The following is a 72,089-nucleotide window of genomic DNA, read 5'->3' on the forward strand; positions in this document are numbered from 1 at the left end:
TTCACAAATAGGTCTTCATGCTACACTATTTTAGCCTTAACCATGACAACGTGTCCAAAACCTGTAACAAAAATAGAGTGATTGATTTAGCCCTCTACAGGCCTGTGGTCCATGCAGGGCCACAAGAAAAAGAATTTTTATCCTCCTTGGATTCTTAGCCTTTTCAAAATAAGACATACCCATAAAATTAAACATAAGCAGGCAAAAGACATGTACTAATCTTTCCAAAGGCTGCTTTTCTCTCAGGTGATCATGATCACCTTCTGTGAGTTGTACTCAGAAATGAGCATTAATGTCTTGTTTGTTTCCCATCTTTCTGGGGCTAAGTCGGAATATGAATCATGAGCATGAGTTTAAAGTCATGACCTGCATCTGCTCTGGTGCAGTGGGATGGTACCCTCATTCTAGAGCCCAGCTCTTTGTGTCATTGCATGCTCCGTCTCTGCTTCTCCAGCCTTTTATCTTTCCAGCCAGCCATTGCCTTATGTTTGGTCAACCTTATAATTTTCATATTGATAACTTCCACATCTTGTGGGTTTGTACATCTGCAAGTATTTCCACGGTACAACTCCGTTTTTTTCTCCTGTTTGAGGATACTGCTACTATTGAGTTATAGTCTAATCAGATTAAAGCCAGACTGGTTAGACTTTACGTGTTTTCCACATCTGGAAGTATTTCCCTTTTCTGGTCTAGTATCATAGAATCATAGAAACATAGAAGTGTTAAGGTTGGAAAAGACCCTTAAGAACATTGAGTCCAACCGCTAACCTCAAGCACCATATCTATCCTTCTTTTAAATACCTCCAGGGATGGAGACTCAATCACTTCCCTGGGCAGCCTGGTCTAATGCCTGACAACCCTTTCAGTGAAGAAGTTTTTCCTAATATCCAACCTAAACTGCCACTGGCGCAGCTTGAGGCCGTTACTCTCGTCCTATCGCTTGTTACTAGGGAGAAGAGACCGACCCCCGCCTCGCTACAACCTCCTTTCAGGTAGTTGTAGAGTGATAAGGTCTCCCCTCAGCCTCCTCTTCTCCAGACTAAACAACCCCAATTCCCTCAGCTGCTCCTCATAAGACTTGTTCTTCAGACCCTTCACCAACTTTGTTGCCCTTCTCTGGACACGCTCCAGCACCTCAATGTCCTTCTTGTAGTGAGGGGCCCAAAACTGAACACAGTACTCGAGGTGCGGCCTCACCAGTGCCAAGTACAGGGGCACAATCACCTCCCTGCTCCTGCTGGCCACACTATTCCTGATACAAGCCAGGATGCCATTGGCCTTCTTGGCCGCCTGAGCACACTGCTGGCTCATGTTCAGCCAGCTGTCAACCAACACCCCCAGGTCCTTCTCCTCCAGGCAGCTCTCCAGCCACTCCTCCCCAAGCCTGTAGTGTTGCATGGGGTTGTTGTGACCCAAGTGCAGGACTCGGCACTTGGCCTTGTTGAATCTCATACCATTGGCTCTGGCCCAATGATCCAGCCTGTCCAGGTCCCTCTCTAGGTCCTTCCTGCTCTCCAGCAGAAAGACACTTCCACCCAGCTTGGTGCAGTGGACTATTAGTGACAGCCCTTTTTTCCCCTTACATTTAGCAGATCCAGTTCCTGAAGATCACCATACCAGAAATTACTCTCTTGGGCAAATCTGTCATTGTTTACCTCTGATATAGTGTCTACTCCTACCTTGTTGAAGAACTGCAGTTCATTTGAAAGTGGTAACATTTTTGTTGGCTTTCTCTTAAGGGGCTTGTAAATGAATATATAATCTGTGCCATCACTGAACAGGTCTCAGAATATACCTAACACTGCATGTCTTTGTTGGAGGAGCTTAAAACTCAGCAGAATTCCTGTGTACTTACTATCTACTGACTGGTTCCAACAGCAGTCTGAAGCAATGGGAGCCCCTACTTCCATCTGTAGCACTACCATACATAAGAACACACATAGCACACCTCTATGGCTCCCCTGCACTGTTGTTTAGATTTTTTGGTTGTTTTTTTTTTTTACTTCATTTATGGATGGTCAGTGTGATTCTTGTGACTATTCTGTGTGCTAGGATTAGTGGGCAAAAGCCTTGGTATAATCCTGGTTTATGAAAACAAACAAAAAATCCTTATTTATATAGCTCATAGAACTGAAGTACATGGTACCAGCTGTTGAGCACTGTCTGTTAGTGACCTTGTTTCATACCTATAGAAGCTAGTAGAAAAGTGACATGGATTCCTGTGAGCTTCAGGCCTGGCCCTGGCAGTAAAACTGCCTTTTTTTCACAGGAGATTATTGCTTAACTTTAACTATACCATTTTAGCAGTTGATTTTCTATCAACAACAATTGCAATAGATATTTTCATTATAGGAGACAAAATTCGGATTAGGCTGGAAACATTTGCAGCCAACATTATTGATGCTAATAAAAAAAGCAGCTGCTCAGTACCTGAAAATCCTGGATTATGTTATTTAGTACCTACCTTTTATTGCCTGACTCTAGAAACAGAATGTTATGGGATCACAATCCATGAAACTTTATCAAGTTGTAGAAAGAATCAGGGTCAGTCCTAGAGTTCTCAAAGTCATTTGTCTGGTTTATGAACTCCTGCTTTACTCATGACTGAGTTGCCAACTTGTGGCTGGAAGGCTGAATGTTACAGGGAAGCTGAGGACTCTAGCTGGAAGCAGTTACTGTGGGTGCCATATATAACATCCTAGAAGATGCAGCATGTGTCCGTCCTGTCCCATCTTGTCCCCGTGGCCCAAAACTGAACCCAGGAGCGTTTCCAAAAATTACTACAGTTTTCGTGATAATTTTTACACTTTTTAGTGTGACTGAAATTGTGTGTCTGATCTTGAAAAGTGACAGGCTTATCCATTCCCTAAGACAGATGAAAAAATGACATTGAAAACATTTTTCTAGTAAAAAACGCAGCTTTCTTTTCAGGCAAAATAGGAATGTTTTATCTGTGATATTTTGTTGCATGTTGAGCAAACAGCATTTGATTATATTGTCTAACCAGACAGCAACAAAACATTTCTAGATATTTGCTAGCCTCAAGAAGAAAAATAATCTGTCTTTAAAATCTTCCTTTAGGCTAACGCTGCTTCTCTCACACTCAGGATTCCTAATCTTCAACATTGTGATTAGAGGGAAAATTGTTTTAGGGAGAATGAGACAGGCACAGAAGACTCAGTGTCTGCACATACAGTACCAGCTACACGATCCACTCAGTGTTGCACCACCACTTGGTGGAACAATGAGACTAAACAAAAGTGGATCCTCAGTAACATTTTAGAAGTACTGTATGATTTTTCACATATGCACCCCAAGCTTAGTTCTACTAAGGCCATTTGTGGTTCCTCAGACAACATCGATCTCCTGTTTCAAAAGTGAATCAAGAGGTGAACAACCACAAGGAATGCTTTTATGTCTCCTGCTTAATGGAAAGGAAATCACTGAATAAAAATTGGACTTCTGTTACAGTCGCGCCACAGGACTGTTCTGTGTACTGCAGCTGATGTGGCAATCTGCAGTTGTGTTTACTGTTTTTTGGCGCTCCCACACTTGGCCTTAGCCTGATATTCCCCCATGCTAATTAGCTAGAGGGATTTTTTTCAAAAGGTCAGCTAATGTCATCTTCCACGCTTCCTATCCTGAACGTTACCTTCACATGGATGTAACTGTTTTATGGTTTCTAACGCTTAGGTAATTTCATCACATACCAGAACCAATCTTCCCTTAGGAAAAGGAAGATTTCTTCCCTTAGGAAAGACAACAGCAATAATCATAACTTATCTTTGTGATAATCTATGAAACAGTTGTTTTTCCAGTGTTCTGGTTTTGTTCACAAACTATACTTTTTAATGATGTAAAGAAGACTAGGGGATAATTTAAAACTTTTGGAGCTGTGATAGTGCTGACCCCCAGTCAGTGCATAGCTGAGATTCCCTAAGCACCATTTGTTTCAAATTCAGTAAATGCTGATGTCTTTGAAATCCACAATCAAAGCCGGTCTTGCCTAGCTCTTTCTGTCTTTTTAGACTGAAATGACATAAGAATACTTAGGGTAACAAATCATTTAGAAACACCATTTTCCGTGTTTCACATTGGATAGGCATCTCTAGTTATCTATATAAAAACAGCTGGTAGACAGCAACTTTAGAACAGACTCACACTAAGGTCTTTTTTATTCACTTTTCTCTAATAATATATGAACTGAATTAAGCATCAACCACATGACATTCCTTCTTGATCATTACAAAGTTTTATCTGTGTCATAATTAGTTCTAAAATCTGTGCTCCTAGTTCTAAAAGGATATTTTAAGTGCCAAAACTACTTCATTTGAAACTATCAGGATCACTTCTTCACATCTGTGACCTTGTCCTCTTGAGATTTTTTCTTAATCGTTTTCCTCTTTCATCAGGCAGTCAAATGCATAAGTATCTGTTTTTGTCTATTTCATCAATACATCATTCTCCCAAGTGATTGCTGGCTTTCAGAATAGATGGAAGAATACTAAAATCTGAATACTTGGAGAGAGACAGACAGTGTTTGTTCTTTGCAACATCCTTTCCTCAAACACTTTAGTCGTTCTGGTGAGAATGCTTTTCCTTTGCTCTTTGTGTGAACTGAATCTTGGGAATTTTACCACATTTAATATTAATTGATGTTAAAGCATTTTGTTAGCAGTACTGTAGTTACAGATGAGTTTTAATTTCTGAGTTTGGTGCCAGCTATTTTCTGGAAAATTTACCTTATAAATGGAATTTCTTCCTGTTCGTTTTCAGAGCAGAAGTAGAATATATTTTGTGTGTGTGTTTCTTTTTATTTCTTGGGGTGTCCTTGAGAAGAAAAGCTGTGTGTACAACAGACCTGACCTTGTCTTTTTACTCTGATAATTAGGAAGCCTTATTTCAAATGTGGTCATGGACTTTGTTCTCTGGAGATTAGAATCTTTCAGATGCATGAAGTTCATTTTGGAGTAATTAAATTCATAAGGAATTTTATGAACATATGGTGGAATTACACCTCTTTTATTTGAGTTGTAATCTTGATTGTGAACCCTTCCTGGCTTCAGATTTACAGCAGGGAGAGGAATGGTGTCACTACTGCTTGTGGTATAGCACCTGACTCCATTGCAATTGAGACAAGCAGACAGGTAGGTAAGGGGTCCCTGCATAAGACAGGGCGTGATTTAACATGCAAGGAGAGGGAGAAGAAACCAAACAGTAAAGATACTTGCTTGGCAATTATACTGCAGATTGATAATAAAAAAGGGAATTCATCTTATCCCTCATGACTCTAACTCACGCTTTACCTACAAAATGCCATTAGCTGTCAAGTTCAGAGCACAAGCTCTCTCCTGGGGTTTGGACTACATTTGATATGGCACAGCTCTGCAGCCTTGAAGATCCTCAGCAGGGACCTGCCCCTTCTTTGCCAGGGGCTGCTTTTAAGCTCTGGTTCTTTCTTTTGGCCTCTTCCTGAGTTATGCTGCAGGTATGCCTGTGCCCAGTCTGGCACCTCTCTGATTCTGATGCTGACTCTGACCCAGACCTGCCCCACCACTACAGATGTGCCTGACAGTCTGGACAGTTGGCAGAACTGGGTAACCATCGCTGGACCTGGCCTGTATGCCTTGCTTGGGTCCTGCGGGACTGTACCTTTGTTGCTGAGGGCACAGCCCTTCCTGCCTTGCTGTGGCTTTGGCCTCCTGCCTCATTTTCCCTTACAAAACAGCCTGCCCTTGCTGCTCCCCGAAATTGTCTTCCTTTTTGTAGATAAGGTGCAAAAACAGCAAAACAAAAATATTCTGCTGGAGACAACTTCAAATGTATGTACTGCAAAGATTGTTTTTCTTTCTCTGATTAGATATTATCTTATGTTGTGATGCAGAGAAATTTTAAATTTCAGGCATCTTTGTTCATCGCGTTCTTGCATTATTTTATTTTCCTGCTTTTTACTTAAGGTGGATGTTGACTCCGTGCCTGTGTTTTCACTGGCAGCTTCATCACTACTTCATGCTGGACAGCATTTGATCAGAATGAAAAAACAAAATGGGATTTTAAAGGGAAATTAAAGCTTTGTCCCTTAATGGGTCACTTTTTGATAATGCTAATTTAACAGCATTGTGCAATGTAATGGATGTTCAAGAGATTCTTAAACCAGGTCAGATTTTGGTTAGATTGTTTTTGTTTGCCTATGGTTTATGTTCCCTATGTTACAGAGTGGAAGCTGTCATAGAGTTGGGAGTGAAAAGGGAAGGCATAATTTTGTAGTATCGAGTGAGTGTAGTATCCTTACATTTAGTTGTTGAACTAAATCCTTTTAAAATCTTGTTTGAATTTAGGATTTTGTGGTAGTGAGAAAAGCCGTATCTAATTTGGACAACAAAAGGTGGTTGAAAAGAGTTTCCTCTGCAAAGAAACTGGGGCACTCTAATCTGCATGCACTAGTTTTTCTACATGAGAAGTGTATAAAGGATTTTTCACTTTCTGAACTGTCAGATCCATGCTGAAACGTTTTGGCAGTTGCTTCCTGTATGGTTCGTCATATGTCTCCTTGATGATTTCTCACTCTGTGGAGGAAGGGGTGAGTGAGGAGGAACTAGCAAATGTTAATTTAAAAAAAAAATCCTCAGTGCATGTCATTTAGAAATGTCACACACACCTTGCAAAGAGTATGTTATCTTTTAAGTAAGGATCCTGCAAGGCAGCGTGGGTGGCAGTGGAGAGTGGAGGTTCTGCCACTGCTATATAAGTGTGCTTGTAAGGCAGAATCTGTATTGGTTGTAATCATTCTCATTAAAAAATAATAAATAAAAAAAAGCTTTTCAGACTGAGTGTGATTATCAGAAATGCTGGTTTGTTGATACTTTTGAGCAGATTGCTCTGGAGCATAAAATACACAGTGTAAAGCTGCCAGGAAAGGACATCACTAAAGTGGTTAAGTTGGCAAAGCTGTTCTTATGCCACCTACTCCCCTATGAAACCCTGTCAGGGAAACCAGAGGGTATTTGCAGAGAGGTTTCTGTTAGCATAGGCTTTTACTTTATGCTCTAAATAGTGTTAGTTAATGATGTAGTTTCTGAAAGACCAGCTAAGATTGATGGATTTGTAGAGGAAACTAAGGTTTCTTATAGGATCTTGGCTTTATTTCCATTTAGTTAAAGAATCATTTCCATTTTTTACAGATTAATGCAGTTACCAAGTGATGCTTGCAGAATGGGTCAGAACCACCTAAAATTTCTGGTTTCTGCTTTGTGTGCTGCTGTCAGGCATTAGAAGAGCCCTGAATCCCTGTGCAAGGTGCTAAATTGTTATTTAGGTTGTATATAAAATAATTCTCAAGTATGGTAGATCCAATCTATGGTAGTACAACCAGCTGAAAAAATAATTTAAAAAAAACTGTCTTAAAATACAAAAGGTTAACCACTTAATTAGCTTACCAGATATGCAGGAATAGACTTGAGTTGACTTCCATGGGCTTCATACAGAAGGCTCAGTTTCCATTTGTTTACAACTAGTGATAGATTTGGGTACCTGAATACAGGTTTCTAAACTTCGTGACTTCTTTTTTATAAAAACATTTTAAAGCAGTGAGGTCTTGAATATTGCTTCTGTCTTGTAAAGTAAGCAAACACTTAGTGAAGGAAATTAGAGTTTCTTTGACAAGCTTGTAAAAGACCTTATAGTATAGTGAGCTATAATTGTCTGACCCTTTTTCTGATAACATTTTGTCAGAAATACTTATTTCACAGTTAGTAGAGGAGGACTGTGAGGTCACTTTTAACTGTGTTCTTTTTTTAACATTCCTGTGACCTACACAGATTTCTCCACCTAATCTCTATTTCCTAACTTTTTTTTGCCAAATATTGTGCAGTCTTTAAAAACTTGAGATTTCCTCAAGTATATTGGCCCTTTTAATTCAAGTTAAATGAGCTTCTCTGAAGAACCACTAGGATTAAAGCATTGAATCCCTATAGAACAGCGTAATATTACAAATACAAGGGTGGGGTGGTTGGTGGTGTGTGGTGGTTTTTTTTGGGGGGGGGGTGGGGGGGTGGGGAGGGGGTGGTTGTTAGGTTTTTTTTGTGTTTTGTTTAATTGTGGGCGTTTTGTTTGTTTGGGGTTTTTGGGGTGTGGGGTTTTTTTTTTTTCCCCAGTGGTTGTATGCTTTGCAGTTTGATGTTACCCTCTGCTTCTCACTTTTTCACTGCATTGTATCTTTATATGATATTTTCATACATTAATGAGCGAAAGAGTGAGGAATGCATCCCAAAATAAGAAATAGCCTCTATATAGGTTTTCCAGAAGATACCAATAGTATCACAAAAGCATATCTCAGCAGGTTCTTTCACTGCAGTTATGATTTTCATCAGCTGAAGAGTTTTTCTGAAGTGTTCAGGATAATCTAGATTCATCCTAAAGAGATAAAAAGGAATCGAATAGCCACAAAACTAATACATTAACTCAGATTATTTTAGTTTATATCTCTGCAGAGAATTTTCAACTGATATGAAGCTGACACAGCAAATAGCTAGTTCGAGATGCAACAAAGTGTTTCATAGGTGCGTATGCTAGAAAAAAAAACAAATAAATGCAGCAGCACAATTGAAAGGCTTCTCTGTCTTCAAAATGCCTTCAAATATAATCTGAAGACCTCTTCTTTTCAAAATTATTAATATCTAGATTTTATAGCAATGCTTTCAATTTGCTCATCTCAAACTGCTTTCCAGAGATAAGTAAAACTTCTTTTTTACCCTAAAGTGTATAGGAACTTCAGAGGTCAAATTAACTTCTCATAGTCTGTGGAGAGCCAGAAATAGAAGTAGAAACAGAAACTTCTGAGTTCCAATCTTATGCTTTCTCAAAACATGCATCCTATTATACACAAGCAGACCATTGTGTTTTCTGCACTGGCTGAGCTTGTGCCATTTTACAGTCAAAAGTCTGTGTAAATTCAGTTAAGGGACTTTCCAGCTTCTCTGGGTCTGTGTTGCAGTACCTTTCCAGCATATCTGTTCTTATATTGTACCAATATCCAGTCCCACTGAACTCCAAGGAAGGCTGTATTACAGGGGAAACCCCAACATTTTTAATGGAGTTGAATTAGTTTTATAAAATGGTGTTGACTTACCAATCTACTAAGAAACTTTTTTTGAAGTAACTTCAGTTTTACTGAAACAATATCTCTTTTTCCTAGCAATGCTTATATTTTGTTTCCTTTTTTGACAGTGGCCTTGGGAGACATTTATTGGAAGCATTGTTATTACTCTAATCAACAAGATTATATTGTACTTAGACAGAAATACTGGAAAGCCAGAGTCCAATCATAAGTAGCAAAAACCAGTATGAAAGTCTTATATAACGAAGTGAGGAAAGAGTAGCTTCAGTCCTGCTTCTGTCTAACTGGTGGTTAGACAAAAGCATAAATCTGAGCAGCAGCCTTACAATATGTCACTGGTTTAACAAATACATCCCTTTGTCACGCGTCCCGTCAAGATAATAAAGATTTAAGTTCCAAGAATGTTCTCTCTGTGTACAAGAAACAAATTTAACAGGACTGCAATTTCCATTCTTTCAAGACATTCTGCCTAGCAGTTCAGTATGGATCTTTAGGGATTATATTATTTCAAGTGTAGTTTTACTCAGCACCTCTGAGACCAACTGCTGTGAAATCAAGTACCTGTATGAAGAAATCTGTCTCCTAATCACATTTTTCTTGCCTCTGTTAACTTTACAGTTCTTGCATCAGAAAAAAATCTTCATCCACTGTGAAGCCATATTGTGCAGCTCACAGAGACTTGCCCTGCCTGTTGAGTTGTGTTATTTTAGCAATGCCGTAGTATCTCTGAAGGCCCATTAAAATATATTACCTGTTAGGTTGCATTCTTCAGGAAGGCTACGGATATGAAGGGGAGGGGGTTTTGAATTCTATACAAGATTGTGAGAAGGATTTAGGAGGGATCAGAAACTGCACTGCCTTCAGATGAATGTATGTGCAGCAGAAAGTGAAGGATGACAGAAAGTTTACATTAAACTTCTACTGTGTGCTTTAGTGAATATATACCTAAAATGTAAATACAAGTTAATTTGGATATTTGCTCTCCACCAGTGGACTGTGTAAAAACAGTGACACTAACTTGAAATAACTTCTCAAGTGATCAGTTCTCAACTACTATATGGAGATGATGTCCTAATCATGAAGTAATACACTTGATACTTCATTAGAATAGTTTCTTAAGAACTAACCTACCCATAAGGTATATACGGGACACAGTAGACATCTGCTGTTAATTCCAACTTGTATATTGTATAATACTCAGTTTTCTTTTCAAGAATAGAATTTCAGTAGTTCCAGGGTGTCAGGGTGTATAGTCAGTCTTTTTTTTTTTTTTTCTTTTTCTAAGTATGGGAACGAAAGGAAAATGAAGGCAACATCAGCACATGAGCTTGCTGTGCAGTCCTTCTGAAGCTTGTTTCATACTCCTGTCCTGAGAAGACTTTCATTGTTATCAAGGGAAGGTTCAATATGGAAAAAGATGTTCTCCCAGAAATATCTACTGTGATCTGAATATGAGAATTTTAGATTGGTATTTAATATTTTTCATTGGTCTTACTGGACTTCTGATTGCAGTATTAGCAAAGTTGTTTGAAATGTTCTGACAGTATCATTTCAGATGTTTTTTGTTAGAACAGCAGATGCCAATGGTCACAAGAATTGAAGGGGGAATTAATCTTCCAGTAGACACTTTGATTTGCTCTAAAAGTACTTGCCGTTTTTCTAAGATAAAGTTTTCTTCTACCATCAAAGAAAAGCAATTTTATTCACGTTTTGCAAATTGCACCAGTTTCATTGACATTTCTGGTGAGAACATAGGGACCACTTTAACTGGATTTTAAGGGATTCCAAACTTTCCAATTCTCAGCAGAATGCCTCAAAACTAATTCATGGACATTGTGAGCTTGTGCATTTTGAGGCAAATTTTGATTTAAACTTTTTGGTAATGAAAATTTCATTCTGCTTTGATTTCCTTCTGAATTTTCAGAATTTCTCTTATGTTTTTTCACCAGAAAAAGTGTTTCTGATTTGTAAGCTGCCATCTTAATCACACTTTTTTTTTTATTTTCTAATTTTAAGTGTCGTCTTAGCATTACTTTTCAAGTGACTATATCTTTCAATTACAGAGAGAACAAATAAAGGTAGGGCTTTAGGAGAAAAATGAATATCCTAATGTTTCTGTCCTCTCAGGCCGAACTGAATTTTTTTGTAGCTTCTGCTTTTAGGGTTTACTCCCCCAGTCTTTCTTTTTTTTAAAGCACTCTAAAATTGAACTTAAACTTTAGGAGCACACCAAAATTGGTCTTGTCCTTTATCTGCTGGTATTGGGTACAGTGGAACTAGGTCCATGACACCATCTCATACGGTATTTTTAGGCATTTAGAAATAAGGATGACACCTTTTAAAATATATTAGAAAATCTTCAACTCTCCCTAGAATAAATAAAAGCCTTGTTTAGGTGTTTATGAAACTTTTACTACAGTGTTCATCTGCAGGCATATTTTAAAATCTGTACCTGGCTCCTAAGTTTTATCATAGTAGTACTGCAGTTATTTAAGCACTGTATAGACTTTTCTAATAGTCAGGATTCTGAATAAAATTTTGTGTTTAAGAATGTACACTGCATGTTAATGCAATAATAAGCCCTGAAAATTCAAGGAGCTTGTTATGCCACTGTGAAGCTTGACTAGCCCTATTCTTCATGGGGGACTGACAGTGGAATTTGAATATCGCTGTCACTATGCTGGTAGGGAACTGCAGTGAGCAGGGACTTTTTAGAGTTGCTTTGTTGTATTTGTGGAGCTACTGGTTCCTATGCTTGTGTGAAATTAGGTGTTGCTGGCTGAGCTCTCCAGACGGTGGGAAGCAAGGTCAGGGAGCAGCCGCTTGCACATACACTGTCTGCAGGGCTGCGAGTAGCTTCTGTTGCTTCCCTGGAGAGGATATAGCAATGGCAGAGCAGCATAGCGGTGGGACTGCCCCTGCTGAAGGTGTTCGTACAGTGTTTATTGCTATTCCTAGGAACAGACTGGAATTCTAACATCAATAAAGCACATAACATCTTGCAAAAGCCTATTCGGTTTGTAATAGGCGTAGTCACATGTTTCAGCCTCACATGTGTTCAGATAGTTTTCACTTAACAGATGAAATAATTAACCTGTTGTTTTTATGCTTACTTGCACCAAACCCAAGCACTAAAGACTAACTCATTGTGAATTCATAGCTGACTGCTCTCCTTAGCTTTTGTCTGAAAAAACATGGAATTATGCTTGTCGCACTGCATTGGAAGTTCTAATTCTGGTAAACTCAAATGACAGCTTTTCATGTGATCATTTCAATATAAGACATTTTCCAAGACCTGAAAAAAAAATGGCACAGAAAACAGTATTCTGCCAAAGCTTTCAATATAGTTCCTATTGTCAGGAACACCTAAACAAGAAATTCCATATGAAAACTGAAAACTGCAGGAGAAAGTGATTTTAACTGACAAAATTAATGTTCAGGGTTTCCTTCGCGTTTTTAATAGAAATAGCACCATTTCAAACTAGAAGTGGTATCTTGGTAAGTGTATCTTGGGTAATTGTGTGAACATCCATAAACATCAGATTAATAGGGACTTCTGTAATAATATAAACTTTCACAAACGTAGCTACTTTAAACCTAGGAAGTAGCTGTGGGAGAAAATCTCATCATCAATGTTAAGGCCCTGGCCTTGCTCTTTTTTAAGCCAGTTGGTTGCTGCTTCTTTTTTTTTTTTTTTTTTTTTAAACAGAAATGTAACTTCTCCACTAGGTAATTGTTATTCCTGCTTAGCCTTTAGCCTTTTAAAGACCACTTTTCATTTCTTAAAAGGTATAATTCTAATAAAAGTCTGAATGTTGCCTAGTGTTTGGGGGTTTTTTTATTAATTTTTGTGCTTCAGTGTTGCGGCAATGTTAATTAGAAATGAATCAACCGTGACAGGCAGGCAGTCGATACCTGATTTAATTATATTATCTTTAAAGAACAGAAGTAGGTAAATGGCATGAAGGATTCTGTGAAAGCCCTGTGAGGGACAAACACCCGGAATACTCAGCATTATTTTGAAGGGATCTTCATAAGTTATTGTTTAGTAGAACCCTTTGTGGGGTGAGGGAGGGGTGCCTGGTGGGTGGTTTGGGTTTTTTTTCCCTTCAGTGTTAATTGCAGGGGGACTTTTAATGCAGCTAATTTTCATATGTATTTTTTTAATAGTAAAGTTGGTCCAATGCCTAGGGTGTAACCCACATGAAAGTCAGACTTTAATTTCCTGTCCTGCCATGTGTTTCTCATAGGGGGGTTACATTGCTTCAGATTCTTAAAGATGAGATGACCTTAGATTCAGCAGGGATGATCCTTTTTATTTCTTCCAAGACTGGGAAGTATAACTGTAGGCATCTTCTGAGTGAAGACTCACACATTAGCATTAATATGATGACACTGAAGAATTAACATTCTGGGGTGTTTACTCTAATTTTTGGTATCCAACAAAGATGAGTTTGAGGGCCTGCAGTTTAGGACTGTAATGTTTCTTTGTTTTCAGTGTCTTCATAAGGCAATTCAGGCCGGAGAACCTTAGGAGTTGGCAGGCAACTAGTATGAATGCCAGCTCTCACATTCCTGGCTTTTACTATCCCAACCAAAAAATGTTTCAATAACTTTCATGTTAGTACTTACTAAAGGAGTCATTCAGCATTTGTATTGAAGGGAACTTTGTTTAAGAAAATGTCTTTTCCTTCATATGTTTAATTCTTACAAAACCAGAATATTTTTATATACAATAATGAGGCTTTTTAGGGTTGTGAAGGATTTTTTTTTCAGTTGGTAGCTGATACGTCAAGGTGACCTGAATTACTGATGAACCAGTAGCAAAATGTATTGTGTGAACTTGAACACACATGGCAATTAATTGGCACCAGTTGAGGCTCATGTGCCTTATGGCTGCCCAGCTGCTCTGTACAGGGTCAGGTTAGAAAACAGAACTTTGTCTTCCAGGGTCTGAACAAGCACATCTGCCCAAGCAAGCTGCTGAGTTAAACAAAACCGGGATGTGTTTTAATAGAAACATTTAAAGACAGATTAAGCCCTGCTGTTGCAACCCAAGCTATCAGGTCCCTTTGTGATGCTGTTTTACCTTCATATTTATTTCTGTGATTCAGGTTTACACATGCTTCCTTATCTGTCAGTCTGGTGGGTAAAACAATGGACTTTTTTCCGTAGCTTGCACTTTCATGTCTCTGTGGTAACAGCTATGTGTTTTCTTTAAAAAATAAAAAAAAAGAAAAAGGAAAAAACACCCACAAACACAAAACCCCAGAAAAAATACCTCACAAAAAAGCAGGATAATACTTGGATTTCATAAAGGAACAATGTCATATCGCAGATATGGTCAGTGTTTGACACCTGGACTACTGCTTTTACAGTCAGAATGCAGTTTGTATTTCCAGAATGGACTATTTGAATGGTTTTGATTTGGGATAGGGGAGTTGTTTTCAGTAATTAAATTATGCCATTATTTTGGCAGCAGAAAGGTAGGCAGGCAGACCTCCTTGCAATACCCAAACTGCATTTAAATTTTGCAGATATATTAAAGGGAAAAAAAAAGAGATTCTTTTTATTGAACAAGCCCTTAATTTCTGTTGTTAACTGTCAGCATATTAGCCATCAGTTGAATAAGCACCTTCTGATATTCTCAAGAAAGGTTGATTTTTTTAGAGTTAATGATAAACATAGTTATACACGTCCTTTTTTTCTAACAATTTTATAGCTAAATATGCTTGACAGCATTTAAAACTGTAATCTGAGCGCAAGTGTGCATAGTCTTGAAACAGAGCAGTAGTGCATTACCAAGGAAATGTTTGTTCTTTTCATTACATAACCTCTCACTGTACTACTTCATAATATTAATCCAGTTTAGTTGTGTATTTTATTTGTCAGGATTTTAATTATCTCTCCTGCTTTTTAGATAAAGCTGGTATATCTGTGAAAAACACCAGTAGTACCAAAAATGCATGTATTTAAATTCACCTCACAAGTTTTACTCCAGAAGAATAAAGTAGGAGGCTTTTAGGAGACTTAAATGAATTTACCCAAATATTTTCCCTGCCTCCAAAGGGATTGTCAGAAAGATTTAAATCAGCAAGAAATCTTAGAATACTTAAAATTTGTGCTTTATTCCCTGATTGTTGTTCAGCAAGACATTTGGCTCTTTCTGTGTGCTATTCTTCAAATAATTGCAAGTAGCATCCCAGAAAAAAGAAACATTAAATACATGAACTGGAAATATGATCATATTAAAGACCTCATTTTAATTGCCAATTTTAAACAGACTTGATCAGAATTAATTTGGGATCCCTCCTTATGTTCTGTATTGAATCCTTCCATTTCTTGTACCATATATTTCTGTGTGGTGACTTTTCAGTGCTTGGTTTTTAATGTTCTTGACTGTAGTAAGAAAATGCTGCTGTTACATAGGTTATCAGAGCTCTTTTGGATGCAGAAAGTCTTAGTTTTAGACTTCAGCCTGGGTGTGGCTGCATCCTTAAGTGCTGAGCTATTGGCTTTCCAGAAAGAATTCTATAAGCACTGTGTGTGTGCTTATATTATGCATATGCATGTTTTGTGAGACGTGTGTGCATGTGTTTGGTTTTATAACAGTGTAGAAGGAAAAGAAGTTTCAGAATTTCAGCTGATTTTTGCTTTACTTGATGAAACCTATACTTCACTTTAGATAGTAGCTTTTTTTTCAGATTCAGCTTCTTTCTGTGGTATTTTTTTGTTTGTTCAGGTTATTGGTTATTTTAATTATTAATTCTGATGCACATTTTGTCTTTCAGAAAAAAATTCTGTTGGTTTTGGCTTCCAATGTGTATTAAAGTGCTTTAGTATTTTACAGATTCTTACTTCCACTCCTATTTTAATGTTCTGCAAATGACAAAATAGATGCAGAATAAATATCTAAATTAACAAACTCAATACTCATTCTTTTCTGCACTCTGAAGTCTAAAATAGCAACATACCTATAACAATAATTTGTAAATAACCTGAGAGTGTTTACCAAAGTTCTTGTTTTCTTTGGAAATACTCCCCTTTACCCTGAAGTGTTTTGTTACTAATAAAACCCTAACCAGAACCTCATCTTTGAACTGATTTGGAAAACCTCCATAAGCATAAGCCGAACAACTACTTAGTGATTTTGGGAAGACTCTTCTGAGATCACCAAGACTGAACAATTAGATATATGAGGGCCTGTATAAAGTAGTAATCTAAACAGGTACATTGAAACTAGCTTCTGAGAGCAGGCCACCAACCAAGACAAAAGCTGTTAACTTGGTAATGGAAGATTATTATTAATTTGCTCAGGCTTTTAAGTTCAACAATTTCATTTACAAATAAAGGAACAGAAGCTGTTTTTTAGCATATATAAGCTTGTGTTGGTTAGTTTGAGTGTTTTCTCACTGAAGAGGAGGAAAAGACGTTTAGTTTTAAGCTACATGACTCCTTTGTAGCTTCTGATATACTAATTAGTGTGTTTAATAATTCCTATTTATGAACTCTTTATCATTTTCTATTAGTCATCATTAGAACGTTACATTTGGTTTTTACTTATTTTGTGTAGTTTGATTTATCCAAGCTGCCGTATCATAAAAGAAATACAATATATTAGAATATTTTTAATTTATTTCTCTTTCAGGTGCTGCTACTCAGCATATTTGTAACTTCCAAAGAGAGAAAGGTAGATGATAAAAGTTTTCTCTTTGATTTTTAAACTTGTTGCAGTGCTTGTCACCTGGCAAAAACTGATTTGCCTTCTTTTCAAGTTTGGGCAAATCTCATTTAAGTAGAAATCGAAATATAAAGGATTCCCTTAAAGAAAATAGTACGAAAGTTTCAGATCAAGCAAGGCTTGACGTACAAGGTGTGATTTCCCGAAAGCCTTACCTTTAAGTTTTATTAATCAAATCCAACACCATCCACTTTCAGACACAATCCAAGCACAGTGGTTGTCTTCAAAGATTCATGTTTTTCACAGCTTCCAAGCACTGATTCCCATCCCACGGCAAATCTAGGGAAGCATTTGTTCCTCTCTTTCCTTCACCTGTTATGTTTTTCTTTGTAACCTGTATGCTTAGCCTGCCTGCATTTCTCCCACATAGAAAGTGCATGAAAATTCTCTTTGCTTCTGCTACATAAGGCTTTGTATAGAAAGCCTGGGTAATGGAGTTTGTATTGTATCAAAAATGGCTGTAAAGCTCCACTTCTCCACTCCTGATAATATATACATGCACATCTACATATATATAGAAAACAGTCTTATCTGGAAGTATTTTTAGAAAATTCAAATTTTTAATGTATTTAGGAGATTTCTTCTCAAACTTTTCTGAAGTTTAATTAATATTACCAGGCTACTTTATACAATTTAATAAATACATTGCCCATGGTGATTACATTTATGGAATTGTTTTCTACATTAATAAGAATAATATGATTTGAAATATTTCATGTATACAATTTGAATTGATTTTGCATGAAGGAAAAAAATTGCAATTCAGTTGTCTTGATGATGAATAAAGCAAGGAATGAGTAATGGTACTTACAATTTTGAAGTTTATATCCATCAAATAGAAAATCTGAAGTTTCAAGTGTAGGTAGTAAAAATTCCTTGGTTTTGTTTCTTGTATGCAAGACTTACTATCTCACATGATTTTGCATTTTAACAAACCCTTACATTATCTGAAGATAGGAAGGTTAAATGTTTTATCTAAGTAAAACGAGTTGCAGTCACATAAAGCAGAATCATAAACACTATCAGAATCAAGGTCAACTTCCAATGTGTTCTTGATCAGAGCTTGATGCAAGTTTCAAGTAAACATAGAGAAACTTTGACACTATGGAGAAAATAGTCTAAATGAAAACATATTCCAATTTCATAACAATCAGAATAAATTATTAATTTAAAAATAAAAGAATATATCATAATAGTACAAAAAACCCCTAATGTCATCAGTATTAGTGATTTTCATAGAGAAGCTGAAAGCTGTTCTTATTTGTAGACCTAGTACCAAAAGAGGACTGGCTGAAAAACAGGTGGAGCAGAAACCTTAGACACATAATAAAATATTGTTTATGCCCTTTATTGTTGCAGAAATTCTGAAGCTGCATATTTTTTCTTATTCTTTTCAATAGACATTTAGAAACAGTAATTATATTGATTATAGTTTTTGAAACTGGATATTAAAAATCTTACATTTTGGACTTAAATAATTATAGTCTGCATTTGAAGAACATTAGCTTGATTCTCTTTATGCTATGGATCTTTCATTTACTTTTGCTGTGAGGTGCCTTAAATTATCAGCACCCAAATACTTGAGCTATTGCTTCCGATTGCATTAGAACACAGTTTTTGTTAATATACTCAACACATTTCTAGGTGCAAAAAGAATGGTTATTTTGGACAGAGCAGGGCACAAAGATTCGGTAAATTGTTTATTGAATGATGTTTAATAAAAATGATGTAAATGTACAGTAAATGCAATTGTGACAGCCTTAGCTTGGTGGAAGTGGGTTCTCAAAGAAAACATATTAAAACTTTATATTTGTTTCTAGCTTCTCATAAATTAATGTTCTTAAATAAACTGGTACTAGAGATGAGTGAGGAGCTATATTTATCACGTAAATTCATTGCGTGTGTAGAAATTAATCAGCAGGAATTTCTTTTAAAGGAAGACCTTGTATGTCATAGTTATAACAAATAATTAGATAACAAAGCTAACAGTCCAAAAATTGGCAGGGCTGTCAGGTCTGGCTTTCAATATTGATAATTTCTTTTGCTATTATCATTAGAAACAGTATTACTTTGGAAGACAGCCTCTTGCTCATAACGATGGGCATTCTTGGGGGGAAAAAAAGACCTTGTTTGATGGGTTATTGTAGGAAATATACTTTTTTTTATACTTAGCATATCTGGGAAAAACATTTAGAAAAATAATAGGTATCAAATATTTTTCTTCTACATTTACTTGATAATTAGTTAAACAACTTGTTAAAAAATTGGATCATTCCGCTGACTAAAACTGCACTATACTCTTTCTTTCACGTATCACAAATGGTTAAAGATTAACATATGAATTATTTCACTACTAATGCAGTTTAAAGTTATAAGTTTGTGTTTATCCTTGGGAAGTTTAAGCCCAAATTCGTATTTGTAGAATGTAGACTTTTGTTCTTTCTAGAGGTTTTGTTAGTTTGCATATCAGTTTTCATCTCAGTGCTGTTTGGGAATGATGAGTAACATCTGGGGTAGCTGGAAGTTTGAATCCCTGATGTCTTACCAGATTTTCTCATCTTTAGCATGATAGCAATGATGAAAAGAAAGATAGCAAACTTCTTTGCTTAAATCAGCAACCATAATTTTATTTGTAATCTGCTGCAATATCTTTGCACAATAATAATGAAGTAATGATGATCATGTTTTCAATGGTAATTAAGCAACCATGTTTTCTAGAAATGCTTGTACAGCTATAATTCATTAAATGGAGTTAGTTTCTAATATTTCAAATGGTAAATATTAGATAATTTTACATTATATTAAAGGATGTAAATATTGAAAGAAGTTTTACAGCTTGAAATTCAGGGTGTTAGGAGAACACATTAGAATGCATATTGCATGTAACTTCCTTAATTTTTAACTATATCTTTGATAAAAGTCTGTGTACCTTAGAGATTTAAAATTACTGCATTTCTCAACTGTAAGGAAATAGGTACTCTGAAACGAAGACTATGGGAATTTGGACACTAACTTAGTATGATTAAAATCAGAAATTTAGCACATAAGATAGTTGAGCCGTGTTGACAAAAGCTGACTTTTTGGACAATGACACTGCTTGGCATAATAGCTAAAGGTTAGACTATAATTATGTACTTACACTTGCTATTTATTTATCTCTGAGTGGCACTAGAAACACTTCAGAGGAAAGAGAAATTTAGCAATAGGTAAAGCTGACAGCAGAATAGGATAGCAAAGGCAGCAGATACATTGCGCAGGGAGCCCTGAAGTAGCAACACATCTAGACATCAAGAACATGGTCAGACTTGCTTTTCTTCTTAAGAAGGGTCAGGATAAAATAGTGCTTCAGGTTTTTCTATGTGCTATCTAGATTAATTACAAAAGTGACTAGAGTTTTGATAATGCTTTTTCCTTATTTAACAGCTGATCACTGTAATACTGAAGAAAATTAGGGAGCCTAGCCACTCCACTGAGCAAACCTTAGTGGTTTCAGAAACACTGGCTATGCCTGTTAGAGTTGAGTAAAAACAAAAATTCCTGCCATTCACACAAAACATTCTGTATTTCTTAGAGCTCTTTGAGACTCATATCCATTACTGGGACTCCAAAGGAACAGGCAGTATTTAAAACAAACCAAACCAAACCTATAAAATCCAAAACAAAAACTCAAATCCAACAACAGCTATCAAATGTCAAACTTCAGATGATGAATATTAAATGATGGCTGGCATGGATAAAAACACCCTGCAGAATACAATTATTTGATGCATATTCACTCTTTTTATGGCTTCCTAAATGCTGGAGTAATACTGTATGTTTGAAGGGAACGTATAGATAGCAAATATTTTTTTTTTTAATTCCCTGGTGTCTTTTGCAAGAACAATTACTTTAAAATGTTTTTCAGAGTGTCAGAATTTGGATCAAAACTTTCATTTTAAAAGTGCTGTGAAGTCTGATACTGCATGCTGTTGACACCTACAAGTTTAGCCTACCTAAACTGAATTTCACGGAGAGAAGATAATTCTCTCCATGTTATTCATTCTTTGACTGTGATTACAGCTTCTTCAACACAAAATAATTGTATGAAATGGCAAAGCATTCTCCAGCCATAGTGAACTTCCTGTTTCAGTTACCCGTTCCTTCAAGGACCATTACTCCAAAATTAATTTTGTGTTGAAGGCATGGACTGTGAATTCAAGACAGCCTTAAGCAAAAGTCTTTCTTGTGGCCATGGTGACTGTCTCTGATCTATGGTAGTTGTAACATAATATTTCTCCATCTACTAATCATTACTTTAATCACTGCCTGAGGACTCAAGTCGTTTTCAGCCAAAACTTGCTAACCTCCTTTGAAAAGGGTAACAAATGGGTAATACTCCCAAATTCACTTTGAGATATAAGGCTTTGATCTGTTGGTAAAAGGTTGTTGTGTTTCTCTGAAATCCCTTATGAAGGCCAAATAGACTTGCAGACCAAGCTAAAATACCTTCCTGTATCTACACATCTGTTTGTTCAGCAGGGACACATGTATTTTGAATGAGCTGGAATTGTTTACCCAACAGATCAGCATTCACATTTTTTCCCTCATAACATAAGCTGGTGAAAGTTCAGAAGCCATAACAGATCATCACCTCTTAGAGTAAGTAATAAAAACTGCTGAGGGTTCACAAAAGATGAGGGAAGGTTCTTTTCCCCCACAAATATTTCACCTGATTTGGAATAATGTTATCTAGTGTATAGATAAATAGAACTATAGTTGTATTTGATGTAACATCTCCCACAGGCACTAATTGAAAATTACAGTGCACAGCACAGGATTACTATGTTTTACCAGCACACTGCCCTTAAGCAGCTACTAGTCTTACTATTCTGTAGGACTGATTGATGTAAAATGGCTGAGAAAGGTCATTTGAACAGAAAGTTGTCTAAAGTACAGACAGCTATTGAAAGTATTCTGGTTACAAAGGTAAAATCACGTGTTGAATGAATGAAGGGCAACTATTGTGTAAGATGCATCATTTGAAGTGAATAAGGAAGGCTATGCGTTGCTTAGCAAGATAGATCTTTGACTGGTTTTCATTGCAAGTTCTTGAAATTAAAATGTGCTCAGTCTTATAAAGTAAGGTGGTTCCTGGGAAATTTTTGAAATCATTAACTGCTTTTCCGAGTCACTGATTTTCTTCAAGTTTTTATTATATTAACAATGAAAAAAAAGCAGAGAGTAAAGAAAACAGAAGAGAAGTTGTGTAACAAAGGAGAAGGTTGTAAAGTGTTGAATATTCTCATATCTGTATTAAAAAGAGTATCTTTTATAATGATTGTAAAAATTAGGGTTCTTAAATGGTTAAATGTTTATCATCTGTAAAAAAAGAAATTATGAAACCTTTGTAGGCTTTGATGCATATTTACAAAGCACACAGGAAAGGATTTACCTATGGAAAGTAAAATCATAATTCCAAACAAAAGCTGCTCTCTGAACTGTCCTAACCCAAAACGATTTCCAGCTGTTTCCTTTCACTAGACACTCACCGTTGCTTTTTATATTGTTCTTGGGAGTGGTAATTTAAAGGTAGTAGAGATGAAGTCCTCCTTATTTCTTGCCCGTGTTCTCTCATAGGAGGTAATTTAAACATTTTTTGGGATGCAAGAGAACAGTTCATATTGTCTGTATTTAAACATCTAACTGGTAGCTACATCAGGATTGTAGTTTTACAGGCTACTTCAGATAGGCAATGAAGGGACAGAGGAGTAGTTTGAGTTACCCTCTGGAGGACATGAGGCTAAACTAAGGCCCTGGAGGAGTTGCTTTCTCACTGTGGTGATACACAGAGCTACAGGATGCTAAGCTACAAGTTTAGCTGCCAGAGTTTGGAAAGTCTAAGTACTGCTTTTGGCACTGATTATCCCAGTAAGCTCAAACTGAAGATGAAAATAATTCATGGTAACAGCAGAGGAAGAATTTACCATCTAGTTATAAAGCCAAGAAATTTATACTGTATTAGTGATATTTCTGTGTTAAAATTCCGGGTGTTTAGTCACTGGTGTTCCTGTTTCTCCCCAGAAAGACTCTTCCCTCCATCCCCGCGCCTCATTTTAGAGCTTCCTGTCTTTTTAATTGCTATTTTTGACAAATTTTTCTTGTTAGCCAAATAATACCATCTCAGACTGTCTTGAAATATGAGTCTGGGTAATGTGTAATCACTGAGAATGGGAAATGGGTAATCATTGAGGGGTTTATTCCTGGTAATTTTTGTAAGGAATAAGTAGTAGTAGGTAATGGTCTCTTTAATACAAGCCTAACACAAGGAAACGGAATTGTTTGGATTTTTTTTACAACTCTAAAATATATCAGAGATACTCAGCATGCCAAAATTTGTTAAATTATAGAACAGAAAGGTCTTATACAAAAGCAAGATCTGAAAATTTTTATGAATCAAAAGTGAGAAATTCAAGTATCTTGTAAAAATGTTATCCTATGGTTAATAAAAACAGCTTATAGGATGTTAACTCACAAGCAATCAAGAATGTTGTTAAACAGTTTCTAAATTATATCAGCAAAACCATGACATCCAGCAGGCTTTCATAAAGATTAATTTTGTTGGCAACAAAACTGGAGTGAAGAACAAAGAGTGGCTTTTGTATAAGACGACCTTCCTTTTCTTGTGAAAGATAACTTAAATTGATTGTTCCTTTATATACCTCCTACTTAATAATACAAATGTTTTCATCTATTTTGAAAGATGCTGTTTAAATTTAACATATTGCTGTGGGTTAACTCCATACAGCCGCTTGCTTACTCCCCCTTGGTGGGATGGGGAAGAGGATTGGAAAGCTAAGACTGAAAAAACTCATGGGTTGAGGTGATGGCAGTTTAATAGGTGAAGCAAAAGCTGTGCATGCAAGCAAAGCAAAATAAATAATTCATTCAGTACTTCCCATCAGCAGGCAGATGTTTAGTTATTTCCAGGAAAGCAGGGCTTCATCATGTGTAACAGTTACTTGGGAAGACAAATGCCTTAACTCCAGCCATATCCCCTCACTTCTTCCTTCTTCCCCCAGCTCTGTATGCTGAGCATGATGTCATATGGTATGGAATATCCCTTTGGCCAGCTGGGATCAGCTGTCCCAGCTGTGTCCCCTCCCAGCTTCTTGTGCACTCCCAGCCTCCTTGCTGGTGGTGTGAGAGGCAGGAAAAGCCTTGACTGTGTGTAAGCGCTGCTCAGCAGTAACGAAACCATCCCTGTGTTATCAACACTGTTTTCAGCACAAATCCAAAACACAGCCCCATACTAGCTACTGTGAAGAAAATTAACTCTATCCCAGCCAAAACCACTATACATATGAAAATGTGATTGAAATGACGATTCTCAAAACTCAGTATAAATATATTAAATTGTGTGTATGTTCTAAATGTATTTATGTTATTTCTGGAATGTATATACTTGTTTTTCAAAATATGAGAGGAAAATACATATTAATTTTTGAGATCTTACAGCTTACTAAAATAAGCATCTCCTGGTTACTAATTCTTTGGGGATGTTCAAGAAGGACGAGAATTACTATATGCATGACAGTACTCCAATATTATCAAGTCTTTTGGGTTTTTTCTTCATTTGTAAATTTGTATAGTATTGATAGTAAACCTTATGCTAAAAGCATCATGTGGTAAGATAGTTTTGATCTCTCTCTCCATATATATATACATATGTTTATAAATTATGATATAAAGACATGAGAAAATAACCCTGTCTCATATTACTATATCTCTAGAATATGCCAACGCAACTGTCACACATATTAGTATCATCAGCAGTGGTGTAGGTTGGATAAGCAGTAGACTTTTAAAATTATGCAAGTATCTTATGAATCAGAGAAATTATTTTTTTTTCAGATGACTCAATTAAGCTGGGACAAATAGATCTTGGCTTTTCAAAAGTCTTAACAGATTTTGGAAACTTTACACCCTCAAAAAAAAAAGGCTTTATCAGCTGTATATCAGCTTTTAACTATTTATATCAAAAGCTTGACTATAATATAGTTTACTACACAGAGACCATTTAAACTGTTGAACTTCATTATAGTCACTTGTATGAGCAGTCCATTAATGCTTGGTTGAACTGATGTTGCAGAACATTATGCTTCAAAATATATTCTTAAATGCAACTTTTGTTTATAAAAGCAATCTTGTTGCATATTATCTTACAAAAAGACTTGTTCTAGTGTTTGGATCTGTTGTGACAGAATACTTTATCTTCAAGTGGCAAGAAACTTAGTGAAATATCAGTTACTGAATTGTTTTCATCTGCTTCTTTTCACCCCAAGCTCATCTTTGGTTGCTCCACGGTATCGTCGTTTACTGTTGTATTCAAGAATGAGCATAAATTGCTGGTAGTGGTATTTTGGGCAGTATTACAGAGAGTAATTTCTCTTAAAAAATAAAACTCTTCAGTGTGACATCAGTCATGGAAAACATCCCATACACATGCAAATGAATCAAAATCTCTTGCTAATTTTTGCTAGTAAAACAATTTGGAACAGTGTTCTCTGTGTGGGAAGATGCCAGTCTGTGAAATACTGTGATGAACTGTTAGATTGAGTTATTCCATAAGGAACACAACAATGGAGGAAGTGATTCAAGATTTGGTAAATAATGTTGAGGTTTAATTAATTCTTTAGAATATGTCACTGTTAGTATTTCCAGGCTGGTATTTATTTTTCCCTTTTAAACTTAGTCCATTAGATGTTTTAAATAGTATATTACATGGTTTGGAAAATAGATTGAATTTATAGGCACATAGTTAAAAGATTTTCATGTCCTTCTTAATGATTAAAGGAAAAAAAGAGCACTGCTTTGATGTATGGCAGTATCACCTACAGCTTAACTGCATGGAACTTTGTTCCTTATTTATAAATTCTGTTTCCAGATAGCAATAAGGTACAAACCTACTGCATTTGCCATGTAGTGTTTAAGATTTCAGATTTATTTCTATTTTCTCCTCATAAAAAAGTATATTGATATTTTACTTTCCTTATATTGCTCTTATTTTTAGTGGCTTTTAACTAATATTTGGGAATCTTATCTGTCACTGCTCTTGAAACTCTGGCTGCCAGTCTTATCTATCCAAAAATATTTTATGGATTAATGGGACTATGTAGAATACAACCAGTGATGTGACAATGTCTAGACTGTTGAAACTGAGTGGTGGTTGTGTTTGGGGCTGTTTTTTTAGGATTTTTTTTTTTCTTTTGCTTGACACCTAGATTTCTCTTGCTTTTCTCCCCTTTTTTGTTTTTAATAGTACATTTAGTGTGGGTAGCAGCTTGGTTTTTGTTTTAGTAAGTGCAGGGTCTATTCCTACACATTTTTCATTATCTCAGATACACCTTGTCAAAAGTATTGCTTTCACTGATGTATTTTTGCCTGAAAATATGGAGACTGTGTGTTTAATTGGTGCCTAAGGAGAAGGCACTCTAAGCACTTCTACTCTGTTGGGTCATTGCCTTCTTTTACTTTCAAGATGGCAGCCTTTTAAATTGCACTCCTCATTTTCTGAAATCAGGCCAGTGACAGCAGTTGAATTGCAAGAAACTGAAAAATGAGTCCCCTAATCTAAATATTTTTCAAGCATACACAACCAACAATTCTTAAATTGTTTTTGATATACCCACAAATATGAAAGTATCTCCGCGCCTTTGTAAATAAACAGTTTTTCATAGTCTTGAAATAACATGGAACATGTTTGGTGTGTTTTTTTGTGGTTTTTTTATTTATTTATTTATTTATTTAAATTAAAGTAATACATTTCTAGATGTCAAGACCTTACTCAAGTAATGAAAAAATAACGTCTTTTTTCCTCGAAATGAGCTATTGAAATGGTGATACTAATATTAGTGCTGGAAATGTTTTTTTTTCTAACATCGTTATGACTGTTGACTAGTCGACACACTGATGATGGGTTTGGTTTCAGGGGTGGGTTGCTGATTTAACAATTGGCATATGTTTTTTATGGTAGTACTTTCCTTTAAACAACAGAATTGCCTTATCTGAATAAGAATTTTATTATTGTAATTTATAAGCTCATAAATAAAATATTATGCAAAACTGATGCTACAGTAATCCTTTGTTAACATGATTTCAAAGGAAGATTTTCTAGTATTAATTCAATCAGCTTCAGTAATACATTAAACAATAGCATTTTTTTATTGCATTGCCATTTTAGTCCAGGGAACTAAAATCCATACACTGTATGTGGATATGCAGTGTTTCTTTGTTTATTGACTCGATTCATTTATTTTATAAAACTGAACTTTGCTTTTATTTCTACATATTTTGTCTGTGTTTTGAAGTAGTTGGACATGTTGAACTTAAAATCCTTAAAACCTTAAAACCCTTACAACCTTAAAACAAAATTTTAAGCCGTTATCTTCACACAACATTCTGGAATTTAACAGAAATGTACATTTTTGATGATAGTTTATCTTTCGGGGAAAGAAATAGAGACTGTTTCCTCCATGGCAGCTTTCCCCACTGAGCATCTACTGACAAAATACTTAGTGGCCTAAGTCATAAGAGCACTCAAGGTCATAAATTTTATGTTTCATTCCTTTGTTACATGGAAAAGCTAAGAAGAGTCATGTCTGCACTTCAAAGGTCCACTTTTCCCCTCATTTTATTTTATATCTGCTACAGTACTGAAGGTGACCTTTTCTGAAAATGGAATTGCCATTTCTGGGATTACATCATTATAAGAAATATGTCTAGATGAAATGGTAATTGTTATACTGTGATGTTTCTCAGAATACAGTGTACATAAAAAATGGAAGAGTCATTACTGTGTTTCTAAATTGGAATCTCATAATAAGTTTATTGGGGTACCCTGCAGGTAGTAGTGAACTTTGGGTCACTGCTTAATCACCTAAGTGTGGCTGGGACACTTTGGTTGTGATAATCTATTGGTGTTGCTCAGTGATGTAGGTAAAGAAATCCTTCAATCTAGTAATGGAAAAAGTTCTGACCTGTTACCTAACATGTGGCTGGGGATTGTGGAACTACATTTTTCCCATTACTACATTTCCTACAGTTTGAGAGACATGCCAAATCATTCACCTACTTACCAACTGCAATAAAAGTTGGAGTCTTTTTTTCAAGAGCTTACTGAACCCTTAGTACCATGGCTTTTCTTTCTTTAATAAGTTTCTAAATCTTCCTGTTGGTGAATATTAGCATAATAGAACTGAAGAAAGAGAATAAATTACATCTATCAATTTGTTTGGAGATTTCTAATAGTGTATTGACAAGAAAGAAGGTTATAACTTATGGTCACATGCAGGAAGAATGAGATTTGGTGGAATAATTCTACCAGTTGTGAGCAGAAATATTCTGATCTCATCAAAGTGTCTTCTTGCAATCATAGCCTTTATGTAGTTTGTGAATGAAACACTGGTAGGAATGTATGTGTGCAACAGTAAAACTTTCATACTAAGGCAAAATAAAGCATCTTTTCCTCTACCTAAATATTTATTTTTTAAAATTCAATTTTATATTTTCTTAAAGGATTTTCTGTGAACTTACTGCTCTCCAAATCAGTGCTTTTCCAACCAGTCACCAGTGCTGGAGTGCAAGTCATGGCCTTTGAATTGTTCTCACACTCCGTAAACAGCTGCTCCTTCAATTACATCTAAGTAAGGACAGGTAAAGAGATTTAGATGTGCTTCCTAAAGAGTGTTGCAGTAGGTAAGTCAATTTTTTCTATAGATGTAATATTTCCACAGCTCTTTCAAAAACTAAGTATTTACTGGGAAATAAGTTTTGCTATAAAAGTTGTAATACCTAATGAAAAAATATTTTTCTTAATTCTTTTGGATGGAGCGAGAGTCAGAACTCCTTATGGAAACACCTGGGGAGGGAAGGGGACAGAATCTATCATAGGGAACCTACCCCTGGCAAAGATTTCTTAAACCTCTGCAAGTATTTTATATTTTAGAACAGTTATTGCACTTCAAGTTAAAGCAGTTAAAAGTGTTACTGGCATTGTCTAATTGTACTGTTCACGTTAGCTAAATATAACATTTTCTAAGAGGGCAGTTTGTGCTCACGCATGTCTGAATCAGGGTCTGAAAGGTCTTGTAAGTATTCAGCTACCTTGTAATCTGCAGCTATCTCCTTTAAGTAACTGTATTTGTAGGAGGTGGCCCCCTTGGAATTCTGCTGGTATTTATGCAAATTCATTAGGAATTTAAGTAGTGCATAGTGACTGACTTTTGGCTTTTAAAATGTTTAACTTGGAGAATATCACAGTTTTAAAAAGTTTTGAAGAATAAAATTATCTTTTATTCTTTAAATTTTGTCATTTTCCGTACTTCATGTCATTTGTACACTGAAAGTAATTATTTTCTTTAAAATTAACTAATTTTATGCATATAGCCTAATTGTCTCTGTACATTTGTGGAAGTCCAAAGGAAAATGCCCTGTATAGAATAGTTTTATGTTGTTAACCAGAAAAGCCACCAGAGAACTATCAAAGAGTGTATTCAGCCAATAGTAGAATTTGTCACCATATGCCTGTCATTAGAACATGCTATCTAAGTGAAAGTATCTTAGTGTGTCATTCCTAGAGATACAGTATGGTATTTTAATATCTAAACGAAGTGGACATAAATTTTGGACTATTTTTCTGGAGAAATTGTTTGTGGTTTCATTCTTTGTTGAAGTTATTTTGTATGAGAAGTGGGTGATAAAAAAGCTAAATTAAAACTATTGTTTGTGGATTTTTGAGTGGATTACAAACCTGGCTTCCCCTTTTATGTATTCTAAGAATTAGGTGCTTCTTAGACAAGTACAGCTCACCTACTGAATATCTGACTGTATTTCTAAATGATGATGAATAGATTCATGAGTATACATGGCTACAGTAGCAGGCTGAGAAGAATAAGAAGTCATTTATTGTTCTTCTAAAGTTTCTGTCTCACTCCTTTTTGTGTTTGTATATTTTGCAGAGAAGTGGAAAGTTGTAACTGTAATGTGAATGGGTTGAATGAATTCAGACTGCAGATTTTGTTGTTGTTCTGAACTGCAGGACGCTGGCTGAGTTTTGCAAATGGTAGAGGAGTTAATTTTCCATCTTTAAATATGTGGTTATTATATTTGATTATGTGTTAGACCTGTCTAATTGTGCTTTTATTGCACTCTGAAGGGATTTGATTTGTATTTTAAGATTCTTAAAAGTACTTTAGAATATATTAAAAGAGGAAAGTTTGTTTTTAAGGTATTGAATTTGCTGAAAATAATGTGGGTGGTAACTAAAGTAGTGTAGTCAGTACACACATAAAGACTAAATTAGAGCTCTGTGTATCTCATTTATCCACAGCCAGATATACTTGAAAATTACATTAGCAAAGGATCCAAGCCCCAAATATACATGGCTTTTTTTCAGGCTGCATTTCCATAATACAGCTTTAGGTTAGCTAAATTCCTAAGCAGAGAAAGAGAGAATTTTCATTTAGAACTTCTTGTTTTCTGTCTTCTCCATTATAAATAATATTTACCCAAAATGTATGTTTGCACATATGTACAGTCTGCATTTATAACACAGAAATGACAGACTTCATTAATTTGCTTTACATAGTTTTTCAGTGACAGATACGGTACTCAGCAAATCACCAGATGCTAGAGCAGGAAAGAAAAGCATGAGGGTTTGTGCCTTTCGCCTTTTTCACCTGGGACGTTCCTTGCTGTTTCAGTAGAGTTGGAAGTAGCTGTATGTGTCACCCTGAAACAGGGAAGCTGAAGCCATTTCAGAATACGCTTGTTCAGAATATCCCCTACGTGGAGTATTATGGAATATGGTGATGTCTGTCTTCTGTTTTCAGTTAGTCTTAAAAAAGTAACCGGGCATACCCCATAATCCCAAAGAATGTTATATGGTTTGTCCATCAGTTATGGTCCTTAAACAGGTGTTTTGATGTGATATGTGGTCTCACTTAATTATCAGTAGTCTTAGAATTCTTGGAGGATTTGCTTCAAGGATTTCTATGCCATTTCTAGCTCTTCTGTACTTTAAGGACTAATTACAGACCTTTAGGTTACCTTACAATGGCCATACATCTCTCTCTAAACTGTTCATCACAAACATATGTATTTGGGTATTTAGGTAGATAATTTTGGTTGATGAGATCCATTTATTAAGCACTATGACGGTTTTAACAGTAACTGTGTTCTCCATGTTAATGTACTGTTCTCCGAGTAAAAAAAAACATTCATGTTTGGTTGATGTTTAAATAATTTCATTATCAAGAAGTATACTAGGATTGACATTGACAACTTCCCTAATTACTGTACTTGACAGAAAGCCAATGCTAATAAGAATTACAAATTTGTTTTAAAAAGTATTCCATTGTTTGTAATAAGCATAACATGCCTCAGTTGAAACAGTTTGAATAACTACTATGTTGCCCTTTAAATTTTGTGTTTCTAAGGAAAGAGGTATTATCTGTCCTTTTTAAAATTTGAGTTAAATATATTATCCTGAAACACCATTTTTTCACATACGGGCTCTTATTGCATGTGTAAGAATTTTAAGTGAAGAGAATTCTATTTAAAAACATTTTAATTCCTTTGTTAAGGAGTTTACTATTCTATTAACTATCTAATTCTAAATTAAAATAAAGTAGGAGTAGCACAGACTTACAGCTATATCTTTACTTCCCAGAATTACCCCCTAAAACTTTGGTATTAAGTGCTTAAATAGCTCCTTCAAAATCTCTCCTAGCTAAACTCTATAATTGAGTGCAAAAGAAGATACCACTAATCTTTAGTATGCACTCTCTAGGGAGCTGTTGGAAAGGTCATAATCTCTCCCTTAATGCCTCTAGTTTTAAAAGGAACTGAGAAAGGGTGAGGGCCTGAAACTTCCTCTTCCCATCTGAAGACGATACCAGAAAATGAAACTCTTGGCCAAAAACGTGTTCAACGTGCACACATTCATCTTTAGGGGAACTGTGCAATCATCCTGATTTCGGTGTGACTGCTTAGATACGTAAGTGTTTAGAAAGTGGATCAAAAGGACTGATTCTTAAAGACTTTTAAAAATTTGTCTGCTCGTGGAAGAAGTAATAGGAAGGCAAAAACATCCAGACGGGCTCATGTATCAAGAAATACTACTTTTTTTGTTTCCCTTTTTTTTAAAAAAAAAAATATCTGATTAAAGGTAGCAGCATTTAATCCAGGTGTGTGGACAGTGGTCAAAATCACTTGCAGCTCTTGTGAAAGTTCATGTTCAGATTTTGAATTTTTCATAAACAGCCTGTCACATACAAAAAATTTAGTTGAGTCTACTCTAGTGATGCAGGTCCAGATTCAGTTCTGACATAAATAGCTCCTGGAACTGAGTATTTTGTGTCTGGATGAAGATGCAGTGTCTAGCAGTGAAAGTTCCTGCGCTGTAAATTAGTAAAGACTGAAAAGTGCCGTTACATACTTCCAGTATTCTCATAGACAACTCTTTTGGCAGTGTTTGAATATGGGGCTGGCCGATAGCTCAGATTAGCCCATACTGGTAATATGGCTCTCACGTCGCCTGGTCACAGAAACAAACTGCAGCTTCCAGTTACAACTGAGCCTTTTGTCTGTGTGCCCCTTTGATCAGGGTGGATAACCTTTGCTGGACTTCTATATTGCATAGCTGTATGGGACACCATTGTATAGTCTATTTTCCTTTATCTCATTTCCTCTATATTGCTGTTGCCACGTATAATGCACAGATTTAGTGGCTCCTGGAAGGAGTAACAGAGTAACTTTGTATCCTGCATCACCCTTCCTAGTAATACTAATAGCAGAGCACAGATTTCTTCAGCATCAATGTGTACGTGACATACCCAGTGTAATTTTCCATTGCTGATTGGATTATTATTTTGAAATGCCTTTTATATTTTTCTTTGAATTTAGAATTCTGATTGCAGTAAGTGGGACAGAAAAAGACAATGAGAGGGAAGAAACAAACCCAGAATAAACTACTGGAGAGTGTAGCTTGATCAAAGGTTTCTGAATAGATATAGGGTTTATCATTATTCAGTTTAAAAGAAGCCAATTCCATTTTTTTTATATTTCACATTAGTTTTATTTTCATAACCATTCCAATGTAAACAAGTTTTTTACTGATCTACTACACTAGCAGAGAAATGAGAGTTCTGATGATACCTGCAAGCTTCCCTATCCATTCTGTGAATAATTTGAATTACCTCTGTGTGTAACACATATGCTTTGCCTTTCTCTGTTACTAAACAAAATTTTTACAGTAGTCACAATAACAAACATCGATCTGATGATACCTCCTATAAGAATGCAAGGCAACAAGGCAATTAGTTTTCTTTGAAGGTCAATCAGTTACTTTAGGAACCTCTTCATGTTCCACAAGGATGCTCTTTTCAACTTGCAGTACTGATAGTTTTTTTCAGAAATCCCAAAGAATTCCTGCAAAGAATTTAAATCTGTAGCCTAGCTCTGCTAAAGAAAAATGAACTAAAGAGAACAATCAAGCAGCATTCGTAAGTAAAAATAACCCTGTACTTTGCCTTACATTGCCAGTTCTTCACAGAATACTCAGGAAATAAATTATTCTACTGCATCTGCGAGATTCTGATGCAGTTAAATTTAACATTAAGCCTTTTTACTAAATTCTTCTATCCTGTTACAAAACAAGGGATGCATTCTTTCCTCAGTTCCATAAACATCAGTGAAGCTGAAAATTGGTTCAGCTCCATTTATCTCAATAAAATTACACCTATTTACCCTAGCAGACTTCAGCGAGTAAGGCCGAGACACACTTTTACCCAGGGTAGCTCACTGCTTTTCTTCATTTTTGTCAGTAATATATTTAAAAGAAAATAAATACATGGTCATGATTGGGATTTCAGTAATACAAAGTAATTAACCTATCTGCTTAACACTGTTTATTCTAGCATATGTACTTAAAGCACATGGCATTAGAGATGTTTGTCAGAAGCAATAATCGGTGTCATACAAGAAGTTAATTACTTGCAGCGAAGGTGTTTTTGTTGTAAGTTGTACATTTAGCTCCTACATAATTTGTTAATGCCTAAACTGAGCCATTGGTTTCTATTGTGTCTTTGCTTATTTTGAGTTTCATAGAGTACAACTACTCTTATCGTTAGATGTGCGTCAAGAGACTAGAGCTTATATTTTTTCCCAGTTGCTAAATAACCCATCTGCATTCTGCAAATGATTAGTTCAAAACAGCTGTTCATAGTGATAGTCAAGTAGCTATTCTTCAAACAACTAGAAATTGTTCAAAGAAGTTCGTACTATAATGAGGTTTTTATTTATTATTTCTTAACTGCTACTGTTTTTTAAATGCAGCAAATATTCAGGTCAGCATTCTGTCCTTAATTGGAAAATATTTGCTTATCATGTTATAGAAAAGGAAATAGAAGGATCTGTTGTGCCATTTTGTAAATTGTTGTTAAAAGACAACTGCGCAGAAAGAAATGGCTAGAAAGGTCATTTGGAATTTGTGAACACTAAAAGACTTGGAGAAATGAACTGAAATGGTGACAAATGTCAGAAAGTTACCAGTATTTGTTTTTAGTATTCTACTTGAGCAGATCTCCTTCAACAATGCAAAGGTCAGTAGATAAAGTATGTTGTACTAGGTTTAAAAGTTAAGGATATGAAAATGGACGATATTAGTGGCATAGCTAGTATTCACTTTCTTAACATGTTTTACGAGTTTAAAAATACAGCAAAAAAGATATGGAGAGATATATATATGGATCCATTAAGAGCTGGACTTTTATTACTTTGGCTTACTGCTACTTAAAGAATGTACTGCCATGAGCTATTCTTTTAGTTTGCATAATGTACCTTACTTCAACAAATCAGTACACTGTAGAGGGAAGGTCTCGATGACACAGGTACACAGAGGACTGCATGTACAGCCAATCGGCATATGATTTTTTCCCAGTATTTGAAGTAACAACCAAATGTACAGACGCACTAAAAAACATGATAAAGCATTATGCGGTATATGAATATCACTGGAGAAAGAATGAGACATGAAATATTAATTGGTGTGTCAGCGTACATAGAAAATGTACAGTGACAGCAATTGGGGAGGAGACTGAGTTTAGGCAGAGCAGTGATACACACCATTCCGGGTGGCAGTTGTGCTGTAGATACAGCACTTTCTTTCACTCACTTGTCACATCCAGTTAGTCCTCTTTTTGACATAATTGTTCATTAAATAATTTTAAATGGTATGTGTATTTTGCACTTCACCTATAAGTTTTAGATATCTGCCACTATGTGGTCTAAATTAATCTCTACACATTAACAAATTTCATTTTTATAGCCCATTAGAAAGCATTTGCAAGATTAATGCAAAAGAATAAATAAGGATACACAGATGCACAAAATGTTTGACAAAACCTGGTTTGTTTCTCCAGTTCTGAGCATGGCAAAATCCTCTTTGACTTCACAGCCAGTTTTTATGAGTTGCAGGCAAAATTCTTGTGTAAAATATAAGTAGATTTTAAGTTCTGTGGTTTGCAATATGTATTTGCTGGGAAAAACAGGGGAAGTGATTCATATGCTTCAGCTCCTTAACTGGAAAAAAGATTAGTTTCTTTTTCCAATAAAAAGGATTGAGAAGTAAAAACATTTGCTCCTGTTAGTCACACTGGGGAGAGAAGCAGCATTTAAGTCTGTGTGGAGGGAATAGGGACAGAGAACAAGTGTATTTTGCAGTGAAGCAAATTTAGCCAGTATGGAGAAAGATTTTTGGGGCCAAATGCTTTGATACTGATCCTTCTCACTTACATGTATAACCGCAGAAGATAAAACCAGTATCTTTTCATAAAAATTTCTGTATTTTATTTCATTAAAGGAGGAATTATATTAATAAGTTCTCTTAGGATTAGAGTATAGAATGTTAGCTTTGTCATTGTTTTCCTGGTGGAAGGTTTAAATCACTTTCACTTGTCTGTTTTTAATACATTTTTGGAGGATGCTTTTAAAAATCTGTTTTGTTCCTGTATCATTTTTGACCATTAAACAATACTGAAAGATTTCATTTGGGTAGCTGATAGGGTGAGAAGAAAGAGCTATAAATGTTATGTTCTGTGTTAGAATTGCATGTTTCTTTCTATGAAAGACTTGTTTAGGTGGATTATTTTTTCATGGTAGGTTAATTTTTTATGTGATATTATTCTGAGATTTTTTGATTTATAGATCTGTTACATACAGTAAATGCACATAAAAGCATTTTGAGCCAAGTCTTGAGCAAACTGCAACAAAGTTAGACAAACATATATTTGTGACGTATAATGCCAATGGATTCCAATATGATATTTTGAAGAAAATTGCTTAGATGTGTCTTTAACGAAAGGCTCTGGTAAACTGAGACTTACTGTGTAAATATCAGTGTTATTGAGATCTGGCAAATGAAAGGAATTTAGCTTTTGAAGAGTGGCATGCAAGAGAGAGCTATATCTGAGGAACTTGCTATAGCTAAAGGATCACCAACAACTGTCTTTCACTAGACTGAAATTTAGTCAGCATGTAACATCAGCTGAGAGAAAAGGGTTTTTTTGGTCTGTATTCCTCCCTCCACTTTGAAATACATTCTACATTACTTTATGATTCCACTGATAAAGTAACTGGTACTGTGTAAGCTACAAAATGCAGACCTTGTTCTGGATAATTTATAAAGGTCTTTCCTGCAATTTGTGTATTTTTTTTGTAACAACAGCTTTAACGACGCACATGTCTATCCTCTCTAATACCTTTACATCACCTTTAACTAATGTAGACTTGCTTACATCCTTTAGCTGGTTGGAATACGCTGTTCCCCTCCACCCCTCCATTGTATACTTTTTGTATACTTTTTTTTTTTGTGAAGACACAAAGTGATTTTAGTCAAAATTCAGTAGTAATATTAGAAAATGCCGCTGTACCTAGTGAAAATGGTTATAATCGGACATGGTATCATCCCCATGGCTTTGTGGCTTCTAGGGCGCCTTTCTTGGACGCATATATGTATAATGTATATCTCTCTTTTTAGTGCAGGGCAACACAGGAATCTTGAGCCATTGAGATAAACCATTGGATGTAAATCACATTTCACTGGAGTGTCTGGCTAGAAAGGAGAGGAATAACATGTAGTATTATAAGAGTGGTATTGTAATTGTATTTTAGGAAAATTATTTTTTTAATTAAATGGTCACATTTTCAAAACACAACTTCTCAGAAAAACAATTATGCTGTTGAAAGTAACATTTTCTGTTAAGATATATAGAATAACTTTTAAGTTAAAATGTTTTCAACCAGCCATTAACAGTCATTGAAGTTAACAGAACTGTCCTGTTTTATCCCAGTACCTGAATTCAGTGATACACACCTTCTGTTGTTGACACTAAGTTTCAAGAATTAGTCTTAATTCATTACAATTACATAATTTATATTCTGAAGGTCACCTGAAAATTGCAAGGAGGAATGTAACCGTTTCTCTGCTTCTAAACAAATGGTAAGATTTCATAGGAATTTACTTTTATCCTGCTCAGTCTTATTTGTAACACTTATTACCATAAAAGCAGTCTACCCTGACCTTTGGTTATTGAGGATACAATCATGTAGATATCAAGGACATAACTGTGGTCCATATGGAATTAGTTTGATACTAAGTTGTAAACATCCACAAGATGTTTACGATGGCAAATGGATACGTATCACTGTTCACTCGCTGCATGCTCTTTCTTGAAAAGATAATCCTTCTAGAATATTTCCAAGGATGATTGTTAAAGAGAAGCTTATCACGTTTTACATTTACCTTGGACTAAATTATACAGCATAAGGGAGAGTTATAAAGGAATTATAAGTGGTAAATTTGATTTGAAATCTGTTGGATGGGGGGAATGACCTTTCAGCTGGTGGAAATAACAGACTTTCAAATAGAAGATTTTTCTTATCAGGGTAAGAAGAAGGGTTGTTGCCATTTTGACAGTTCTACTTACAGCACCTTGTTGCAGAAGCTAAATCTTCTCAAATCTTAGTAACTAAAGGTACAGCAATCTATATATAATTTCTTCAGGTTTCTACAAATTAACTTTCATATAATGTGGGTCCACAAAACAGGTATGAACTAACCACAAAGACATCATTGGAAAGACTTCAGTGAAAGACTGAATTTGGACCCAACCCAGTAGCTTTATTAGTGTTTTCTTTCATCAAATATAGGTAATTTTGAAACAAAACTGCTGTCAGTCAGATCTTTCTTTCATAACTCTAGGCAATTTCATTGACTGGATTTCTCATTATTGGTCTGTATAGCAAGACTTTTTGTAAACACTTATTAGACTTAAGTAGGGCAAAAGTGTAAATATAGAAACTTATTCCCACTCACGGCAGAACCTTAAGCAGAAATAATATTACAGCACCAAGAAATAATACTTAAGAACATTGAAGATGCCCTTAAAAAGAACTAGACAGCACCTGCTAATTAAAGTTAACACAGGGAAAATAAAACGGGACCTGGACCATATACCATTTTCTTCCACTTTTTAGATAGTTAATATCTTTATTCTCAAAGAATACTGTGGTTCATCTGAAGGCAGTACAGAACTAGAAGCATTGTTTCCCAATCAACTTTTTAATGTAAAAAGTACTAAGATAAATATTTTCACATGCAAAAGGATAACATACTGGTGTCCTGTAGGACAAATATTTAAAAGGCCTTTGTGACCTTGGGCAAATCATTTCACTCATTCGGTCATTATTTATATTTTCAAATTTTTACAGCCTGATCTGTTAGGAAACCAACCTAAGGCTGGGAATTTTTCTCACTATGTATTTGCATGATAGTTGGTACAATACGGCATCCAGTGGTTTTGGGCCTGTAAGTATTATTGAATTGCAATTCAAATTGTAATATAAAAATCTAAGTCAAATGGCGTTCTGTATGTGGTATGAATCTCTTCACAGTGAATGGAAATAGCCTAGGTATGAAATCTGTGCTCACCACTCCCAAAGGATTATCAGATTTTTATATCTGGTCAGTTGAAAAGAATAAACTTAATTACTTCAGGTACCATTTCCCTCCATGAGTCACCTAAGTAGTTTTTGTAATGATAGTAGGTTTTTCTTTCACCTGTTGCTATATGAATATCACCTACATGAGAGACACTATTTGCTGTCCAGTGGAAAAATTCTCTCCCTGCTTCCTTCCTTGTAATTCTAGGCATTGAGTCATAAAAACAGCAAAGGGCAGTTTGTGAACGCAGGTGATCTTTAAGGGGAGTGTCCTGAGTGGGTGTTGCACTTCATTAGTTTATGCCTGCTGCTTCTGTCTTCAGTGGAAAAGTTTCAGAAGTTTTAAAAGAATTTAATGAGAGTAGCAGTGCAATCCAATAAAATAACTTTTAGTTATTTTTAAAAACCATCAGAGAAACAAGGATTAATTAATTGTAATAGGTTTGAAAATGGTGTAATAGCAAGAGTTGTCCAGTTCAATTTTATTTGCCTTTCCATTCATTAGAGTGTCAAAGAAAATCTTTTAACATTTAGGGCCCCCTTCCGGCACCCATCTCTGAACACATAAATGTTCATAAAGATCATAAACATCATAAAGATGTTCCATCTTTATGCGCTATCACTCTTATTGGTAACTCAGTAATTTATACTTACAGATTGCATCCTTGTTGCAATCAGATCTAAGCTGTAAAGTGGTATCTGGTATGCAGACTACATAAAGTGGCAGTGGAAAGATGATTTCAGGGTAAAGAATTAGGGTATTGGACTGTGTAATGTATTCTTAAATAGAGACAAATGAGAAGTATCCCGTGTCACCAATTACATATTAGTCATCATTAGGATATGTGTTTATCCACGACTTTCTGTGGAATTTGTTGGGAAGCAGAATGACTGGGAGACCAGAAATGTGGGAATTGCAGCAGAAAGATGTGCAAGGTGAGACCTCGCACTGCACAGTGACAGAGGAGGAAATCCTGGAGAGCCTCTCTCCGACTTGCTTTGCTAAAAAACTACGCTGTGGCCTGGCAAATTGTAGTCATCTTCTGACACTGTGGAAAGTATAAACTTTCCACATAATTCCATAATCATAATTCCAGTCATTTTCAATTAAAAGCTTCTTTAGAGTGTTTGAGAAGGTTGCCCTGGTACAGAAACACTCATGGATCTGTGATGTGACATTTGCTTCACTTTTTAATTTACGCTATTTCACCTTTCATCTTTTCCCTACATCTTCCTTTTCTCTACTGACCCGAAGACCTTGTCTGCTTACCTTGAGATAAATCTTTTTCTCTCCTAGCTGCTCATGTTTATGAATTGTTGCATGTTAAATCTCAGCAGTGTATTTACAAAATGAAATTACTTGGCATACACCTGTGGTGGATAAAACATAAATTGAAAACTAATATTGATAGCTTTTCTGTTCTGAAGTTTTAGCAAATTGGTTCATGAATGTGAAAAATACAGAGGTGTCGTCTCAAAAAAAATTCAGGATAAATCAGAAAAGAGTGGGTGGATTATATACCTTTCATAGGCCCTCTCTTATAGTGGTTTACGTTTGTTTTTGTTTTCTGTGGAAATAAATTGATTTTTTTTCTTCCTACAGAACTGTCCTGGTTTCAGCTGGGGTAGAGTTAAATTTCTTCGTGGTAGCTAGTATGGGGCTGTGTTTTGGATTTGTGCTGGAAACAGTGGTGATAATGTGGAGATCTTTTGGCTGTTGCTAAGTAGCGCTTACACTGATCAAGGCCTTTTTCAGCTCCCCGTGCTCTGCCGGGTGCACAAGAAGCTGGGAGGGGGCACAGCCAGGACAGCTGTCCCCAACTGACCAATGGGATATTCCATACCATATGACGCTATGCTCGGTATATAAAGCTGGGGAAGAAGAAGGAAGGGGGGACATTGGGAGTGATGGCGTTTGTCTTCCCAAGTAACTGTTACATGTGATGGAGCCCTGCTTTCCTGGAGACGGCTGAACACCTGCCTGCCCATGGGAAGTAGTGAATGAATTCCTTGTTTTGTTCTCTGCTTCTGTGCGCAGCTTCTTCTTTACCTGTTAAACTGTCTTTATCTCAACCCATGAGTTGCTTCATTTTTACTCTTCTGATTCTCTCCTCCGTCCCATCAGGGGGGAGTGAGCGAGTGGCTGCGTGGTGCTTGGTTGCTGACTGGGGCTAAACCATGACAAGAAGAAATTTAAATAAAAATTTAATTTAAAAATTCTATCCATTTTTGAAGGTGGTATGAGTTATTTTATAGAGAAAAGAAAATACTCTTACAGAAGGGATAAATAATATTTTATATCTTTAGTACATGTTAGTATATTGCAGTAGTACAATTTTTATTCATCCCATCCTTTTGCTTTTAATATTTTTCCTCATGATATTCATTTCAGTTGTGTTGTCTTTGTGTATTAAAAGCAGTTGGTTTATATATGTGACATATCTTCTTGAATTTTTGATTTATGTTTTGGGGAGGAGGTAGTATATCATCATTTGGATATAAGGTGAATTTGATATATTTAAGTTCAGTCAGCAAAAGGGTTTTTTCTCCTTCCTCTTTTGCTGTTATCTGTTTCTTCTCCATTGTCTCTTTGAAGCTTTTCTTTTTTATTTTATCTTAACAAAATTGTCTTCTTGTGGATTAATGTTGATGGACAGTGATCGGTGGGGGACTTTCTGTTTATTTCCTGTTTGTATATCAGGAGCATCTGTTGTACCACAAGCAGCTCCACGAACACTTGCACACTTGTTGTTGCAGAATCAGGAACATCTAATAATTTTTCTGATTTTCCTGTACATCCTATGTAAACACTGGCAATTTTATTAAAGGAATAATTTATTGTTTGCCCTTTGACGCAGAAAAATGACAGGGTTTGTAAGAACCAAACTTTTTGTTTTGTTCTGTCATTAATAAACCTCAAGTTCTAATTTCTCACTCAGTCCTTTGGGTCCAAGGGTATATCTCGGTATTGTCGAAGACCAGAAAATATCTGAAACATAGCAGTCATTGAAATAAATGCAAGTGGTCATATTCTGTATCAAGATGCCTATACATAGTCTCACACATGCATTCAATAAATAGAAATCCAGCTAACTGTATAGTATATGCATGGACTCTGTCCAGAATGACAGGAGTATTTAGTTAGATGGGAACATTGGCTTATCAAACTGACAATGTCTAGATGTGTTTTCATATTCTAACTCATGACAAAGTCTTTAAAAGCACATCAATAATATTTTTTGAGATTTCAGAGAAAATAGACTAATAGATATTGAGACTTAAAACTGTCAGTTAGCTGTGTAATAAATTTCTATGTATTATTTGAATATATTTCTATATTTCTGTTACTGCTGGATTGCACTCTTCCTACTGTCTATCTGAATTATCGCTTCAGTGTTATTCTGGAATTGTGCTAGTACTGTGGGCTAATCTAAAATTAACAGTGTTATGGGGAATGGTTATTTTTGCATTAGTAGTATATATGTTATATTCAGTGAATTCTCAGATTTATTTCATTGTTCCTGTCAACATGTATTGGACAAAAATATACCTTATAAAATATAACATTGATAACTAATGGATGATTTGAGAGCGATAGAGGTAAATTCACTGGCCTTGGCATATTTTGTACTAAGGTCTCAGAGATCCATTCTGGTCTTATTTTTGTGAAATGGAGAAACATGACACACAAGCCTCATATCCATGCTTTCAGTGAATTCAGTAATTTCGTACACTGTTCTATTTTCTTGGGAAAAAACTTGGCCTTATGCTTATTTGTTAATCCATCTGACCATGCGAAGTAACAACATAATCTTAGTTGTACTCACTTGAATTTCCTGTAGCCTGAGGCGTGCTCTAAAGCTGTGGGTTAAGAAGTGTGCGAGAACCAGGTTAATCTATGATATGCGGTCCTAGAGAGGTGTGCAGGGACTGATATGGGAGTCAGATGGTACGTCATAAATTGCTACAGGATTGCCCTCAATTTCTATAAGTATATTTGATCTATTGTCAGAGTTATTTATATTGCATATGTCTGCAGCTACTACTGATTAACTTAAAATCTATTTGAAACAGATAGAACACAGGACAGTTTTATGTGAAATCTTCAAATCATATGAGTATTATTTAATTTATTTTAATATCTTAACATGCAAAGTAAAGTCAGGTTTAAAGTAAGTTTGTTTTTCTGGTTAGTCTAACTTGTTTAAAATAAATAATAATTGGACTGAGTAAAGTTTTAATACATGCAGTTTTTCATTTTATGTGACATTGCAAGAGCGTTGTGCACCCAGGAATTATTGCTAACATTTGAGGATGAACTGCTGAGGAGCATTCTTGAAAACTGCAGATGTATCTGTCTAAAATGAATGTAAGCCTGATCTCAGGCAGCTGTTACCTTCCAAGAATATTGAGAGCATACATTGGTTTAATATTTAGTTTATGAGGATAATTCAGAAATCTGTATAATACTGTATCATCTATTTTAAGAAGTTCTCTGTGATTTTTCTGAAGCAGAAATTTTGAATATCAATGATATTTCAATCTGAAAATTAATTGTTCTTGTCTAACGAAAATGAAGGCAACTAAACCCATCGGTTCTGCTGTTGCCATTCTCCACAAGAAACTCCTGAAATACAATTTGGTCAAATACTCAAAGGCAAAATATATTTGGACTGATAAATCATTGAAATTAACCATTGAAATTAAGAAATTAATGGTTGCATTAAATAATTTTTGGGAGCAAAAGGAATTTCATACAATGTATGGTGCCTCACCTAGATTCAGTTAAACTCATTAAAAGTATTGAGAGCCATATTCCTGAGTTTCTGAGGTTTTATTACTTTAATCACAGAGCTAATACAAACCTTTGTGTTGCTAAATACAGTTTCCGTTCTTTGGAAATATTCAGGACCTTGCTTTTTCTTTAATTTAAAAATGTTCTTCCAGACACAAACAAAGTAATGACATAAGTATGTCTAGAGAGTCTGTAACATTATTTACTCTACCAACTTATTGCAAAGATCTACCTTACTGTTAATGAGGGTGATTTATCTGTTCAGGAACATACTGCATTAATAGTACTTTACAACATAGGTTACTATAGTAACACTTAGGTAGTTTTAGGCTCATATTCCAGTATATCTTATTTATTTTTCAAGTGCTCTTTGTGAACATTTTTAAATTAGCTTATCTCTTGAAAACATTTGTGGAGGACTTTTTTACCTCAATATTATTTAATATGGTTGTTATGGCAACAATATATTTCTCTCGATATTTCACCTATGAAAATACAGTGGCTGTATCTCTAGCCAATAGAGAGGAAAGAAAAATGTTCATTTACTTTTATTTCTGCACATATGACACCACATAACAATAGTGAGTTTAGCACGAAGTATAAAAAAGGTTTGGGCTGTGCCTTCCTGCTTGGAGGCTGTACACTGACACATGCAAAATCTTGATCGATAAGGCTGATTAACGTACATGATGGTGTTGCTGTTGCAGGCTTTTTAGTGAGATGATTAGCCAATATGAGTTACTTTGACACAAAATAGTATAATGAAAAGCAAGGTATATTGGGAAGATTATTGTGAAGTTTATTAGCAAAGGGTGCAAGGAGCAGGGCTGAAATTAGAAGGAAGCAGCATTGTGCTGGTCTAACAGTTTTACTGGCTTGGCTGGCACTCTGGAAAGCTATGGCAGGAAAGAGTTTGCCTGCAAGTGTTTTCTCATCTAGCTATACACTGTAGACAAGTAAATAGTGCAAGAAGTATTGTTATCTTAATTTTGCAGGTAGAAGACAAATCTGCCTTATTTTGATGCTCTCTTGGTAGGAGGAAGACCCTAATTAGAGGGCCATGAGGTGACAGGATCTCAGTCTCTAGCACCTTACAAAAGTTCATATTTAAAACTGTTTTTGGAGGAAAATGAGAGAAATTTCTTTGTCAAAGCAAATTCTCAGATCCTTGGTGCATCATATCTGTTTACCCAGGTAAGAGTGTGTGTATGTGTGTATATATATATATATATGATCCTCCATTCAGGTGATTCAAATATAGTTAGATCCTAGGATTGAAATGAATAATTTGTATTTCAGAACAAATAATTTGTATTTGAGAGACTGTTTGGATCCAAATCTTTCACCCTCAGATTCAGGCAGTTACGGAACTCCATGTGTTAGTACGGAAATTTAGCTTACACTTTTTAGATAACAGATGTTTGAAATAATTTCATAACTGATACTTCTGTTGGTCAACCTCAAATGCATGGTTCAAATTAAAATTACCATTACAACAACAGTATCAGTCAGTGCCCCTTCATGGTTTAAGAAGCAGTGTTACAGCCTAGAGTCATATTAGGCATAATTTAGATTAATTGTTTTGAGTAACAAATAGGCATTTTCTATGTTTATCAGCAGATGCTTACTGTAATTAAAATGAACAGAAGAGTAATATTAAGAACAATGTAGTACTTCTTAGACTGAGAGGTATAATAAAACGTTGTAATAATTATTTCTAATGTATATCAGAGTATTGCAAACTAAGCTTTTGGATCCCTTACCCTGAGAATTAATTATTGCTAGTTAATTGAATTTATGATCTGACAAAGCCCTATCTTCACCCTCAAATACACTCTAAACAAATACTAAAATTCTGCTAAAATTTAACTTCTTATAGCAGAAAGTGACACAGGAGTCTATTCCCTGTACCTCTTCTGAGCAAAGAGGTTATCGAAACTTGCAATAATTCAATTTTTTTAAGACTGTAGGAAGAATCTTTTTATTATTATTAAAGAAAAGCATGTAGCTGAGAAGGAAAATTTTATATAAAACTAAAAAGGTGTCTAGGAAGTAGAAGCAGTAACAGCTGTGTGTAAGATAACGTAAAAGTGGTGTAGTAAAAGTTGTTTATTACAAGAACTGTGTTGCTGGTTTGCATTGTTTTTAAATGGGCTGGGAATTATGTATTTACCTCTTCTGAATATAAGTTCAAAATTGAATAACACAATAAGGTTATTATTCAGGATAAATCATTCTTGGACAGATCTAGAGTTAGTATGAATTCATGCAGTGCTGTGATGTCACTGAGGAGCAGCCCCACAAATCCTTGCTATTTGGAATAGCTTGCAGGTGTTCCTGTAGGCATTGCATTGGGTTTTCATAAATGGGTAATTTTGTTTAAACCTTCACCCAGTTTTGGTGCTCCAAAAGTAAATACTCAAGTATAGGGATTATTTTTGAAAGTGGATTAGCACTTTTTTTAAAGAAACTATGTACTCTAAGATACACTTCTAGTTTATGATCTTTCAAGAACATGCTGCTGCTTTCTGATAATGGGATGTGTACACTGAAAACCTGCCTGTGACATGTCCAATAGGCAACAGATTTTAAACAGGGTGGAAAGCATCTAGGGCTCACTTCTGCATGATACTCACTTATTTACCTATCAAACTGTGCCTTTAATTATATTCCTCCATCAGGAAAAAGATGGGCAAGGATCAAGCATAAGGATCTTGGAGAAGTCCTACTGTTAATTTTAGTGGAACTAGATTTGAGGGTGTCTTACAGAATGTTAATCGCTATCTCTGGATTTAACAGTATGCAGCAAAGCAGACAAACACTTCAATTGTACTTATTTTTTGGAAGTTGAAACTTCTGCTTTATTTTCAAAGAATTAAAAGTAATGAAAAAATGACATTGACTGTTTTCTGATTTTGCTGAGCAAATAGGCTTTTTAGCTTTGGAGAGTTTCCCTGCACACCCTTTGTATTCTAACACTTCTGTTAAACTGGGCTCACTATGTGGGTCCCAGGCTACAGCGGTGTCCACGTTATTCAATGTCAGTCAGTTCCATCCCCATCTCTTCTAAACTTAAACCACTCATCATCTCTGTTCCTTGCAGGAAAAGAATAGGAGATAGTGGATTTTACCGTCAACTTTTTTTATGCCTGAACCAGAGGATGTGGCTTCAGTTTGCCTGAAATATTTCCTCGATACTGACTGCTGTGCCATCTAGAACCTAGCTACGGTTGGCTTCTTAGGCCAGTTTTACAATTTCTCTCAAAAGCAAGGGTTAGTTAAATCAATATATCTGTATAAGCTGTGTGGAGCAGAAAAGACTTGATACTTTGATTCAGAGAACTCATGCTAGAAATATTATTCCATCATGCGTGGCTTTCATTATACTTCAGTTAATGTCTGACTTCTAATAAAGCATGTTGTAATATACATTCACTTTTGATATTCTGAGGAAAAATCCCCCACTTTTTCACAGAGCGAATTTAAATGTTTAAAGTGCAGCATAATAAGCATTTGTATGGCAAACCTTTTTTTCATGGGGATTTGTCATACCAAATATTTAATTAAATTGAGGTGAAATAGTGTTATTCATGCAAACCGTTTTTGTTAGAATAATTAAACTGCTGCAAAAAGATTTCTCTACACTTTCTTTCAACATGAAGTACAGATTTATATGGGAAGCCATCAGCAAAGAGAGGGTTCAGTTTCTAGCGGTCACTAACAAATGCTGGACTTTCTCCCCTACTCTGGAAGCTGGAAAAACTAAATTAAACTGTGAATATGCTCAATGAATGACAGTTACTGATGATGGTTTATTTAAAGGAAAGAAAAAGAGAGAGAGAAGACAAATAGGATAACATAGGAAAACAAACTATGCTTTCCTAAATACAAAGATAATGTCAAGTCTTCCTCTCTGACTTCATTTTGAGAGACTGCTAAGCAACAGGCTGCTTGCTACCTTCTCCACTAACATTTCATTTAAAGATTAGCACCTTCAAGCTCCGAGGCTGTATCACTTCTTTTGCTGGGCAGCAAGACCTCATGTAACCTGAAGTTGACTGTAGTGTGAACCACTGTTGTTCCAGCAGCCATTCCTGTTCCTATGTGATTTCTGCTCTTTAGCAGCAGTGCTGCAGCAAACAGCACTACACGTACCCCTGCTGCCCAGAGATTTCTATTAAGGCTCCTCTTTCCTTTAAGGTTTCAAGCTCCTATGACACTAATGTGAGTGCTTAACCCAGACACACTTCAGTTGCCTTGTCAGGTTCTTACAGTGCCTAATTTTCTCCCCTTTATGACACACCTGTTTCTGTACAGAAATCTGAAAAAAATATATGCAAAGGTATGTGTGTTTCAGGTTTCCTTCTGAGATTCTCTTGTTTTCTAATTCTCTTTGTGAGGATCTGGTATTCCTTTGCAGCTCTTTAGCAGGGGGACCTAGCAAGCAGGTTGGCGTATATTTCAGTGACAGAGGGAAGCACTGGTTTATGCAGTGTAGGTGTAATTGATTCCATGATATTCTCTTCTGAAAGAGAAAGCCTAGTGATTTAGAAAGGTGACTTTACTGTAGGAAAAGCTGGAAGTGCTGCTCAGTATAAAGTAAAAACCTTTTCTTCCTCTGAAATGACATCCAGCAGTGGACACAAGCTTATTTTGTAGATCTGAAAAGTCTGGATAAATATTTTTTCAGTTCAGATTAGAAAAAAAAAAAGGGAAGAAAAAATTTTCTCCATACCACCACTGAGTATTCCCTCAAATTCATGTAATGTATAACCTTACTGGTTATTTCCAAATACAACATTGTAAACGTGTCTCTGCATGTCAGAAAATTGAGATGTGAGATGTCTTTGGGCTTTGGGTAACTTAAACATTAAATGTATGAACCCCAGAAAAAACTACATTGCCTTTAACCGACTATGAAAAAGTAAACATCTTTTGTGTTTTGTTCTGGTTCCTGCCAGAAAGGGCCATACCACTGAGACCCTAATTGCCAGCTACATATCTCCCTTAGCTGCATGGGTTTGCTGAATCTGTCCACCGATCTGTCTGACATCTGGAGCGGGGATTACAACTGCCTATTAGGAAGGTAGCCTACAATTAGATATAGATTAGATTAAATTTAGTGACAAGCTGCACTCTTGGTCTGTGTTATAGCGATGTATTCTGCCTCAACAACTAGAATAATTTGCTTGACTGTGCAATAAATGAAGTTTATGAGTACAGATCTGTAGGTAAAACTTACAGTTATTATTCAAGTTTTGTGTTAGGTGCAAGTTTAATCAAATTTGGGTGCATATAGCTTGTTGGAGATAAATACAAAATCTTCCTAGAGAATTAGATTCTGTCAAATTGTCACAACATATTGAGATATGAGGAAAAATGTTACATGTAGCTCTGTAGCTATATGCAAAACTAGCTCTGTATTCAGTGTTCTGTGCAGCATTGATATAAAGCATCAATGCAGCTGCAAAGGCAAGCAAAGAAGAAAAAGCACATTTTGAAGTAACATGTTGGTTATCTGCAATCAGTGTGGTTAATTTTATCATTCCTTTACTTTTCAAAAAGGTTGAGACTTCTACTTCTTTGTCAGATGGTGTTGGTGAAAATAAAACTGCCTCCATGCTTGTGTATGTGACTGTATTGTATCCAGTTTTATTAGTAAATTATTTTCCAGAAAAAACATATGTTGGTCAGCTGTGAGAGAAACTATTATCTGAATCTTGAAAAGATTTTGTTTATAAAACCACATATTCATATACAGGGATTTAAACTCAAAAAAAACCCACCAAAAAATAAACAAACAAAAAAGCCATAACCAAACAGAACAAAAAAACCAACAACAAAACAACCGTGAAGAACATTGCAAATTCTGGACTCTGCACTTAGCAGCAGTTTAAGTTTCAACAGATGCACATGCGAAAAGCATGGATGTTTGCCTGAGAGAGTGGTGTTTTTCAGATTAGTCTGCAAGTCTTGCTACAAACACAATTTTAGTACTTTGCATATTCTCAGAAGACAAAATAATACAAGATCTGCTCTAGGAATTGTGATGCAGAAGTGGACAGACTTTGCAGGAATGTAAATTCAGTGCAGTGGTAAATAAGATATGACTTTTCCCCTAATTTGTTTTTCTGTTGGTTTGGGGTTTTTTTCCTTTTTTTTGATTGGTTGGTTTTTGACTTTGGGTGTTTCTTGGGTTTTTTTTGGGGTTTTGTTTTGTTTTGTTTTGTTTTTTACCCCCTGAACAAGTTTGTTGTCTTACTGTGCACAAGCTTGTTTCTACAGCAGGGAAGAGAGCAACTGAGGCAGCTCTTGAGTTTCTTCACCATCTGTTTCTCAGCTCTTTGTTCAAAATCCCTGAACAAAAGCTCATAAACCATGTTGTCTTCTGGGCACAGGTGAGGATATCAAGGTCTATTATGTCACTATTGCCTTGTACTTCTAATGTGTTTGCCATTTTCGCCAGCGAATTATTCCTCAGTAGAAGCAGAAATTCACCAGCACAAGCTGCATAAGAAAGAACAAGGGTTGCTTGAAGCCTGAATAAAAAACAAGTTTATGTATGTTTGTTTTAAATTGCTACTAAGGTCAGTTTTGTCATATTTTATGTTTAATGAAGAAAAAGGCTTGGACTTGTTAAATACATTATTTACATTTAACCTGTTTGGCCAATCTCAAAAAATATAATGAGTGACTTGCTGACAAATTAAAACTTTTAAAAGTTATCTTTTAATATAATGTATCAACTTTGGATTTATTATTTGCCTTACATTTTAAGAAATTTCTTTAGGAGTTCTTTAATATCTTCAGGCTTTTCTTTTCTACAACTTGGAATAATCCTTTGTATGTCATGGAAGATGAGACTCATTGGTCTAGGGGAAAAAATATACCTGGTAAAATCATTACTTCCTCATTTGGCATTAGTTTAACACAGAAGATCAGAATTTGCTACTAATTCTAGCCCACAGTTTATTTTTTTTTTTTCAGTTCAAAATAAAATTTTATGTGGTCAGCTTCCATGGCTTGTTCTACATCCTTTTCTAACAATTGTGCCTGTGCTGTGCTTTGTACACTTAAAACTTCTGCTGAAGATTTTTTAGAAGTCTTTGCTGGATTGTACAACGCTGTCCGTAAGGGGATGTATAAGCACAGGAGACCAATGCTGCAGTTCAAAACATGAACAAGATGAAAGTAAACAAAATCATACTAAAAAGGAATCCATTGTTGGATAGTCTGAAGCAAAATATGAGTGTTCAAAGGCACAGATGATGAGAACCTATAGAGAATCTTTTCCAGTTACTTTTGATTACATACGGTATGATTTTGTGGAAAATTTTGCAGTAATCTGTTGCAGAGTTCTGATGTCTTTATAACACTGATTATCAAAATAGGGCAAGGATGGTATTAGGTGCCTTAGAAGGGTTAGAGACATCCTTTTGTGCACAATACTCATGATTACAAAAAGATGCATTCTCTTTTCAGCAAGGAGATTTCTACTTACAAACCAGCATTGCATAAGGAATGATGAAATGTAGGAGGTAAACCTCTTCTGTCCTGCTTTGTTTTCACTTGAACCTGTTTAAGTTATGTTTATTGTATTCTTACCCTGTGTCTTGAGAACTGAGGCATAAATTGAGCTGACGCTATTATCCTTTGAAATCCTGTGAAAGGAGATGTAAAATAAATGCAGGTGTCATTGGCACAGCAAGAGATATTAGGGATGAAAAGCTGGCATCCTTTGTACAATGCTGAATGCCATGGAAATAATCAGTTTGCCTGATAAAGTTTATAAGCAAGAGAGGAAATTAAATGCAAACCTATTCAACATGATGAACCTTTCTCAAAATCCCAGGTTCCTCAGTATGTTGACAGGAGATATTTAGCAAAATAAACTAGTAAAGTAGCACAGAAGTCTAAAGGCTATCGAGGGTGTATATGTTTAATTTGGGGTGCAAGAGGGTGAGAAGAACCTCTGGCAGACAGACAAAATGCTTTATCCCCTGATATATGTTGCCTTGAACTATTTAATTCTGTTCTGCTGTGGCGTTAGGTTGAGTCTGCTTTGCTGTTAACATGTGCCAGTTATTTCATTAATTGACTTTGTTAAATGCCTGGAGACATCCTGTATTACTTCATGAAGTCAAACATGGCAAACTCTCTTATAGCTGTATAAAGCAAGTGTAGTTAAAGAAAATATTTGCATACTATAATTGTTGAACAAATTGTTGTTTGTTAGAAAAAAGCATTAGAAAAAGCAGACCCTACTAGTTATTGGTCCAGAGGTCTGAATTGTAGCTCTGAGGCTGAAGCACTGAGTAGCCTTATGAGAAGCGAGGAGAAAAAGAAATGTGATTGGTTTTCTAGTCTTCTGCATATATAACATTCAGCTTTGTTTAACACTAATATTTTTCATCTGCCATTTGTGGATTTAGTTGACTGAGTTCTATGAATATTAGTGAGTCGTGCACCTAAATCTACTTAAAATATCTAAGCTTTTATTTACTATTCAGCTATTTAGACTAAAGTCCAGAAATAACTTCAGGGTCACATCCAGATTTGGTCGGTTGAGCCTTCCATTCTTCCAAGGCACCTCAAATAAATTTTCACACGGTTTACCAAAGAACAAGCTAATTGACATACTTGCATTCTTAACATGTGGTGTATGCATAATATCAGCAGAAAAGAAGCAGAGTACATTCATGCATAGCTTACTGACCTTGCACTCACTGTTGTTAAACTCTATACAGATTTTTTAATTATTATGATATTTTTTTCCCCTGTTGATGAATTAAAAATTTTCTGGATGAGCAGAAATGAGCATATAGAATTAGGAGAAGTCCCCAGAGCATACAGAAAACTATTTTAAGACTAACTAGCTTATTTTCCTTGTATAGCAGCTCTTGGCATATGACTTTCCATATACAGAATTTTCAGGCAACTGGTATGGTATTGGTAGTACTTACATAGGGGAAATTCTGTGTAACAAAACAACTACCGTATCAGAGAGGGAAGAGGAAATTTGTACAAGCAGAACTGCAAAACATTATCACCATAATATGAAGTCTGTTCTCACCACAGTTGTTTAATTAACACAAAAGGGAATCCTTGGGAAGATAGACGAATGCATCAGTTTTGATATTAATATTTCTTCCTTATAGTCACAATAATAATTTTAAGAAATAAATGCAGTAGTACACTAATTGGCCTCAAAATCAAATGTAATTGAACTGGAAGCTAGAAAATTGGACTATTTTATAATAAATGGTGACATTTTCTCCAATTCTTCAGCTTGGCTCGGTTGGAAAGGAGTTAGATTTGACTACCTAAATAACTGGAGTCAATCCTTACTTCTTCTCAAGGCTCCTTCGTTAACTCACTTGAGTGAAGTCACCCCAATAAAAAAATTTTAAAAATTATTTGTTCATTAAATCTGAAGCCCTGAAGTGGTCACACAGTTAGACTAGATTGTTGCTGTAGGTCCTTTCCAACTGAACTGGTCTATTCCCTCTCTCTTTGAAAGTCATTCATGACTTAGGTGTTGAACATGGACCCTGCTGGCCTTCTGTACAGATGCACTTCTCTCAAAGATTAATGATCTTTGAGCAGTGATTAAATGACAGCTCAAGTGGGAGGGTTTGGCACCATGTAGAATATAGAACTTTGCTCTGAAATATCCAATTTGGTGCAAGAAAATCATTGCTCTGGGGATACAGCCTTCCTAACATGGCATTCTGCACAAGCTTATTTTATGTATCTAAAAACTGTATTTGAAAGGGAACGGCTCATTTTGAAAAAGCTATGAAGAAACTGAATTACTGAGTAGATTATATGAAAAAGTTAAGGTACTGAGAACTCTTTGTGTTGTTAATCTTTATGGATATTACCTGGGACAAATTCCACTTGCTGTTGAGACAACTACACCCCATAGAGCTATGAGATATCATATGGGAATAATGTTTTCCTGCATTTAGCTTTCTCTGACTTTTTGCCCTTGCAGAAAATGGTGTCAGATAAAAATAACCTTGTAGCAAACTTAATGTTTAGCCTGGAATTGTTATTGTACAATGTATATACAAATTAACATAACAATTGATAATGGCAGAGCCTACTTAGTTGTCTTGAACTTCTCATAGAAAATTTATATTGGGAGCTACATTTCCGCAAACAAGGATAATGTCTGCTTCTCAATTGTTACAGCCTTACAACTGCTCTATGCTAGTGTCTTGCAGCTCAAAGGGAATCTCATTGTTCACAATTGCACATTTGTTCGATAAATTTTAACGGTGCATTTGCTTCTCTTCCTGTGATTGAATTGTTGAACATTTCTTAAGTAATTTGTATGTCAGGCTACCTCTTAATTCAGTTTTCACTGCCAACTACCCACTGACAAAATGGTTCATTTCTATTTGCATTATTGTTTGCTACTTATTTTCTGTCTTGTTCCCTTACTGTTGCCTGCTTATCTGCTGTGACTGAATCTCATATCCTTTCTCAGCAATCCTCAGTTCTCTCACAGGCTCTCCGTTTTTCAACAAAGTTTATAACAATAGTGAATAGAATGATGTCATCTTAGATCATGTTTTTTCTTTCATGTTACTATTTTTATACGTGTCGTCTGATCCTGTATTGATCACTTTTATAGGATCCGTTTTTTAAAAAAACCTAATATGTTTTCTTGTCTTGTGTTGTTTTCTCATTTTTAACTCTAGCAGACCCTTTTGTGATTTACTCATGCATTTTCTGAGGCAGGAGAATATCAATAAAATAAAACTTGAACTAGTCATTGCATTCTCATTCCGTCTCCCATCCTCCACAAGGTTACTTTGTTACCTGCTTTTTGTTCTTCATTTATCACTTTTGTTACCTGCCTCTCCTGCCTATATTCACATATCTACATGGTAAAGATACCTCTGTTGACCCAGAGCTACATTCAGATCCTGCCCTTTTGTACACAGCATTTCAAAATGCAGTCTTTCTTTTTACATATACTGCTAAATATTTCTGTGCAAGTTGTTGTTTCCTTTCATTTTAACCTGTAACCATCTCTCTCTGATAATTGGGTTTTATATTCTTCAATCAATAAAAGTAAATTCACCTTCCTGGCTTGTCATTTTACCATGTCTCCTCTTTGGTCTCTTTTAGATTACTCTGTATGTTTTTATCTTTTTCTTCATGCCAGACTTTTCATCCACTATTATCCCTCAGCACAGTCCTCCAGCTCCTTCTTTGCGCCTCCACGTGGAATGCACTTGCTGAACTCAGTCATGAAGTCATTGTCACTGCTGGCCTCAGCAGCGTAGCACAGTGTTTGGTATCCAAAAAGGCCTTCTAAGTCTTGTTTGTGATCTGAGGCAAAATTTAAATTAAACCTGTTCTTATGTTTAATGCTTTCTTGATAATATTTGTTGTTAGCCTTTTTTCAGAAGTTATATAACAAATAAGCTTCAATTTGCCAAATGCCACTTCTGGACAGTATGATTGACCTCTGGCAAATATTTTTCCAATTTACAGCTTTGCTACAGCCAGCGATGAATAGAACTTTTCTGGTGCAGAGATGAAACTTCTGGTATATGCATGCATTCTCAAACAAGTTACAGGTTGTCAGCTGAGGCACATTAACCTACCCCATATGTGTACTCCTCGCTCAGTGCCAATACAAAATAAATTGGATATGCTTAAAGCATCAAGAACAAGCTGTGGTGTAATGATCACAAGAACTTTCAACAGCAACAGCTTAATCTCTCATCAGCTTTGAAGTTAACCCTGCTTTGAAAGAAGGCCGTGTTAGATGATCTCCAAGTCCAGGGTTGTGATCTTGCTTTTTGCTGTGCTTTCTCCTCACAGGGTCCTGACCTCAACATCTCATGGGCATTTTGTCAGAATCTCCTCCAGTCAAACACTGCCAAGTATGTCCTAATACTCAACTGTAATCAGACAAGTCATCTCAAAGGAGTATTTTCTAACTATATAAAGAGAAGGCGTTTTTTTTTATAAATCACTAATACTGAGGCATGCTTTTTTGCTGTGTCACAGGTGATACACCTGTAAGGAAATACAGACTTAATCTAAACCTAAATATTTGTTTGAAGGCTTTTTTTGTTTAAAGTGGGTCATATGTCAACATTTTTCTGCAAACTATTCTCATCTGACTCCCTTAATATGTAGAGTTTTAGAAATAATCCCTATGGACTTGTGCTTGTCAGTATTTTTGGCATTAGTTCATGAAAACAGCCCCTGGACTCAATGAATTCTCATAAACAGAGTACATTACAATTAGGAAGTCTTCACCTTGGAGAGAATTTCATTACTGTTCTTTGTAAGTGGTAGATATATTATTGTCAGGCGATTGCAGTAGCATACTGGAGATATTGCGATAACGAGCAGGTACAGGTATAGGAAGTTATTACCAGAGCATTGTGTTTCTATGTGCGTATATTTGAATATATCATAGTTTTTGAAGAGTGAACTATTACTGACCTTGAGCAAAGATATATGCATGATTAACTTCTGCTAATAAAACCTTAGTTATCAGCAAACCGCAGCTTAAAGGATGTAACAGAGGTTACCGAAATGGGCAAATAAAAAATGATAGCAAAAGTCTTGAAAGTACAAACACAGCATGATACTAGAGCTATCAGACCTCTAAAAAACTCACCAATCGTCATTAAATTAGTGCAGCCTTGAGAGTTGTTAAAGCCAGTTTTAGGAATAGCAGAGAAAGCAAAGAGCAAGTATCCATCACGTTAAAATACATAACCATATACAGTAAATTCATAAATAATGTATAGTTGTGAACCAATGAGGAGGGAGCTAGTAAGTGTGCTGTGTTAAAAAAAAAATACGTAAAAATGACCCCAAGCACACCTAAGAGTAAGGCAGAATAACTTAGTGACATCATACTCCTGGCAAAGAATGTGGGATGCTGAAAATTGTTGTAATCCCAATCCCTATTTCTCCTTGAGGGAACCCAACACCATAAGCTGTGAACCTAGGGGATCACAGAAAGAATAGGAGCATAGAAACCTAAATTGAGCAGAGAAATACCAGGGAAAGAAGTGTATATTAGAAAGTTTGTGAATGTCAGTTTTAACTGTCTTTATTGGGAACAAGTTGCATAAGTGGTTTAATAATTCTTCAGTTGAACATGTAAGACTTTAATTAGACTAATAACAAATTCCTACCTTCACTTAGAAGGTATGTTTCTTTAGCCTACATAAATTGAATGGAGTGTTTGGTGTGATACCACCTGCCCCTAAGGCTTGGATGTTAAATTTGGAAGCAACAACACATAAAGATGTCAGATGACATAATGGTTCTCTAGCCCAAGTTCCGGAAGAGTTTTTAGACACCTATTTCCAAGAATATCTCTATGACTTGGATGTCTTTTAAAGTACTCAGAAATTTTCCCTAAGGTGAACAAAGAAAGAAGTGGAAAATATTTCTTCAATCCTTTGTGCAGAAATATGGGATCTTGTTACAGTAGTCCCTTACAGTGATGGGTCCTGCACTTTGGTCACAACACCACCATGCTTGGGGAAGAGTGGTTGGGGAGCTGCCTGGCAGAGAAGGACCTAAGGATGTTACTTGACAGCTGGCTGCACATGAGCCAGCAGTGTGCCCAGGTGGCCAAGAAGGCCAACAGCATCCTGGCTTGTAATAGGAATAGTGTGGCCAGCAGGAGTAAGGCAGTGACCATGCCCCTGTCCTTGGCACTGGTGAGGCTGCACCTCGAATGCTCTGTTCGGTTCTGGGCCTCTCACTACAAGAGGAACATTAAGTTGCTGAAGCGTATCCAGAGAAGGGCAATGAAGCTGGTGAAGGGTCTGGAGAGCAGGTCTTATGAGGAGAGGTTGAGGGAACTGGGGTGGTTTAGCCCAGAGAAGAAGAGGCTGAGGGGAGACCTTGTCGCTCTCTACAACTACCTGAAAGGAGGTTGTAGTGAGGTGGGTGTTGGTCTCTTCTCCCGAGTAACTAGCAATAGAACAAGAGGAAATGGCCTCAGGTTGCATCAGGGGAGGTTTAGATTGGATATTAGGAAAAAAATTATTTACTGGAAGAGTGGTCAGGCATTGGAAGAGGCTGCCCAGAGAGGTGATGGAGTCACCATCCCTCAAGGTGTTCAAAAAAACGTGTAGAAGTGGCACTTCAGGACATGGTTTAGGAGGCATGGTGGCATTGTGTTAATGGTTGGACTTGATCCTAGAGGCCTTTTCCAACCTTAATGATTCATGATTCTCACTGGGAAAAGGATACATCTGCTAAATTTCTCCTATTGAGACAAAGTGATCAATTTTATTATGATGCATCATCACAAAGAGAATTTATTCAACTGGATTGGATTAGGTCTTGATAAACAGATATGATTGTGTTTTGAACCAAATTGAATTTACAGTAAATAAAATAAATCCTGTTAGGCTTCTGTAGTGGCAGATACTATTTTGACAAGCTTAGTGTTAGTGACTAAAAAGCTATAGAAAGATGCATACAAACTACAGTTTCAGGGGGACACTGTGTTTACTGACAACTGGAATTTAGGATTTTGCCCCATATTACAATTTTAGAGAGTGGTGCTTTGAACTGAAATGAGAAGCGTTGAATTAGGAATAGCTGAAATCCCTTCATCCAGTAGTGATTACTTGTTCGTGCAAGTGGACATTTCCTGATATAAGATTCTGTGCTTAGGTAAGGTAGGCAAGAAGTTTGTTGGTGATAAAAGGTCTGTGTATGAAGGTGCATAATCCCAAGTCACTAGCTTCAATCAAGTGATGTAGTTTTCGTCTGGTAAGGAACTAGCTCTTAAATCATAGACTTCTAAGTCAGATAGAGTGATTTAGATAACTTCTTAAATAACTGTTTTAAAAGAAGATGAGTCATTGTAAAATGATTTATTCATAGAATCATGAAAAACATTAGGTTGACTGTGAAGGTCGTCTGTTCTAATGCTGCCCAACAGGACCAACTTCAAAATTGTCAGCTTCTTCAGGCCCTCATCTGTTAGCCTTTAAACATTTCCAGACACAGAGATTTCACAGCCTTACTGAGAAATCCAGTTTTTTTACTGTTCTTCATCTCCCTCAGTTCCCTAACTTGGTGTCCTTTCAGTGGATTTCCTGCAGCATTTCAATGTCTGTCTTTTTACGGGAATCCCTAAGCTGAACTTAGTTCTACAGATGAGGGCAGAATAGGGGAGAAAAAACCTTTTCACTCAGCCTACTGTTTTGCTCAGCAGGCTTCTTAATGCAACCCAGTGTGCAGTTGACCTTCATTGTCTCAAGGACACAATTTTGACTCATTTTCAACTTGTCTACCATTGAAGAACTTCTTTTCACTAATACAAATTTACTACTGGTAATTTTTTGATGCTTAAGTATCTCAATAACCATTTTTTTCTCCAGTTAGAAAGAAATACTGTACTGAACTGAGGAATTAAATAGCAGATGCATTGGCTTCTATTTACCTCAGAAAAGAAAGTTGCAATCAAAATCGCCTTATATCAGTTCCTTAAATAGAAGGTTTTCTGTTATTTATGAACTAATGCAAAAAATTGCCATCTTATCCTTTAAATGCTGTAATGCAAATATAAGATGACTAAAATCAGTGTAGGTTTTCAAAATAGTTTTAATGTTAGATGTATAAAAATAAAAGTTCAGTAGTTTTTGCAGGAAGATATATATTTCTCAAATCACAATTCATATTGCAATATGAAATAGTTAAACAAGGGATTAGAAGTACTTCAAAAGGAAAACTTACCTTTTTTTTTTTTTCTCCTCATTTTTGGAATCACCCAGGTAGTAGACTAATGCCATGTAAGAGCAAAACACTTTACTAGAAGGAAGATGCTCTTGGTTTTTAGAATATGATGCATTAGAGATGAAAATGCAGCTTTCTTTTTGTTTGTTTCTGCATGACAGTACAGCTTACAAGCAAGTGCCTAGTCTGATAAAACCTTAGTTGCACATTGGGCAAATCACCCACTTGGTACTACCGTAACTTTCTTTAGAATAGGACAGTGGTATAGTTTGAGATGGAGAGCTAGAAAAAATAGCATAAATTGCTCAGAATATTTCTCATAAATGTGGATGTAATCTTAAATAAGAAGCCAAGTTGTTATTTATTGCTTCTGCTTTTAAAAACAATCTTTCTATGCTTTTTTCTGTAGTCTTAGCAGCATTTAAATTTTAGGATGTTTAAAGACTAGAAGGAATGGTGGATTTATAAATGGTAGAGGATTAGGCTTTTTCTTCAGTAGTAACCTGGAAAGATTCTGTGAATTTGTTTGTTTAATTTCTATTTCACATAAAGGCTTTAGCTCAAATGTTACTTTTTCTGTCCCCTAAGCAAACATCAAGGGTTTAATTTGGGAGGCTGAACACTCTTCTTATGAAGTTTGTGCCGTATTTTTTTCCTGCCCAAATCTTTGCAGTATATAACATTTGAGCATGACAAATACTCTCTAAGAACTTATGTGATTAAATTTGTACCAGTCTGGAAAGAATCATAACTTGTAATATAAATGAAGTCTCTGCTTTCCATCTTCTACAGTCAATCCCATTATGTGTATAACAAATACCTAAATAAGGAAAAACCTGTAATGTTCAATAGATTCTGTTGTAGCATCAATCCATTTATGCTGCTTTTGTCATCTGCAGAAGATATGTATTTGAATTCAGAGAGTCATGCTGGCAAAAAGAGATTTAATATGTTTCAATGTCAGCTGTGGAAAACTTTGGGATAGTGGAACCATGGTGTTAGCATAACCAAGGACCAATGCAAATTGACTGAAGTAGAGGAAAGATGGGGAAATGCGTTCAAAAATCTCAAACACCTACAAAACTGAAAAGGCAGGCAAAACCAAACATATTTCTTTTCTCAGGTGCTGTATTTTTCCATTGCTTTGATTATTCATACCTGGAACACTTGGAGTTTACTTTGCCCTTAGTGATTCTTCCAGTGATTTTCATTACTGCAAAAAAAGCCCTATAAAGTTTGGTTGTTAAAGCAAAACTGCAAAAGGCCATATATAATTTCCCTCTTAGGAGAACTGTAATGATAAATCAGAAAAGCACAAAATAAGCATCAGTAACAAAACAGTCCTAAGAAAATTTTAGCATTTTTCTGTTAATTTTTTAAAATTTTCCAGTTTTTCAATGGCACCTGTAAGATGTTGATTAAAATTCAGGCTCATTTCTGATATTTGTGTTAATTTGAATAGTAATTTGTGTGACTTGGTCTCATGTAACATCTTTGGAAGGAAGAGCATCAGTCATACCAGCACAGAGGATACCGAATAAAAATAAATAAAGTTTTCTGGAATAAATTTTGGACTTTTTTGGAAGAGACTGGCTCTGTCCTTGAAGACAATAGCAAATGAAATCTGTGAAGACAAATTGTTCTGAGAGTTGATAAACGCAGTATCCCTGGAAAAGATAGAACATGTTTCTGCCAGGCATGTTTGGGAATAGGGACTTGAATATTGTCATTAATCTTGTCATAGCTTATTGTTGCTAACTTCCACAACAAAGATGGATTTTCCTTTGTAGCAGTGAATGAATATGCTCTCCAAAGAAGACTTTGACAATCCGCCTTTTTCATACTCAGTTATTTTATACATCTTTCATTCTTACTAGAATGAAGTAACTCATCACGTAATAGAATTGAAATAACTTTAAAAAAATGCTGTACCATTACACGTTACATCCAAATCACTCTAAATCACATCAGATTGTTTTCTCTTTTTGATGTAGAGAGGTAACCCTGTTGAAAGCTCAGGTTATTCAATAATGAGGTCCACAGGCACTGTATTGACTTGTGCTGGATTATTAAGGTCAAAATGCTAGTTCTTCAAAACGAAGAATTCCCTAGTGAAATTTCCTTCTCATTTCAGATTTTAACTGTACACACTTTATATTTACATCTTTGAAAACTGGAATAAGTTGCTATCTGCTAGCACTACTCTAGAAAAAAAAAAAGAAAAAAGACCAAGGTACAGAGACTGATCAGGAATTATTGTCACTGTGAAAGTATGAGATACTACAGAGATTCAGAAACAACACTTATTAACTGCAGAAAACTGGAGGAATGACCGGGAGAGAGAGGAGAGAAGTCACTTTTCAAAGACATGCCGAGCTTCAAATTGGGGTTCACAGTTCCAGAAACAGGTCACTAGGAGATTGGTCTCAGAAATAATTATTTCTTTCGTATGACTGGTTTTGTGTCACATCTGCTTTACACTGTGCAGCATAAATTGAGATTAAAAAAACTTAGTTTCAGTTCTATCTTATTTTTGAGCATAACATCCATTTATTTCTCTGTGGGCAAATGTTCAGAGCAGTGAAAAAATTCTCTTTACAATCAAGGAAAAAAAAGACTCTTGAGATGCTTCCTCTTCAGCACCAGGAAGAAAACTGTTTTCAAAATAGCTATAAACAGGAATTGCAAGTGTCTTCAGCTGTTCACTCCCTATTGCTTTGCCGCCAGCTTTTCATCACTGTCTGTAAGCTAGGGCTACGTATGTTGCTGCAGGGACTCCCTTTTCCTCATCACTTCTCAGCAGTCCAGGATTAAACATATCTGATTGCTTAATGTGTATCCATTAAACTAGTAATGAATAATTGCAGAAATGATTTCCTTCAGTGAACGAGTGGCTGACATTTTGCTGATGTCTTTTATTTTAAGAGCTTAAGTTAATTGAGCTCTAAATGAAAAGCTTCATTCTGAATTACTGAAGCCAGTGACATTTTTGTCATGACCTCAGGAGGAAAGGCATGAGGCCACATGGGCACAATCTGGGAATTCCTTATCCGCCTGTCTGGTACTTCTGAGGTACCACTGTGAATGGGATTAAAATTCTGAACAAAAATTCAGTCCCAAAATCAATGCTACGCCCTCTGCAGCTGAGAATAATTTTTTGAGCAACTGGACTTGTTTGTCGCTATGGAAGTGTTTAGGATCTCTGCCTGAGGGGGAATGAGTAATAACTGCTGGAAAAAATAGGCCCAGATCTGTACACATCCTGAAATCTCAGTTCTCAAAAAGGCACTTCATCATGCTTACAAGTGTACATATTTAGATGCATTCATTTAATATATACATTTAAGGCAGTGAAATTAATGAGAACACTTAAAAGTTTAAGTAGGAGCAGGTGGCTAGATAGTACAGAATAAGACTGACAAGGAAGAAAATAGTGAAGGGAAGAGGCAGATGTGAAGCAAAGTCGACCCAGGTTATTTCTATTATAGACGTATATTTTCTAACAGAAGGTGAGTAGGATTTTTGCTGGAAGCATCCACCAGTGTTTTAAATGGGCTGGTTGTAGATTAAATGGAATATAAAGGGGATGAGAAGGCTTCATGTAGAAGAGTAAAAGAAGTATACAAACAATTTATGCTTTTGTTCACTAGTGAAATTGATTAAAAAACAACTTGAATTAAATCACAACTTAAAATTACTTTTCTCTTCTACATCTTCATTTCTAAGTTGAATAAAACATAAGCCTTTGGGCTTCTAAGTGTGCAAGGTTTGCTCCTAATTAAATTTTTGACAAGCCTTAAAAACTTAAATGTAAAGAAAAATGATTAATTGGACAATTTATTTTAAAAAACAGAAGCTAAATATATCCAACAATACCTTGTTCGCCAATAATTTTTCAGTCTTCCTCTTACAAATTAAATAATCTTCATAGGAAACCACCTGAGGTTTTTTTGTCATTTGTTTTAGCAAACAGGAAATTGGAGAAGGAATTTAAGTATACTGATGATGGATCTAAACAGTCCATCGCAAAAGAGCCTAAAGATGTGCAGGAGGACTGTGATGTCCTTGTCACTGAACATGAGCAGATCAATAAAAAGCAGAAATGGAGCAGTAATTCTATACTTCTGAGTGTAAAATACACGATTATTTGGCTTATGACCCTATTTTAACTGCTGTGATCTCCCCTGAGGTCACAACTTCTAGTTTGGGAGCCACTGAACTAGAGTGAACCATTAGCCAGGGGCTGCAGAAATGAAGCTTGACAGCAGGCAGAGATGCCTTCCAGCAGAGGCAATTCCCCATACTGCTCTGAACTGCGGGGTCTGTATAGCGAGGAAGGTGTTCTCTGTTGGCTCGCTTTGATGCAATTGAAAAAAAAAAAAGCTACGAAGAGGTACGCTAACAATCTCTTGTTAGCCTGTATTTGGGATCATTTAAGATAAAAGAGTAAACTAAAATATCTTTCCTCTCACCCACCCCCATTAACTTCCATGTGGAGTTGTGTGACAAATCAGTTTCTTGGGTTTGTTCTCATTTGTTTCTTATTGCCTAATTATGATTAAAATTACTTCTCACTGAGTTTTCTCCTAATAAGCCTGCGCATGTAGAAGTCTAAGTAAAACTTTAGATTTTGAACTAGCCTGTAGTAATGATTTCTGTTATTACGCAGCAGTAAGCTGTCAGCCTTTGATAGATGATGCCTAATCAGCTACTGGGTACAACAGCTGAAGATCATACTTCGGCTGTGGGGGAAAATAAAGCCTAGTTAAAACTTGTGTTTGTAGTATTGGAAGGAGCAATGAGGATTCTCTACTAGAGCTCTATGCAAGAAAGGAAAACTGCAGTCTGCTCAGTCATTTTAGGAAGTTACCTCTGTGGGTGCTAAGCAGTCTGATGGAAATTAAAATACTCAGTGAGTATTTTAAAGATACACATATAAAAATTATTCATGTTTTATATTAATGGGTCTTTATTTGATTTTTCCTTCTTTAATTTCAGAGGTATTTTTATAACAGTAGTAGCTAGGAAATTTTTTTTATGTAATTGTTCCTAATTTTCAATGAGAAATATTTATGTTTTATGATAAGAGGGAGTTTGTAATTACACATTAGCATCCTTTGGGGGGAGGGTGCTTTGAAGGTTGCCTCAGAGGCTCTGTGATGCTTACAACTTAACTTTTCACTTGGATCATTGGCTACCAAGATAAAGTAAAAATTAACTTTTGGTTTTGATATAAAAAGCAATTCAGTTATTGCTGGTACTGTAGTTGTAATTTTTTTCCCAAATTAACTGATGTTAGAAATTCAATATGCTGCTTCTGATGTTGAAAATAACATATATTCTGTGCAATCATGTCAGTGCTTGTCTGTCTTCTGGCAATGAATCTATGCTGCCAATACTGAAAATCTAAACAGGAAGCTGTGCTGGAGTAAGAATACAACTTTATATAAGTGATGTGAAAAGTGTTGGTACTTTACTGGGTGATATTTTGAAACTTGGAAAATTCACAGGAAAATGAAAATATAATCCCTGTTACTCAGCTCAAATGATCTTGCTGGTACAGGGCTCTTCTTTTCTTTGCTGTTCAGTTGTCTTCAGAACACTTGACCTCTGACTCTCCTATTAGTTCAAGACTACTCCAGGATGTTGTCCACCCCCAGTCCCTGATGAGGAGTGGAGAGGAGATTTGTGATGGACCCATTGGTGACTGCCCACCCTGCTCAGGCCATCAGAGAGGGCATGGCCTGTGTTGGGATCACCCTCGGTTTCTGGCTAAGCTTCCATTAGGGAGTAGCTGAGCCTTTAATATTAACTACTTATTTGTAATGTGATTATAGAAGTTGAGGACTGCATTGAACTCTATGATGGATAAATACACAGGAGTATAACACTTTCTTTCTTCAACTGTTTACAAACTAAACTCAGATTGAGTTATTAATGGATAAAAATGGATATGCCTGCTTGCATCTGTAAGGTTACAAACTCCCATACTTGCACATCTAGATATTTTAATAGGAGCCAACATAAAGATTCATGACCATTTGAAGAGGGTTGTCACCACTCTCATTATGCAGACAGCTCTATTTCGCTTCTGTCCAGAATGGCCATGTAAGTGAAAACTTGTGGCTCACTATGAATTTGGAAAATCCTATTTTGTTAGTTTAATATCTCATACTTAATCCTTGATCATAAAACTTACTTGTACATTTGACTGATCAAGCTTGCATTAAAAGAAATATCTGTAATGCTGTTTGAACAACAAAACAAAGCAAAATAGGATGGAATTTTAGAAAAATTGGAAGATAACATGTTACAGTAGAAAGAAAATTAAGTGTAAGAAGTATTGAAGAGGCAGACTGTTAAAGAACAGAGAGAGCATTTTAGAAGATCATAGGAAAAGTGATGCAAGAAATAAGTAATTTGGAATTAATTGTAGGTTACTTTATTCTATACATCTGAAAAACCTGAATTGGCTTCATTTCTGCATAGTCAGTGGTTCCATTCAGAAGTTTGTGTATGTCTATTAGGGACATCATAGTTCCTAGATGTTCCTATAGAGGAAATAGTATTTTTCTCATTACAATTTTGCTTAATATTTGACAAATCTTGACTATTGTCTAGTGAGTAATGTCTTGTGATTACCCCTGTCTCTTAAGAGGCTGGACTATGACTGACTCCCATAGAAACTACTACTCCACAGATAAATGTTTAATTATTATTTGGAATTATTTAGAATCCCCAGATGAAAGACGCAGGAAGTGAAGAATGGCAACATGCTGTAGAATACCATTAATTTACAGTAATTGACATATCCAGTGCAATCACTGAATTTTCTGAAACAGTTAATAAGGAGCAAATCATACTTATTTGCAGTCACAAGGCTTAGACTGTGCCTCTTGTTGCAGCAGCTGTGATTCATTTCCTCTACACAGGGAGCAGAAAATGGTTTCCTGGGACAGGGAAAGGGTCAGAAAGTGTCAGAGTTGCTTCTTCACGTAGACTTATGTGAGGAGCATCAGAAGTACCCAAAACATTACCTATGAGACTTCTCTTTGATTGCTTCATATTTTCTTGCTTCTGTTTGGAGAAGACATTAACTAGTTTAACACAATGGGATGAAATGAACTATTAGAAGGCTGAGGAAAATTACTAGATCACGGTTAGCTTGTCTTTCTGTCTTTTGACAGTAAGCTGTCCTTACAAATGATATTGCGGGGACAAAGCTGACTCTAATCTGAAGTGAGGCATAAAGGAGAAAGGGAGACACTTCTTCCTTTTGTAAATCTACTGTGATGAAATGGAAGTTGAAACACCACACTTTTTTCAATGACGTTGCGTAGATAATTGCTTAGTTATATATTTCCTTGTCTTTGTAGAACCCAGAGACTCTCTAGATCTTAGATGTAATTGTTGATTCAGTTTCTGTTCAGAAGACTTCCCTGTAGTTTACTCTCTGATCATAATAAAGAGGATGTATAAGTTCTTTTTAATTATGAAATAAATCCAAGATAGCAATAGAGACTAATAGTTCAGTACTCTGAGTTGATAAATTGCTATTTACAATCTTTATATCAACAATTTTCTAATGCAGCCTAGGGTTTTATGAGCAAAGCAGTGCACATGATAACATCTCTAACATGGTGTATTTAAATCAAGCCAGGCACAATGATAAAAACACACCCCAATGCTGGATTAGTCAATTTGTTGTAACTGAACAGTACATCACTATTAAGGTTCATAATGGGTTTTGTGAACTCAGTAGCTTCTCATCTAAATGAGATTTTTATGGGATTTATATGTCTTTAATGCTGACTGTTCAAGATTTGTAGATGTTAAAATAAAATTTAAGTGCCAGGTTCAAATGTATTCAGATGTTGCAGTGTTGGTATTGGCTTTTCTCAAATGTCATCAAAATAGACGAGCACGCTAATAAATACTTCATGTTTCATAATATGTAATTAGTTAGAAAGCAGAGATTTTTCAACTCTTCCTTTTTTCAAATGGTAGATGGATTAATAACTGAGGTTATCATGAGTATAGAAACACAATAATGTACAATGATTCGTGAAGCAAGGTGGGAATAAATACTAACACTAAATAGGGAAAAAATGTACTCTGTCATCTCATCCAAAATACTCTATTCATGCAGTAGTTTATTGCTGCACTAAATACTGTTCAGTTGAAGTATATCTGATTAAATTAGCATGTAATGATTTCTAAGCAATTTAAGAATACACATAAAGGGACTTGCTTCTGGTGAGTGGAATGCAAGCCCTTCATTCTGTGTTGTCCGCCTTGTGCCAAAACACTGAAGAACTCAGTGTAATGGGCCCACCAGGCCTCTGAGCGGCCTCTTGGCTTAGCTCTGGCCAAGGAGCGTACAACACAGCTCAAAAAGAAAGATGTCATGGTATAGAGAGCTTACAGGAGCTTCAGGGGGTTGTTTTGGTGGTCATGATTTGGTCTTTGAATCCTAAAGTGATGGATTTGTATTATATTGATCATAAGATAAAACAACAGAAATGTTTGCAAATTTCACCTGAGTATGACTCTACAAAAGGCATCAGAAAATTTAGAGCATCAGACACGCCATGCGATGCTGGCTTTTGGCCCTCAAATAGCCATTCTGCTCTGAAGTGATTAGCTCGTGAATGGCTGTGACGGCTGCAGGACCAGAACCATAACACAGGGATGAAAAATTGATGTGGTCTCAATTTTTAAAAAATATAACTTCAGATGAAATGCACTGAATGAAACATTCATTAGTATATATCAATGGTGAGCCATGCTGCTGCATAATGAGGATTAAACAGCATAAAAGAAAGTGCTAAGCCTGTACAGTGAGTATTCTTAAAGGAAATTTTCCCCAAATCAGTCAAGTCAATCAGATTTACGTATGACTTGAATACAGCCTGATCAAGCCATGGAATAGTTTTCTTGGTCAGAAATAAACTTCTGGCTTGTGCTGAGGTTAAACATTTAGAGCCTCCAATCAGTATTGGCTAGCTGAAACAGAAATGTCAACTAGAGCTGCTCACTGTTATAGGTCATAGCCTTTCCTCTCCTTAATACTATTAAAATGATAACTCGAGGGTGTTTTCAGTTAATGAGGTAATTATGCTATCCTGGATTTGACCTTGGAGTTTATTACTCATTTAACAAGAAATGAGAAGCTGAGATATGTCTTTGTTGCTGGACACATCTTGAAAATTTTGAGTATAAGAGCCAATCAAAGCAAAAAGATTATGGTGGTGGATTGGAGTATATAAATTTGCATATTAATAGCATTGCTGAGAAAAACCTGCACAGCGATCATGCAAATCTTTTAACTCTGGCTAATAATGGCTGTCTGTCAACTGCAGTGCAGGGATCCACATGCTGCTTGTTCACTGAGGAGTACTGATATAGCATATTCACGAGCAGCAAAAACAATTAATAGTGCAAGGAAATACATAACTGAGAAGACTTTTCAGCATAACTAAATTCTCAGTTGCTGAATAGATCCTGCTATATAATTAGGATCCCTCTCCCCTTTTCATCACAGCAACTTTAAATAAACAAATTTTAAAAACCCAACATTGCTTATGAAATGAAAAATTCTCCTTTTTTTGTCTTTTCTTTAAAAACGCAAGCTTTGAATACAAGGGCAAACTTCCTTTGCTGATGTAAAATTGGGGATTTAAAAAATATAATTAAAATAATATCCCAATAATAGATAAAAAAGAATTAAGATTTTAATCATTAATTATAAGGGTGTGGAGAAACAATTTCCTCTTATATGACACATGTAGGAGGAGTTGCTATGGCTATCTGGTTTGTTTTTTCTGTAGAGAATAAAGAAGTTTGTATTTTCTAAAACTCTAGGGAAAACAAGGAGTAGGTGGAGTTAACAGACATATTTGGCTTCATTAAAAGAAAAAGTAGTCACACCCTTTTTATCACTTCTATTTGTGGTGTGATGAAAAAGATTCTGATCTATTTTGTAGATTTACATAAGATATTATTTTTGTGCTTAAAACACCTGTCTGTTTAGTGAAATAGATATATTGGTTTGCAGTACTCTTCAATAATGTTTTCCTTTAACTAATACAAGGGTGAGGTTTTCTGTTTGCTGGCTGAATTTAACTATGTTAGTGTGAACAACAGTATTATAATCTGGTTAAATATGTCATCATAGAGCTTGTGAATTAGGAAATATAGAATTTGGGATCTTTCATAGAACATTTCTTTTTTGGATTATATTTCTATTTTGAGAATATATGTCCTTTCTTTTGCAAGAGATTGTATTAGTATGTTTGTAGAGAGATAAAAATGTATTTATATAGTCTGGCACTCTCATTAGTACAACTTGCCCTGTTGTTAATTCAAGTCATTGCAAGCCTCTTGCCCTAGGCCTTCTAACAGATTATTTCTTTCTTAAATCTATCTACTTCCTCTGCATTCTGTGACACATGCTGTCCACTAATTATTCTCCTCTCTTCAGTTTGTGTTAGAGTTTCCCTGAAGGCATTGAGGATGTTAGTTTAACAGGCTCCCTTCCACTCCATTATTTTGTCCTGTCCTACCCCCTACTAAGAGGGGGATTTACCAAAAAGTTAGCACTGAGAGGCTGTGGTGGAGATAATCTCCCAAAGAGAATAGAAGAGAGAGCAGGGACCAAAAATACTGTGGGGTACATTGCTGTAATTTTATACAAGCAGGTTTGTAGCATTCTTTCCTACCAGTGACATCTGACCTTTTCATCTTCAGGAATGATCTTCCCACTTAAAAGCTGCCGGTCAAGATCAAAATAAGGGTCGATTATCTGCCATATTTTTCCCTCTTGGTTTTCACCTTAGAGTGTCCCAGGCTCATTGGCCCTGTCCTGGCAGCATTAGCTTTCTCTCTGTTCCTGTGCTTCTCTAAGCACTGTTCACAGATGAGATTTTGTCTTTTCTCATATTATATCACAGCAAAACTTAGGTTCTGCAGAAATCGCAAAGAATAGGTCCTCACTTCTGATCTGATGAAGACAGTAGATGGACCCTGGAAGGCAGAAGAAAACACTACTATAGCTCTTTCATGCTGTGTACGTGCAGGGTGCTGCATCGTTTTCCACATGGTGGTGTTTGGCTGCCAATTGCTTTGAGGCTGTGGACTCTCCTTAAACCTGTATTTCCTTATCTCTTCCCCTCTCAAGAGGTTGTAGGGAGGTGGGTGTTGGTCTCTTCTCCCAAGTTACTAGCGATAGAATGAGAGGAAATGGCCGCAAGCTCCATCAGGGGAGGTTTAGATTGGGTATTAGGGAAATAGTGGTCAGGCACTAGAACTGGCTGCCCAGAGAGGTGGTGGAGTCACCATCCCTCAAGGCGTTCGTAAAACGTGTAGACATGGCACTTCAGGGCATGGTTTAAGAGGCATGGTAGTGTTGGGTTGACAGTTGGACTTGATGATCCTAGAGGTCTTTTCCAACCTTAATAATTCTATGATTCTCTTTCTTCCATTGTGAAGGAGATAACATGATGGTCCATCTCTTTACATGACAGCTCCAGCCTTTCATATCCTTTAAGCTGTGCTAATGAACTCTAATTTATTATAAGGGAAAAAAAGGCTAGGGATTTACAAAATGAAAATTCATTCCAGTAACTTTATAACTTGGAACTTTTAAGGTGCTTTAAAAAAAAAGACAATTTTGCAGTCATCTTGAGGGATGTACTTTTTCAAAATATGGGAATATACAAAAAGAAATACATTTTAGATTTAAAATAAAATTCTGCATAAGGATCTATTTATATAATGCTGACAGTAGCTGTATACTGTTATCAGAAGATATAATTCATTACATAAATGTGCTTTCTTTTTCTGTAAGCATTTCAAACACCAAAATTGAGCTTCAATATACAGAAGTGATGACATAAATCTTAAATTGGAGAAAATAAGTTTCATTTGTTAATGCATGCAAGAATACACATTTTTACTCCTTGGAAATACTTGCTACCCCTGTAGGAAACATTTCCAAACATTAGCCAGAAACATTTCAAATTTGGTTTGAGTTTTTGGATATTTTTACATTTAAATTAAATGCTTAACATCCTGATAGTGAAATTAAAACTGCAAGTGTGGGAACTATTCATCCTGTTTTAAATTTAGTCTACAAATCTGAAATGCCAGACTATAAGCAACTGACATTATTTTAATTTTTAAAAATCCAGTAAGACTTGACAAACATCGCAGAAGGAAATACAACACAAGACACAAGGAAATTAAATGGAAATGGTACTGGGGCAATAGAATTGGTGCTTACAATTAAGAGACTTTCTAGGAAATAGAACAATTAAGCATAGCAGAATGGATGGATGTTACCTAGCTCAAACTGTGCCTAGCACTTCAGAATCAACTGTCCAAGAAAATTATCAACTAGATATAGCAGTTACTTTGATAATGCTTTTATTAATTAAAAAAATACAAATTTAAAAATGCATTTAATGTCTGTAAAGGAAAGGGTTGAAATTCTAGGCTGTAGTAACCAAATATGTTCATTTATAATTTCAGTTTCTAGGTACGTCTGTTATTGGAATGCCTGCACCAACTTCCTCTTAAAAAAACATGATTTAAAGTTATTGGGATTCTTTATATTCTTGTTTATTTGTAATTAATTGCTAGTTTTAAGA

This window comes from Phalacrocorax aristotelis, chromosome 6 (assembly GCF_949628215.1).
Source record: "Phalacrocorax aristotelis chromosome 6, bGulAri2.1, whole genome shotgun sequence".
Taxonomy (NCBI): Eukaryota; Metazoa; Chordata; class Aves; order Suliformes; family Phalacrocoracidae; genus Phalacrocorax; species Phalacrocorax aristotelis.